The sequence below is a fragment of the Scyliorhinus canicula genome, chromosome 7 (genome assembly GCF_902713615.1).
Source record: "Scyliorhinus canicula chromosome 7, sScyCan1.1, whole genome shotgun sequence".
In the NCBI taxonomy this organism is placed as follows: domain Eukaryota; kingdom Metazoa; phylum Chordata; class Chondrichthyes; order Carcharhiniformes; family Scyliorhinidae; genus Scyliorhinus; species Scyliorhinus canicula.
The window spans coordinates 202312821-202384909 of NC_052152.1; the positions used below are offsets into that span (position 1 = coordinate 202312821).

General features: G+C 48.4%; 1 protein-coding gene and 1 non-coding gene across 2 annotated transcripts; both read left to right on the forward strand.

The window, feature by feature from the left end:
- The first annotated feature begins 3089 nt into the window (after positions 1-3089).
- Positions 3090-54823, forward strand: gdf5 (growth differentiation factor 5). The gene is made up of 2 exons (XM_038803723.1): positions 3090-3395; positions 52475-54823. Exons 1-2 carry the CDS (start codon positions 3281-3283, stop codon positions 53344-53346), a joined length of 987 nt encoding a protein of 328 aa, XP_038659651.1. The 5' UTR covers positions 3090-3280; the 3' UTR covers positions 53347-54823.
- On the forward strand, positions 37530-37601 carry trnad-guc. Its single transcript has one exon. It is a non-coding gene; the product is annotated as a tRNA-Asp (tRNA).
- Positions 54824-72089: the final 17266 nt, after the last annotated feature.

Here is a 72089-nt window from a genome sequence, read left to right on the forward strand (position 1 = left end):
CACACTCCCTCCCCTCACACTGCCTCCCCTCACACTGCCTCCCCTCACACTGCCTCCCCTCACACTCCCTCCCCTCACACTGCCTCCCCTCACACTGCCCTCCCCTCACAGTGCCTCACCACACACTGTCTCCCCTCACACTGCCTCCAGCCTCCCCTCACACTGCCTCCCCTCACACTGCCTCCCCCTCGCACTGCCTCTATTCACACTGCCTCCCCTCACACTGCCTCCTCTCACAGTGCCTCCCCTCACACTGCCTCCCCTCATACTGCCTCCCGTCACACTGCCTCCCCTCACACTGCCTCCTCTCACACTGCCTCCCCTCACACTGCCTCCCCTCGCACTGCCTCCCCTCACACTACCTCCCCTCACACTGCCTCCCCTCGCACTGCCTCCAGCCTCCCCTCACACTGCCTCCCCTCACACTGCCTCCCCTCTCACTGCCTCCACTCACACTGCCTCCCCTCACACTGCCTCCTCTCACAGTGCCTCCCTTCACACTGCCTCCCCTCACACTGCCTCACCCTCACACTGCCTCCCCTCACACCGCCTCACCCTCACACTGCCTCCCCTCACACTGCCTCCCTTCACACTGCCTCCCCTGCACTGCCTCCCCTCGCCCTGCCTCCCCTCACACTGCCTCCCCTCACACTGCCTCCCCTCGCACTGCCTCTCCTCACACTGCCTCCCCTCACACTGCCTCCCCTCGCACTGCCTCCCCTCGCACTGCCTCCCCTCACACTGCCTCCCCTCACACTGCCTCCCCTCACACTGCCTCCCCTCACACTGCCTCCCTCACATTGCCTCCACTCTCACTGCCTCCCCTCGCACTGCCCTTGCACTGCCTCCCCTCACACTGCCTCCCCTCACACTGCCTCCCCTCACACAGCCTCCCCTCACACTGCCTCCCCTCGCACTGCCTCCCCTCACACTGCCTCCCCTCACACTGCCTCCCCTCACACTGCCTCCCCTCACACTGCCTCCCCTCACACTGCCTCCCCTCACACTTCCCCCTCACACACTGCCTCCCCTCACACTGCCTCCCCTCACAATGCCTCCACTCTCACTCAGGCTTACTCACATTTTTAATGACTGATTAACAGAGATATTTCGGCGACCTTCTGCATCATTACTCTCGATAAAGTCCTCCCTTTCTCTCAAGCTTCCTGTGAAACCTTTCTTGAAGAGGGAATATTCATTTATATAGCATCTCGACCAATTTAGAATATCCCAAAGCAATTCACATCCAATGAATCACTTTTGAGTTCCAGTCACTGTTGCAATGTAGGAAATGCAACAGCCAATTTGTACACAGCAAGCTGCCACATACAGCGATCCGATAATGGCCCCATCACCTCTTTTGGCTGAGTCATACATTTTCAAAAAATAAATTAAGAGTACCCAATTATTTTTTTTCTAATTAAGGAGCAATTTAGCATGGCCAGTCCACCTGCACTGCACATCTTTGGGTTGTGGGTGTGAAACCCACGCAGACAGGGGGAGAACGTGCAAACTCCACACAGGCAGTGACCCAGGGCCGGGATTCAAACCCGGGTCCTGAGCGCCGTGAGGCAGCTGTGCCACCGTGCTGCCTGAAAAAAGAGTACCTTACTAGGATGGAAGTAAGGGCTTAAGTGGGTCGGTGCAGACTTGATAGGCCAAATGGCCTCCTTCTGCACTGTGTGTTCTATGTATTTAAGCCTATCCTCGTAGCACAGTAACCCACCTAACCTTTATGGACACTAAGGGGCAATTTAGCATGGCCAATCCACCTAACCTGCACGTCTTTGGACTGTGGGAGGAAACCGGAGCACCCGGAGGAAACCCACGCACACACGGGGAGAACGTGCAACCTTCCTATAGACGGTGACCCAAGCGGGAACTGAACTTGGGGCCCTGGCAACGGTGCCAACCACTGTGCTACCGTGCTGCCACAACCCTGTCCTGCTCCCCAGTGTCTGCCCAGTCAGAGCACCAAAAGCACCTGGGTGAAAGTCACCAACAGTATCCTTAACTGCGTCTGCACTGGGACACCAGGTAGGAGCAGAGACTCTAACCAGGTCCCAGGGGACAGGGCAGGTACCCAGTGGAATAGCAGGGAAGCTGCTGGATTGCTGGGAATATGAAGCTGCCCAAAGATGCCACTTCCCCAGGAACTTTCCTGGGCTGTTCCAGTGTAAAGATTCCCTTGCAACTGGGGCTGGGAGGCCTCCTTATTATTGCTTTTTGTTAACAAAAAAAAAAGTGAAAGGAAATTACGTCTGGTTGCGATGTCAATTTGTTGCTGATGAACCCAGGAATGTAATTTCCACTCACACTGAGTTTCTCAGTGGCTGGAGTAAGTGTCTCTCTCTCCATCACCACACTGCTGTCAGATCGGAGTGGGGAGGTTAAACCCAGATATATTATTTAACAGAAATATATTGCACCCAAACAGCCTTGGACAGGTCGAGTGCTCAACATCAGCAAGTAATTAAAGAGATTTCTCTTTCTCTCTCTCTCTCACAGAGTGTTGTCGGAACTCTCTCGCCGATTGCTGGGAGCAGGGACTGTGGGCACCTGTCCCTGGTTGCAATATTTTTGAGTGTGAAATATTTTTATTGGAAATGATTCAAAATTTGGAAGTTTTTAAGAGAGAGGGCGCTGGGCAGGATTGCGCATTCCCTGCTCCTTGAAAGAGGGATTGAGACAAGACGCGAAACATTTGCTCTGCCTGGGAAAAGAAGGACAAGGGACTGCAGCAGAAGAGAAGTGGATTTTTTTTTCTCCCCCCTCTCTGTCTCTCTCACCTTCTGTCTCTCATTCCCTGGTTTCTCCTTTGCTGGCTGAAAGGGTCCGGGATTAATTTGCAGTCAGCCGAGTTCACTATGGGACAGATTCCTAAAGTGCGGAGGAAAGTGTTGGAGAAATTTGTCTGGAAGTTTTGGGAGTCGGTGCTTGCTGCCACCCTGCAGGAATTCGCCCCCAGCGAGCCCGGAGCATGGAATTACTGAGAAATCTCTCCCTTCTCCTGTGCTGCCTCAGCTGGATCTGCCTCCTGCCCCGTCCCCACTCGGCGGCCGCCCTCAGCCCCCCCGGGAAGAGTGATGCCCCCCTCCGCCAGGGGCTGCCCGGCCCGGGCAGATGGGGGGTGCCCGGGACTGGCAGAGCTTTGTCCGGCCTCAGGAAAGGGAACAGAAGGACTGGCGAGGGGACGCTCAAGACCGAGAACGCTAAGGTGCAGGGGGGTGCCAGAAGGTCCAAGAAGCCGGCCAGCCCCCAGGTGACCCCTCACGATTACATGCTGTTCCTGTACAGGAGCCTGTCAGTGGCAGAGCGCAGTGGCTCCAACAGCAGCCTGCAGCCGGCGGCAGGCCTGGCCAACACCATCACCAGCTTCGTGGACAGGGGAGAAGGTGAGAGGGTTAAACTGGACTGTCTACACTGGGGGTGGGGAGGGGGGGGGGGGGCAGGACACTCAGGGAGCCGCTAATCGGGGCTAATCCACAGTACTCCAGCTCTTTAGCTGTTGCCACACCCGCTTTCAAATTCAACCCCATCCCGGAAACTTTGCCCATTAATTTCCCCAAATTTCCCTTTTAATCCCCGAGCTCCTCAATTTCACATTGGCACTGAGTGAAAGTTTCCTCAGGAGGGAATGGAGGGATTTGCGATTAACAGACAGGCACACAGACACAGACACAGACACAAACACTCAGAGACACAGACACAGACACTCAGAGACACAGGCACAGACACAAACACTCAGAGACACAGACACAGACAAACACTCAGAGACATACACAGACACAGACAAACACAGAGAGACACACACACAGCCACTTACAAATACAGACACAGACAGGGACATAGACAAACACACACACACACATACACACAGACACAGACAAACACTCAGAGACAAGTACACACACACAAGGACACACAGCCAAACACAGACACACACACACACACACACACACAAATACAGACACAGACAGGGACATAGACAAACACACACACACACATACACACAGACACAGACAAACACTCAGAGACAAGTACACACACACAAGGACACACAGCCAAACACAGACACACACACACACACACACACAAATACAGACACACACAGGGACATAGACAAATACGCACACACAGGCAAACAAACACACATACAGACACAGAAACAAACAGAGACACAGGCACAGAGAGAAACACAAACAGACAGGGACACAGACACACACACAGGCACAGGGACACACAAACAGTCACACACAGGGTGATAATCACACAGACACAGAGAGAAACACGGACAGGGACACAGATACACACACACACACGCACACATAGAAACAGGGATGTTGCTGGCTCAGTCCCAGTTGGACCCCAGTAGCTGTCAGTGAAACCTGTGTGGGTAAAGTGGAAGTTGGGGACAGTCTGTGGCTGTGAGATGATTGGCCATTCTGGGCTGGCTCTGGACAGCTCAGGCTGTTTCTGCCTTCCAGTTCTGATCGGGTTGTGTGGGGAGGGCATTGACAGTCAGGAACAATATCCTGGTACTCCCAACAATCCCAATTTGTGAGAATACTGAGGGTGCGGGAAATGTGAAAGGCAAACAGGGAATCTTGAGGCAGCTGCACGGCAGGATGTGGGCAGAGAGAAAGAGGGAAAGTTGCAGCTCCGCTATGGACATTGAACTGAAACTTGTCAGCCTGGGTTCCCCCTCCGCAGACCCAGCTTGACCTGCCCACTGTTCCCACCAACTTCTCTCTCATACCATTACTGATACATCCTGCTGATTTCCAACCTAACCGGAGACGGGGTTGGGGGGAGGTGTGGGGGGGGGGGGGGGAGGTGTGGGGGAGGCGGGAGGTGTGGGGGGGGGGGATTGGGGGAGGAGGGGGAGGGGATTGAGGGTGTGTGGAGGGGATTGAGGGGAGGGTGTGGGGTGGAGGGGTGGGGCAGGGGGTGGGGTGGAGGGGTGGGGCAGGGGGTGGGGGAGGGGATTGGGATTGGAGAGGGGGTGGGGGAAGGGGATTGTGGGAGGGAATTGGGGAGGGGGTGGGGGAAGGGGATTGGGGAGGGGGTGGAGGGAGGGGATTGGGGGTGTGTGGAGGGGATGGGGAGGAGAGGGTTGAGGGAGGGGATTGGGGGAGGAGATTGGGGGAGGGAATTGGGGGAGGGGTTGGGGAGGAGGGGGTGGGGGAGTGGATGGGGGAGGGGAGGGGATTGGGGGGATGGGGTGGGGAGGGGATGGGGAGGAGGGAGAGGATTGGGGTGTGTGGAGGGGGTGGGTAAGTGGGTGGGGAGGAGGGGGTGGAGGTAGGGATTGGGGGAGGGGGTGAGGAGAGCGGATGGGGGAGGGGATGGTGGTGGGGAGGAGAGGATTTGGGGGTGTGGAGGGGATGGGGGAGAGAGTGTGGGAAGGGATTGGAGGAGGGGATGGGGAGGAGAGGGTGGGGATTGGGGGATGGGGAGTGGGGATTGGAGGAGGGGATGGGGAGGAGGGGGTGGGGATTGGTGGAGGGGATGGGGAGGAGGGGGTGGGGATTGGGGGACGGGGATTGGGGGAGGGGATGGGGCGGAGGGGTGGAGGGAGGGGATGGGGAGGAGGGGTGGAGGGAGGGGATTGGGGGAGGGGATGGGGAGGAGAGGGTGGGGGAGGGGATTGGGATTGGGAGGGATTGGGGCGTGGGTGGGTGGGGGAGGGGGGGTGACATCTGTCGCACTAATTCCAGTTTAGAGGTGATTTATTAACCCTGGTTTCCAACTCCACGCCTGCCTCGAGTTTGGACTCAGTGACAGAGATTGAAGGTTTGTGGTTACTCCTCCAACCCCATTAGTACTGGCTCCTGGTGGGAGGAACCCCGAATGGGTCATTTTGCAGCAACAAATTCCATGTCCTTGATCCCTAAAAACCTCCCTGACCGACTCTGTTCACCACCTGTGTCGGAAAAGAGCGAATTTGGTGTGGCTCCGTGTCAAACCCTATTGGAGAGAGGACCTGGGACGTGTTGGCGGCTCTATATAAATGCAGGGTTGTAGCTGCCTGAAACCAAGTGGCTGAGTTTCTGAGAGGCCCCTGAGGTGGGGGGTGGGGGTGGGTTACATTCACCCCCAGTTTGCCTAGTGTCTTACTGAATGGAATAGCTCCCCCTCCCCAATAACAAAGCCACCCAGTTACCAGGGTCATTGGGTCAGTCAGTCCCTGTGTAATGGGCCCAGGGACACTGGACAGATTCACACTCTGCTCTCTCCCCTCTGCAACTTCTTGAACTGGCCATTTGGGAAATGCAGGTTATTGGCTTCCCCACAGCTGTGCAGTCAATGGGGAGAAGCGCCCTTGGTGGCTCAGCCGTGTCTGTGAAAACTGGAAGGAACCCCCAGAGGTTAGAGAGAGGGTTTCCTCACGGGAAATGGTCTTAATCAGCTGGAGTTGCTTTCTCGCGGGCGTGAGTCAACATTCACTCAGACTGACCTCTCCTGCCATTTCCACATGTTCTTTATCTACTTAAAAATCCGCCCCCCCCCCAGGGTGGGGTGTGACTGCAATAAACTGAGTCTCTCTCTGCAAAGACCCAGGGAGGCCAACCAGCGCTGGAAACGCTCGAGAATAGCATCAGGGAATTCTTCCAGCCCACCAAGAGGCCACTTGGCCCATCGTGCCTGTGCAGGCTCTCCGAGTGAGCAACTCAACCAGTGCTGTTGCCTCACCTCCCCCCCCATCACCCTGCACCGCTTCCGTTTCTGATAACAATTTAATTCCATCTTAAATGCCTCAGTTGGATCTTCCTCACCCGCACTTTTCCTCTCCCTAATCAAATTTCCAAAAAGTAGTATATTTAAAAAAATATATATATGTTAAATATATTTGAAACAAGCCTGCCTGCAAGCTATATGTACATATATATACTCAGCTCTGCGGTTTTTGCTTTGATTTCCAGTGGTTATTTTTGAGGGCTGGGGAAGGAGGGAGGTGGACATCACTGGGGGGGAGGGGATGTGAGGGACAGGAATTCTCTGTCAGGGTGCCGTACCCTGTGGGTGAGAAGCAGGGAGAGGTAGGGGTGGGAATGGTGGCAATGCAGGTAGGAGGGAATTAAGGAAGAGGTGGGATGTGGGGTGGGGTTCAGCATGGTAGTGAGATGAGGGTGGAGCAAGGAAGGGAGCGAGGTGACGATGAGGAAGGGAATGGGAGAGGGTGGGGGTGCTAGGGAGGGTGGGAATAACTGTGAGAATGGGGGTGAAGGTCAGGGGAGGGGTCAGGTTGCAGATGGGTTCAGGGTCGGGGTGAGTATCAAGGTGAGGGTCAGGCGAGGGGTGGGTGTGAGGGTAAGAATGGAAGTGGGTATCAGAGTGAGGTACGGGTGGGGATAGGGACCAGAGTGAGTGTGGGGGCCAGCACGTAGTGAGGGTCAGGGTACGGTTGAGGTGGGCATAGGGGACATGTCAGGGGTGAGGATCAGGGTGGGGTGAAAGTGAGGGTGGTGATGGGGTCAGGGGAGGGGTGCAGATCAGGATAAGGGTGAGGGTCTGGGTAGGGGTGGGGGAGGTGGTCAGGGTGGAGGTGAGGGTCAGAGTGGGTGTCAGGGTCATGCTGTGGATCAGGGTGAGGGTGGGGATGAAGATGGGGGTCAGGGTGTGGGCGGGCATCAGAGTGGGGTGAGGGTCAGGGTGGCCATCAGGGTAGGGGTAAGGGTCAGGGTGGGGGTGGGGGGTGGTCAGGGTGGGGGTGAATGTCAGGGTGGCCATCAGAGTGGGGGTAGGGGTCAGAGTGGGGGTGGGGGTTGGTCAGGGTGGGGGTGAGGGTCAGGGTGGGGGTGGGGGGGTGGTGAGGGTGGGGGTGAGGGTCAGGGTGGCTATCAGGGTCAGGCTGCTGGTCAGAGCGAGGGTGGGGGTCAGAGTGGGGATGGGGGATGGTCAGGGTGGGGGTGAGGGTCAGGGTGGATATCAGGGTAGGGGTAAGGGTCTGGGTGGGGGTGGGCAGTAGGGTGGGGGTAAGGGTCTGGATGGGGTGGGGGTGGGGATGGTCAGGGTGGGGGTGAGGGTCAGAGTAAGGGTGGGCATCATGGTGGGGGTAAAGGCCTGGGTGGGGGTGGGGGCGTGGTCAGGGTGGGGGTGAGGGTCAGGGTGGATATCAGGATCAGGCTGCTGGCCAGAGCGAGGGTGGGGGTGAAGTTGGGGGACAGGGTGGGGGTTGGGGTCGGGATGCGGGCGGGCATCAGGGTGGGGTGAGGGTCAGGGTGGAGGTGGGCATCCAAATTAGGGTTGGGGTGGGGGTACACGTCAGGATAGAGGTAAGGGTCAGGGTGGGGGTGGGGGGTGGTCAGGGTGGGGGTGAATGTCAGGGTGGCCATCAGAGTGGGGGTAGGGGTCAGAGTGGGGGTGGGGGTTGGTCAGGGTGGGGGTGGGGGTCAGGATAGAGTGAGGGTCAGTTGGTGGTGGAGATTAGTTTGGGGGTCAGCATGGGGTTGGGGGTCAGGGTGGGGGTGGAGGTTAGTGTGGGGGCAGGGGGCAGGGTGAAGATGATTGTGAGCACAATGGTGTGGGTGAAAGGGGGTGGAGTGAGAAGGGGGCTGGCATGAATGGGTGGTGAAGTGGGTGGGGCTGGAGGTGATGTGAGGATGGGGAGTGCGAGTGAGGGTGATGCTGTGGTAAGGAGGGTGGGGGGGTAGGATTGGGGATGGGGGTGGGCCTGGCATGGGTGAGAGTGAGGTTGGGGGTAGGGCTGGGGTAAAGGCAGAATCAGCTGGAAATGCAAAGTTTCCTTTGGCAAACTAAGGAACTCTCTTTCTCACTCTCTCTTTCTCACTTTCTCTGTCTCACTCTCTCTTTCGCACTCTCTCTTTCTCACTCTCTCTTTCTCACTCTCTCTTTCTCACTCTCTCTTTCTCACTCTCTTTCTCACTCTCTTTCTCACTCTCCTTCCATTTGTTCACGTGTTTGCATCCTTTCCTAACCCTCACTGTCTTCTGATAACGAAAGGTGGGGAAATGGACAAGGAGATGGATGGAGCACATCATACGTATGTGAAGGGTCCTTTTCCATGACGACCCTTTGGCTTGTTTCGGCATCAGTACCGGTGCCTGATCTGGTCACCAGACACCACATGGTTTGAATGGAGATGTGGGCTGGATCAAACCCAATATTGGACATCTCAGGTCACTGACCGGGAAACACTCTGTATCTCTCTCTCTCCCCTGCTGTAAGATGCTCCTAAAGCCTAACTCTTTGTCAAGCTTTTGGCCACCTTATCTCCGGATGTGGCTCAGTGTTAATTTTGTCTAGCAATGCTCCTGTTAAGAGCTTTGGGGCATATAATTATATTAAAGACGTACATAAATGGCAGTTGTTTTCTGTTGTTGAAAATCATCCCGCACTGGGATCAGAAATCTACCTCATAGGAATTTGGTTTCTCTTGGCCCTGTGAATAAATGGTCTCCATTTTTGGGATTGCCGGTCCAACCATCTGCAAGGCCACTGCGTTTCGGTTTAAAACTAGGCCACATTAGGAATGTCACCTCCAAAGCATGAGCAGGAATCCGGAACCTTGAGTAAGGGATGATGTGGAGATGCCGGCGTTGGACTGGGGTGAGCACAGTAAGAAGTCTTACAACACCAGGTTAAAGTCCAACAGGTTTGTTTCAAACACGAGCTTTCGGAGCGCAGCTCCTTCCTCAGGTGAATGAAGAGGTATGTCCTCTTCATTTTCTTCATTCCCCTCTTCATTCACCTGAGGAAGGAGCAGTGCTCCGAAAGCTAGTGTTTGAAACAAACATGTTGGACTTTAACCTGGTGTTGTGAGACTTCTTATTGAGTAAGGGAAGCAGCATTTAAAGCTTGTAGGGTCAGATTACAGGTCAAATAAATAAAGATAGTGAGCCAGCGAGGTTTGGATATTTTACTTGGGGCTATTTCTTTTTTTAATATATAAATTTAGAGTGTTCAATTATTTTTTTCCAATTAAGGGGCAATTTAGCGTGGCCAACCCACCTACACTTCACATCTTTGGGGTTGTGGGGGTGAGAGCCACGCAGACACGGCGGGAAGCGGGGGGGGGGGGGGGGGGCGGGGGGGGGGTTTGCCTCACTCGGCCTAGGCACAGCAGGGGGCAGTGGGGAGTGATCGCACCACCAGATAGCAAAGGTGGAGAGTGAGGGCACATTCCACATGCTCTTTGGCTCTCGTTGTTCGGCTCACACGCTGAGAAATGGCCATTTGGGGTGAAGGGCGCAGAGCTGCTGATGTGTCGGAAACCCCACCCCAGCACAGGCCAGCTTCCTCTGAGGGGGCAGAAGGAAAGTTAAAAACATTTGCAACTAAAATGAATATTAAGAAAAAAAGCGACTAAAAACCTTACCCTGTGTCACACTTTTCAACCAAATGTGCCTTCATGTGAACTATTGTGGGGTGTCTGGGCTTTCTCTCATTCAAAGCTGAGCTTTTGTGTATTATGATAAATCTGCACATTCTCATTTAATCTTCAACGTATTATTCACCATTGAGGCCACCTTTCTAACGACTGGAGTGCCGTGAATTCCTCATGTACTCAATGCATTTAACATTTTTCTTCAGTGCTTTTCCTCTCCAACATTCTCCTCTTCGTTCCTGAACATACTTACTGACCTTAGAGCACAGCTCCTGGAGTGTCTGCAACTGTCTGTGTGTATGTATATGTGCGTCCATGTGTCGCACACTCACATATACACATACTCTGTGTGTGTATTTGTGCTTGTGTATTTGTGAGTGTGTATGTGTGAGTGTGCAAGCATGTCTGTGCATGTGAGGGAGTATCTCTGTGTGTGAGTTTGTGTGTGTGTATGCAAGTCTGTGTGAGAGAGGGAGTGTGTGTGGGTATGAGAGGGGGCGCGTGTGAGAGAGCGTGTGTTTGTGTGTGAATGTCTGCAAGTCTGTCTGCATGTGAGGGAGTGTCTGTGCATGTGAGTTCACATGTGTGTATATGTGAGTGAATGTCGGTGCGTGTGTGTGTGCTTGTGTGCATGCATGTGTGTGAGAGGGAATGTGTTTATGTGAGAGGGAGATAGGGAACATGTGTATGCAAGTTAGGGCCTCACGGTAGCATGGTGGTTAGCATCAATGCTTCACAGCTCCAGGGTCCCAGGTTCGATTCCCGGCTGGGTCACTGTCTGTGTGGAGTCTGCACGTCCTCCCTGTGTGTGCGTGGGTTTCCTCCGGGTGCTCCGGTTTCCTCCCACAGTCCAAAGATGTGCGGGTTAGGTGGATTGGCCATTCTAAATTGCCCGTAGTGTAAGGTTAATGGGGGGGATTGTTGGGATACGGGTTACGTGGGTTTAAGTAGGATGATCATTGCTCGGCACAACATCGAGGACCGAAGGGCCTGTTCTGTGCTGTACTGTTCTATTCTATTCTAAGTGTACGTATCTGTGTGTGTGTGTGTGTGTGTGTGAGGGGGAGCGTGTGTATGTGAGTGTATCACTGTGTGTGTACCTCTGTCTGTGTGCATGAGTCTGTGTGTGTCTATGTGAGTGTGCTTGTGTGTGCACCTGTGTATGTGTGTGTGTGTGTGTGTATCTGTGGATGTGGTGTATATCTATGTATGCATGTATCTGTGTGTGCATACCTGTGTGCGTGTGTATCTGTGTATGTGGTGTATACCTGTGTATGCATGTACCTGTGTGTGCGTACCTGTGTGTATGTATTTTAAAAGATTTTTCCAATTAAGGGGCAATTTAGTGTGGCCAATCCACCTACCCTGTATATCTTTGGGTTGTGGGGGTGAGACCCACGCAGACACGGAGAGAATGTGCAAACTCCACACAGGCAGTGACCTGGGCCTGGGGTCGAACCCGGGTCCTCAGCGCCGTAGGCAGCAGTGCTAACCACTGCACCACTGAGCCATTTTGTGAGTATGTGTATGTGTGTATCTCTGTGTTATCTGTGAGCATGTGTGTGTACCTGTGTATGGGTGTATCTGAGTTTGTGTATCTTTTTTTTCCAATTAAGGGGCAATTTAGCATGGCCAATCCACCTACTCTTCACATCTTTGGGTTGTGGGGGTGAAACCCACCCAGATATGGGGAGAATGTGCAAACTCCACACAGACAGTGACCCGGGGCCGGGATCAAATCCGCATCCTTGGCACCGAGAGGCAGCAGTGCTAACCACTGCACCATCCTGTGAGGGTGTGTATCTGCGTGCAAGCTTGTGTATTTCTGTGTGTCTATCGCTGTGTGTGTATATTTGTGTGTTTGTGAGTGTTTGTGCATATGCATGTATCGGTGTGTGTGTGTGTGTATCTATGTGCGCATGTGTGCGTATCTGTGTATCTGTGCATCTGTGTGTGTGTAAATGCGTGTTTGTAAGTGTGTGTGTGTGTGTCTGGGAGTGTGTGTATCTGTGTATGTCTGTGTGTATTCGTGTGTGTATCTGTGTGCATGTATTTGTGTGTGTTTATCTGTGTGTGTGTGTATGTATCGGTGTGTGTGAGTTTATGTATCTGTCTGAGTGTGTGTGTGTATCTGTGTAAGTGTATATGTGTTTGTGAGTGTGTGTATGTGAATGTGTGTATCTGTGTATGTGTGTGTATCTGTGTGTGCGTGTATCTGTGTGTTTATTTGTGTGTGTGTACCTGTGAGTCTGTTGTGTGTGTATGTGAGTATGTATATCTGTGAGGAGTGTGTGTTTGTGTGTAAGTGTGTGTGTCTATCTGTGTGTGTGTGTATGTGAGTGTGTCTATCTGTGTGTGTGTGCGTGTACTTGTATGTGTGTATCTGTGTGTATATATCTGTGTGTGTATTTGTGTGTATATCAGTGTGTGTATATGTATGTGTATGTGAGTGTGTGTAGCTGTGTGTATCTGTGAACGTGTGTATATCTGTGAGTGTGTGAATGTGTGTGAGTGTGTGTGTTTGTGTGTGTATCTGTGAGTGTGAGTGTGTGTGTATGTGTTGGGGTGTGTCAGTGTGTGTGAGTTGTATTGTGGTGTGTGTGTTTGTGTGTATCTGTGAGTGTGTGTGTGAGTGTGTGTGTGTATATTGGGGTGAGTGTGTGTGTATTGGGGTGAGTGTGTGTGTGTGTGTATTGGGGTGTGTGTGTGTATCTGTGAGTGTGTGTGTGTGTATTGGGATGAGTGTGTGTGTGTATTGGGGTGTGTGTGTGCGTGAGTATTGTGGTGAGTGTATGTGTGTATTGGTGTGTGTGTGTGAGTGTGTATGTGTGAGTGTGTGTGTATTGGGGTGTGTGTGTATTGGCGTGTGTGAGTATGTATGTGTGAGTGTGTGTGTATTGGGGTGTGTGTGTATTGGGGGTGTGTGTGTATTGGGGTGTGTGTGTGTATTGGGGTGTGTGTGAGTATGTATGTGTGAGTGTGTGTGTATTGGGGTGTGTGTGTATTGGTGAGTGTGTGTGAGTATGTATGTGTGAGTGTATGTGTATTGGGGTGAGTGTGTATTGGTGTGCGTGTGTATTGGGGTGTGTGTGTATTGGGGTGTGTGTGTATTGGTGTGTGTGTGTGAGTATGTATGTGTGAGCGTGTGTGTATTGGTGTGTGTGTGTATTGGGGTGTGTGTGTATTGGGGTGTGTGTGTATTAGGGTGTGTGTGTATTGGGGTGTGTGTGTGAGTATGTATGTGTGAGCGTGTGTGTATTGGTGTATGTGTTTGTATTGGTGTGTGTGCGTGTATTGGGGTGTGTGTGTATTGGTGAGTGTGTGTGAGTATGTATGTGTGAGTGTGTGTGTATTGGGATGTGTGTGTATTGGGGTGTGTGTGTATTGGTGAGTGTGTGTGAGTATGTATGTGTGAGTGTGTGTGTATTGGGGTGTGTGTGTATTGGTGTGTGTGTATTGGGGTGTGTGTGTATTGGTGTGTGTGTATTGGTGTGTGTGTGTAGTGGTGTGTGTCTGTTTTGGGGTGTGTGTGTATTGGGGTGTGTGTGTGAGTATGTATGTGTGAGTGTGTGTGTATTGGGGTGTGTGTGTATTGGGGTGTGTGTGTGAGTATGTATGTGTGAGTGTGTGTGTATTGGGGTGTGTGTGTATTGGTGAGTGTGTGTGAGTATGTATGTGTGAGTGTGTGTGTATTGGGGTGTGTGTGTATTGGTGTGTGTGTGTATTGGGGTGTGTGTGAGTATGTATGTGTGAGTGTGTGTGTATTGGGGTGTGTGTGTATTGGGGTGTGTGTGTGAGTATGTATGTGTGAGTGTGTGTGTATTGGGGTGTGTGTGTATTGGTATTGGTGTGTGTGTGTGCATTGGGGTGTGTGTGTATTGGTGAGTGTGTGTGAGTATGTATGTGTGAGTGTGTGTGTATTGGGGTGTGTGTATTGGTGTGTGTGTGTATTGGGGTGTGTGTGTATTGGGGTGTGTGTGTGAGTATGTATGTGTGAGTGTGTGTGTATTGGGGTGTGTGTATTGGTGTGTGTGTGTATTGGGGTGTGTGTGTATTGGGGTGTGTGTGTGAGTATGTATGTGTGAGTGTGTGTGTATTGGGGTGTGTGCGTATTGGTGTGTGTGTGTGTGTATTGGTGTGTGTGTGTGCATTGGGGTGTGTGTGTATTGGGGTGTGTGTATTGGGGTGTGTGTGTATTGGGGTGTGTGTGTGAGTATGTATGTGTGAGTGTGTGTGTATTGGGGTGTGTGTGTATTGGTATTGGTGTGTGTGTGTGCATTGGGGTGTGTGTGTATTGGTGAGTGTGTGTGAGTATGTATGTGTGAGTGTGTGTGTATTGGGGTGTGTGTATTGGTGTGTGTGTGTATTGGGGTGTGTGTGTGTATTGGGGTGTGTGTGTGAGTATGTATGTGTGAGTGTGTGTGTATTGGGGTGTGTGCGTATTGGTGTGTGTGTGTGTGTATTGGTGTGTGTGTGTGCATTGGGGTGTGTGTGTATTGGGGTGTGTGTGTATTGGGGTGTGTGTGTATTGGGGTGTGTGTGTGAGTATGTATGTGTGAGTGTGTGTGTATTGGTGTGTGTGTGTATTGGGGTGTGTGTGTATTGGGGTGTGTGTATTGGGGTGTGTGTGTATTGGGGTGTGTGTGTGAGTATGTATGTGTGAGTGTGTGTGTATTGGGGTGTGTGTGTATTGGTATTGGTGTGTGTGTGTGCATTGGGGTGTGTGTGTATTGGTGAGTGTGTGTGAGTATGTATGTGTGAGTGTGTGTGTATTGGGGTGTGTGTATTGGTGTGTGTGTGTATTGGGGTGTGTGTGTGTATTGGGGTGTGTGTGTGAGTATGTATGTGTGAGTGTGTGTGTATTGGGGTGTGTGCGTATTGGTGTGTGTGTGTGTGTATTGGTGTGTGTGTGTGCATTGGGGTGTGTGTGTATTGGGGTGTGTGTGTATTGGGGTGTGTGTGTATTGGGGTGTGTGTGTGAGTATGTATGTGTGAGTGTGTGTGTATTGGTGTGTGTGTGTATTGGTGTGTGTGTGTATTGGGGTGTGTGTGTGAGTATGTATGTGTGAGTGTGTGTGTATTGGGGTGTGTGTGTATTGGGGTGTGTGTGTGAGTATGTATGTGTGAGTGTGTGTGTATTGGGGTGTGTGTGTATTGGTGAGTGTGTGTGAGTATGTATGTGTGAGTGTGTGTGTATTGGGGTGTGTGTGTATTGGTGTGTGTGTGTATTGGGGTGTGTGTGAGTATGTATGTGTGAGTGTGTGTGTATTGGGGTGTGTGTGTATTGGGGTGTGTGTGTGAGTATGTATGTGTGAGTGTGTGTGTATTGGGGTGTGTGTGTATTGGTATTGGTGTGTGTGTGTGCATTGGGGTGTGTGTGTATTGGTGAGTGTGTGTGAGTATGTATGTGTGAGTGTGTGTGTATTGGGGTGTGTGTATTGGTGTGTGTGTGTATTGGGGTGTGTGTGTATTGGGGTGTGTGTGTGAGTATGTATGTGTGAGTGTGTGTGTATTGGGGTGTGTGTATTGGTGTGTGTGTGTATTGGGGTGTGTGTGTATTGGGGTGTGTGTGTGAGTATGTATGTGTGAGTGTGTGTGTATTGGGGTGTGTGCGTATTGGTGTGTGTGTGTGTGTATTGGTGTGTGTGTGTGCATTGGGGTGTGTGTGTATTGGGGTGTGTGTATTGGGGTGTGTGTGTATTGGGGTGTGTGTGTGAGTATGTATGTGTGAGTGTGTGTGTATTGGGGTGTGTGTGTATTGGTATTGGTGTGTGTGTGTGCATTGGGGTGTGTGTGTATTGGTGAGTGTGTGTGAGTATGTATGTGTGAGTGTGTGTGTATTGGGGTGTGTGTATTGGTGTGTGTGTGTATTGGGGTGTGTGTGTATTGGGGTGTGTGTGTGAGTATGTATGTGTGAGTGTGTGTGTATTGGGGTGTGTGTGTATTGGTGTGTGTGTGTGTGTATTGGTGTGTGTGTGTGCATTGGGGTGTGTGTGTATTGGGGTGTGTGTGTATTGGGGTGTGTGTGTATTGGGGTGTGTGTGTGAGTATGTATGTGTGAGTGTGTGTGTATTGGTGTGTGTGTGTATTGGTGTGTGTGTGTATTGGTGTGTGTGTGTATTGGTGTGTGTGTGTGCTGGTCTCCTGTGACTGTATTCCGCCTCATTCCATGCCCATCATTTATTTTCCAGCAAGGCTCAATCATTGGGCCAGTCTCTTGGTTCTTACTTCACTCCCTCGTCTTGGGAGCTAAAATAATTTCCAGTGTCACTGGAGTCAGCGTGATCAAGATCAATCCTGAGCTTCTGATTCAGAATGAAACCTGGATCTTCTGTCTGTGTTTCTTTGCTATTCCTTCCTGTGTGGGATTTACCTGCTGCAGTATTCTGTACTGGGGAAAGGGAAGGCAACTCGGAGGTATAAAAATTCTAAAACCTTACAGTACTTTGGGCACCCTCCTGCACCTTACTTATTCTCAACTGTTTATATAAACTATCCCAATTAACCTTGGAGGTTATATATAACCAAATGCAAATAATAATACATGAAACCTCAGACATAACCTGTGGTAACCTCTGTACGGACACTGACTGATTGCTGTGTATTCTATTTACAATTGGAAATATCAAGGCATAATGTGCAGTTTGCCCACTTTTAGTCCATCAGGATCTGTTTCAATGCTAGTGATTGCATACCTCGCCATTCACCTGAGGAAGGAGCAGTGCTCCGAAAGCTCGTGTTTGAAACAAACCTGTTGGACTTTAACCTGGTGTTGTAAGACTTCTTACTGTGCTCACCCCAGTCCAACGCCGGCATCTCCACATCAATGCTAGTGATATCACTGGCCTTTCTTTAATTATTACCAACTTGTAGCTCTTTCCTTATCAAAGAAAATGCGTTGAAGAATGGGGAAGAACACATGGGGAAGAACAGGGCATTTTCCAGTTGGCAGGTTGTAACTAGGGGAGTGCGACAAGCATCAAGTCTGAAGCCTCAGTTATTTACAGCCCATATTAATGACTTAGATGACGAGATTGAAGATAATATATCCAAGTTTGCTGATGACACAAAGTTCGGTGAGAATGTAAGTTTTGCTTTTCCTTTTTTTTATAAAGTGCCCCATTCTTTTTTTCCCCCAATTAAGGGACAATTTAGCGCGGCCAATCCACCTACCCTGCACATCTTTGGGTTGTGGGGGTGAGACCCACGCAGACACGGGGGAGAATGTGCAAACTCCACACGGACGGTGACCTGGGACCGGGATTCGAACCCGAGTCCTCGGCGCCGTGAGGGCGGTAAGAATGTCAGTTGTTACACAGAGAGGCTGCAATGTAGACAGGTTAAGTGAGTGGGCAGCAAGGTGGCAGATGGAGTATAATGTGGGGAAGTGTGGGGTAGTAGGAACAGAAAAGCAGAATCATTTAAAAAAAAAGAAACGTGTACAGGTTCATGTTCAGAGGGGATTGGGTGTACTTGTACAAGAAGCACAGAAAGTTAGCATGCAGGCACAAGCGATTGGGAAAGTAAATGGTGTGCTGGCCTTTGTTGCTTTGGAGTACAAGAATAATATAGTGTTGCTACCATTGTACAGGGTTTGGTGAGACCACACCTGGAGTGCTGTGTGCCAGTTAGGGCTCAAGGGAGGGTATATTCGCATCAGAGGTGATACAGCGAAGGTTCACTAGATTGGTTCCTGGGATCAGGGGGTTGTCCTACGATGAGAGGCGGAGTCAATTATGCCTATAATCGCGGAAGTTTAGAGGAATGAGAGGCAACCGCATTCAAACATAAAAGATTTTGAATGGGCTTGTTTCCCATAGCCAGGGAATCGAGAACGTGGGCGCATAATCTCAGGATAAGAGGCTGACTATTTAGGACTGGGAAGAGAAGAAAGTTCTTCACTGAAAGTGTTATGAATCTTTGGAATTCTCTACCCCAGGGAGTTATGGGTGCTCCCATCGTTTAGGAGAGACAGATTTGTGATCTCTTATATGGGGAGAGGGTGGAGGGTGGAGTTGAAGTCAAAGGTCAGCCATGATGGTATTGAACGGCAGAGCAGGCTCGAGAGGCTGTACGGCCTACTCCAGTTCCTATTCCGCCTGTTCTTATGTATTGTTTCCCCTCTTTGTCTGGTTGGCACTGTGCATTTGCTGCAAACCTGCCCTCAGAATTCTGTCGCTGTTGTGCTCCATCACGGCCACTAGAAGGAGCTCATGATCCTTCACCTGGTTCACAGACACAGAAGGATGCGTCGATGCAGTTCATAGGGTGCATCCATCATGGATTAGCCATTTAGCACTGGACACTCTTCGCTTTGTACCGGCGACCCAGGAAGAAGATTTTCCAAGCCTGGCCTTCTGGAAACTGAGCAAGTTGCGCCCGACTCAAGCCCTCATCCAGGAGCTCAGTTTAGAAAGTGTTCTGAATGTGGGAGACAGCCAGACACCCCAGGATGGTAGCCCCCAGCTCTCATAGCTGTGACAAAGCAGTAATGGCCCATCAGTATCTGTCTGTAAATGAAGGAATAAAGAAGTAGGGAATGAGGAATGACTGATAAACCCAGCAACAATTCATCGGAAATTAGTTCTGCCATTCATTTGATTTCCAGAGGGAACTCCTGCAAAAGATCTCCCTGAACCCAGAGATAGTCAAACAAAACAACTAAATGTCCGTCTGAACCCCAGCTGACATTATGCAGACCTGGCTATTTGCTTTGGATGGATAGATTCTGGCCGGATTTCCCACTTTTCCCACCGGCACTGCCCCCCCCCCCCCCCCCCCCCCCCCCCCCCCCCCCCCCCCCCCCCCCCCCCCAGGGTTTCCCAACGGCGTGCGGTGGCTTTAACGGGAAATCCCATTGACATACGACGGGAATATAGAATCCCGCCGCCAGTGAACTGCGCACCGTCGAGAAACACCTGGCTGGGGAACTGGAGAATCCCGTCCCACATCCCCATGGTCCCAAAAAGAACAGGAACCAGCATGGCTTCATCATTTAATCATCTTAGCCCAGAGCTCTTCGTTCTTCTATGCACAATAAGACCATCAGAGATAGGAGCAGAATTAGGCCATTCAGCCCATCGAGTCTGCTCCGCCAGTCAATCATGGCCGATCTGTTTCTCAGCCCCATTCTCCTGCCTTCTCCCCTGATCTCCGTGTTTTTTTTTTAAGTTTAAATTTTAGAGTACGCAATTCATTTTTTTTTTAAATTAAGGGGCAATTTAGCGTGGCCAATCCATCTACTCTGCACATTTTATTTTTGGGTTGTGGGGGCGAAACCCATGCAAACACGGGGAGAAAGTGCAAAGTCCACATGGACGGTGGCCCATAGTCGGGATCGAACCTGGGACCTCGGCGCCGTGAGACTGCAGTGCTAACCACTTGCCCCACCGCGCTGATCCCCTTGTTAATGTATTAATGTATGCTAATGTACATTAAACTCTCAACTCCCTTTGACTGTTTTTCAGAATAATGTTGTTATGCGTTGAATTTTACGGAGTTGTTGTGGTGCGGTGGATAGTGTCTCTGCCTCGGAGTCAGAAGCTCCGAGTTTGAGTCCCACCCCAGGGCTGAGGAAGGTGTGTTTATAACACGGACAAACAGGATGGGTATCAACCTGCAATATCCTCCCAGCACACACTAATGGCAGGCGGTAAGAGTGGGAGAGATTCCTAGGCAGCCACGCGATGGAAAGAATTTTGAAGCCTCCATCCTCACTATCCATAACTCCTGAATACAACATGCGTGTAAAAGTGTATGTTGCCGCAGCAACTTGGAGTGATGTGTAGACATCACCACCACATAAGAACATAAGAACTAGGAGCAGGAGTAGACCATCTGGCCCCTCGAGCCTGCTCCACCATTCAATGACTTATGGCTGATCTTTTGTGGACTCAGCTCCACTTTTCCACCTGAACACCATAACCCTTAATCCCTTTATTCTTCAAAAAAGTATCTATCTTTATCTTGAAAACATTTAATGAAAGAGCCTCAACTGCTTCACTGGGCAGGGAATTCCATCGATTCACAACCCTTTGGGTGAAGAGGTTCTCTCCTATGTTTCTATAAGATCCCCCCCACATCCTTCTAAATTCCAACGAGTACAGTCCCAGTCCACTCAACCTCTCCTTGTAATCCAACCCCTTCAGCTCTGGGATTAACCTGGTGAATCTCCTCTGCACACCCTCCAGCGCCAGTACATCCTTTCTCAGGTAAGGAGACTAAAACTGAACACAATACTCCAGATGTGGCCTCACTAACACCTTATACAATTGCAACATAACCTCCCTAGTTTTAAGCTCCATCCCTCTAGCAATAAAGGACAAATTTCCATTTGCCTTCTTAATCACCTGTTGCACCTGTAAACTAACTTTTTGCGACTCATGTACTAGCACACCCAGGTCTCTCTGCACAGCAGCATGTTTTAATATTTTATCATTTAAATAATAATCCCTTTTGCTGTTATTCCTACCAAAATGGATAACCTCACAGTTGTCAACATTGTATTCCATCTGCCAGACCCTCGTCCATTCACTCAAACTATCCAAATCCCTCTGCAGACTTCCAGTATCCTCTGCACGTTTTACTTTACCACTCATCTTACTGTCATCTGCAAACTTGGACACATTGCCCTTGGTCCCCAACTCCAAATCATCCATGTAAATTGTGAACAATTGTGGGCCCAACACTGATCCCCAAGGGACACCACTAGCTACTGATTGTCAGCCAGAGAAACACCCATTAATCCCCACTCTTTGCTTTCTATTAATTAACCAATCCTCTATCCATGCTACTACTTTACCCTTAATGCCATGCATCTTTATCTTATGCAGCAACCTTTTGTGTGGCACCTTGTCAAAGGTTTTCTGGAAATCCAGATATACCACATCCATTGGCTCCCCGTTATCTACCGCACTGGTAATGTCCTCAAAAGATTGCACTAAATTAGTTAGGCACGACGGGGTCAATAGCTTTGGGCAGCACGGTAGCACAAGTGATTAGCACTGTAGCTTTACAGCACCAGGGTCCCAGGTTCGATTTCCTGCTGGGTCACTGTCTGTGCGGAGTCTGCACGTTCGCCCCATGTCTGCGTGGGTTTCCTCCGGGTGCTCCGGTTTCCTCCCACAGTCCAAAGACGTGCAGGTTAGGTGGATTGGTCATGATAAATTGCCCTTAGTGACCTCGAAAGGGTAGGAGGGGTTAGTGGGTTACCGGGATAGGGTGGCTGAAGGCTTAAGTGGGTCGGTGCAGACTCAATGGGCTGAATGGCCTCCTTCTGCATTGTATGTTCTATGATCTATGACCTGCCCTTTATGAACCCATGCTGCGTCTGTCCAATGGGACAATTTCGCTATTTCTTCCTTGATGATAGATTCCAGCATCTTCCCTATTACCGAAGTTAAGCTAACTGGCCTATAATTACCCGCTTTCTGCCTCCCTCCTTTTTTAAACAGTGGTGTCACGATTGCTAATTTCCAATCCTCTAGTCTCCCACTAACCTTTGCAACTTTGTATGCTTTTTTCTTCAATTTGATACCCTCCCTTATTTCCTTAAATATCCAAGGTCGCTTTTCCCTCTTTCTACCGTCCTTCCTTTTTGGTGGTATAAATTTTTGATGAGCTCTGTGAAAAATCACTTGGAAGGTTTTCCACTGTTCCTCAACTGTTTCACCATAAAATCTTTGTTCCCAGTCTACCATAGCCAGCTCTTCTCTCATCCCATTGTAATCTCCTTTGTTTAAGCGCAAAACACTAGTGTTTGATTTTACTTTCTCACCCTCGATCTGTATTTTAAATTCCACCATTGTGATCACTCCTTCCAAGAGGATCCCTAGCTATGAGATTGTTAATAAATCCTGTCTCATTACACAGGACCACATCTAGGATCGCTTGTTCCCTTATAGGTTCCATTACATATTGTTTGAGGAAACTATCGCGGATACAACTCCTCCTCAAGGCTGTCTTGACCGACCTGGTTAAACCAATCGACATGTAGATTACAATCCCCCATGATAACTGCTGAAACATTTCTACATGCATCAGTTATTTCTTTGTTTATTGCCTGCCCCACCATAACGTTACTATTTGGTGGCCGATAGATTACTCCTATCAGTGACTTTTTTGCCTTATTATTCCCGATTTCCACCCAAATTGATTCAACGTTATCCTCCATAGCACCGATGTCATCCCTTACTATTGCCCGGATGTCATCCTTAAATAACAGAGCTACACCACCTCCCTTACCATCCACTCTGTCCTTCCGAATAGTTTGATACCCTTGGATATTTAACTCCCAGTCGTGACCAACCTTTAACCATATTTCAGTAATGGCCACTAAATCATAGTCATTCACAATGATTTGTGCCATCAACTCATTTACCTTATTCCGAATACTACGAAAATTCAGGTAAAGTACCCTTATGTTGGCTCTTATACGTCCGTTTTGAATCTTAACACCTCTATCAGTAACCTCTCCTTTCAACTTTTCTTCTAATTTTCCTTATGGTTGAACTCATATCTTTGTGTAATAACCTACTGCTTCGCATTTCATTCATGTTTTTTCTTCCCGTTTTATTCCTTTTAGTGTTACTGGGCCTATTCACTGAGCTCCCCTCAATCACTGGGCCCTGTACTGTGGGCCTCTTTGATTTTTCGCTATGCCTTCTCTGCCTTACACTTTCCCCCTTACCGCCTTTTGTTTCTGTCCCAGTTTTACTTCCCTCCGACTTCTTGCATCGGTTCCCATCCCGTTGCCCCATTAGTTTAAACCCTCCCCCACCATGCTGAATACCCTGTTGCTGTGGCCCTCCAATACCTTGCTCTGTCTCTAAACACTACCATTCCAATTCATCTCGACTCTTTGTCCATGGGGTGCTCCCTCAGAGCTGTCAATGCTTCGTGTGTACAGTGAAAGGGTGAATGTTACCGAGTTCACATTGCTGAATGTGTCTGTCGGATAGGTTTTCATACATATACACTCCCCAGTTCGAGTAATCAAGGGGTCAGAAACAGAGGTCATTTGTGGTTGCCATGAACGCTAAGTAAGCAGGTAACAAACTGGGGATGTGGTTAGTAACTGGGTTAGATCTAACTACTACACCCTATCTTAACATTGCCCAGCTGGACGTGACACCAGGCAGGAAGAACCGCACCTCCAACAGTATCAGCACTATTTAACAGGATCATGAACTGCTTGCAGGTTCTCTGTTTGATCATCTTTTCAGGACACTGCTACATTTTTGGAGTTTTCTTTTACTTTCCCCAGTGCTCAGCTGTGGGCGGATAACTCAGAAAAGCTGGTGAATGGTCCTGCGATAGAAGGAGGCCACTCAACCCACCAACCCTGTGCTGGCTCCTTTGATGGGCCACACAGTTAGTGCGGCTCCCTTGCTCTTTCCCAGCGTCCATGGGCAATATTTTTCTCTTTCAAGTATTTAGCAATTCTCTTTCGAAAGCTACGATTGGATCGGCATCCGTCACCCCAGCAGGCTTTCCATTTCCAAATGACTGAACATTCATTACAGACAAGTTGTTTTTCTTACCACCTCTGGGCCCTTTGCCATGGGGTTCGCTCCCTATGACCCTTGTGCCATGGGACCTGTGCTCCCAATGTTGATCTGTCCAAAGAAAGGTGTGAATGGGAACATTAGAATGATGTTGGTTCTTCTGACCTGGTCTTTCAGTCAGAGCTTGATTACCAGGATGGTGCATCAGGGGATTTACCTGATTGTGTATGGCGGCCTTGTTGCTTGTCACTGACTGTATTTTAAATGCTGCGAACAATGATTTATTTTACAAAGCCATGGATGTAGATTGCAATAATAATGAATGGCTTGATTGAATAATGAGGTGACCATGGTTCAGACAGCTTCTTGAAGGTTCCTCCTCATGGTTTATGAATCATTTGAACCCAAGGATAAATTGACAGCTCCATTACTCACTCTCCCCCATCCAGAATGTTTTGTATATTTACATTTTGGCTGAAAGCTGGAACTCATTTGCCTCTTCAGGAAATGCATTCATCTTTTCTTTTGTTTAATATTTCTTTGAAAAAAAATTAAAAATCCTTGTCGATCGATGATCGATCTGGTGAAATAGGGACGGATCTGTAAAACCCCATGTGCCCAGTTCAGGGAAGGCTTCCTCCACTGTCAGATATTGCTCTGAACCCTACCCATTTGCTTCAATGTTCGGAATTATTATTTTTTATTCATCCACGCGATGTGGGCGTCGCTGGCTAGTCCAGCATTCAGTGCCCATCCCGAATTGCCCTTGAGAAGGTGGTGGTGAATTGCCCTCTTGAAACCCCTGAAGTCCGTTGTGTGTAGGTACACCCACAGTGCTGTTAGGGAGGGAGTGCCGGGAGTTTTATCCAGTGCTGGTGAAGGAAAGGTGATATCTCTCCAAGTGAGGATGGTGTGTGACTTGGAGGGGAACTTCCAGGTGGTGAGGTTCCCATGTGTCTGTTGGTTTTGTCCTTCTAGATGATAGTGGGCGTGGGTTTGGAGGGTTCTGCCTCAGAAGGCTTGGTGAGTCCCTGAAGTGCACCTTGTAAATGGTACACCCACTTGTTACTGTGCGTCGATGGGGGAGGGAGTGAATGTTTGTAGATGCAAGCCAATCAAGGTGGTTGCTTTTTTCTGGATGGTGTTGAGCTTCTCGAGTGTTGTTGGAGCTGCCCTCATCCAGGCAAGTGGAGAGTATTCCATTACACTTCCCCTACCAGCCTCCCCGAAGAGGCGCCGGAATGTGGCGATTGGGGGCTTTTCACAGTAACTTCATTGAAGCCTACTTGTGACAATAAGCGATTATTATTATTATTACACTTCTGACTTGTGCCTTGTAGATGGTGGACAGGCTTTGGAGGGTCAGGAGGTGAGTTATTTGCCGCAGGATTCAAGCCTCTGACCTGCCCTGGTAGCCACAGTATTAATATGGCAAATCCAGTTCAGTTTCTGATCAATGGTAACCCCCAGGATGTTGAATGTGGGGTTTCAGCGATGGTAATTCCATTGAAAGTTAAGGGTGGGGGTTAGATTCTCTTTTAGTGGAAATGGACATTGCCTGGCACTTGTGTGGCACAAATGTAACTTGCCACCTATTGGTCCAAGCCTGGATATTGTCCAGGTCTTGCTGGATTTGGACACGGATTGCTTCAGTATCTGAGGAGTTGCGAATGGCGCTGAACATTGTGCAGTCATCAGTGAACATCCCCACTTCTGACCTTATGATGGAAGGGAGGTCATTGATGAAGCATCTGAAGATGGTTGGGCCTGGATCACCACCCTGAGGAACTCCTGCAGTGATGTCCTGGAGCTGAGATTATTGGCCTCCAACAACCACAACCATCCTCCTTTGTTCCAGGTATGATTCCAACCAGCTGTTTCTCATTTGCTCCAGTTTTGCTCCTCGATACCACTCTCAGAGCTTAGATCTGACGTGTTTGTTGTGGAATCACGTGGCTCTATCTATTACTTGCTGCTTATGCTGTTTGGCACACAAGTTGCCCTGTGTTGTAGCTTCACCAGATTGACACCTCATTTTTCGGTTTGCTTGATGTTGCTGCTGGCATGCTGTCGTGCACTCTTCATTGAACCAGTGTTGAACCCCTGGTTTGGTGGTAATGGTGGAGTAGGGGATTTGCCAGGCCATGAGGTTACAGATTGTGGCCGAATACAATTCTGCTGCTGCTGATGGCCCACAGAGCCTCCTGGATGCCCAGTCTGGTGGTAGTGCCAATGAAATGCGTCAGAAGAGCTTCTTCCAAGCACCCCTGCATTCTCAGACCAGCACAGATTCACTGCAATCGCCCCCTTCATTACTTCGACCAAGTGATTATTTATTTCCTGTGACTTTAGACAGTCGGCTGTTCAATTCTGGAACTCTCCACAACTAATCTCTCCTGTGTCCCCGGTTGATATTCCCTCTTTCTGGCTTTCTCAAGCCGTTCAATCGTGGTGGGAATGGGAGGTCCTGGGAGTTTTTTGTGTACCTGCCATAAGCACCTGTTGGATTTTCCTGAGGACAGGCCAAATCCAGGGGGCCGGATTTTCAGCAGCTGGGTCAGGAACTCACGCCTGGATGAATTTTAAGTTCCAACCCAGTGCCCAGGCTGCATCAGTCTCGTGACATGACTTTCCTTATTGGCCAGGAGTCTAGCTCAGCACTCAGAAGGCAGGAGCTGCCTGTGTGGAATCAGTGGAAGAGGAAGGCAGCAACCATGTTGGGGACTGCTGCTGCCTTACCAATCTGAGCAGGCAGCTCCTGGGAGATTCATGGTGATCTGCCACCTTCAAAGACACGTGTACATATGTTGCCAGATTTCTGTTTCTGAACCCCCTTTAAAATTATACCATTTAGTTCATAGTGCCTCTCCTAATTCTTCCAACCAACTGGTATCACTTCACACTTTTCTGCCTTAAATTCCATCTGCCGGATGTTGGGCCGTTTGACTAGCCTGTGTTGTCCTGAAGGCTGGCTTGTGCCCTTCACTGTTTAATACATTTCTGATTTTTGTCTGAACTGCAAACTTTGAAATGATGGCCTTTCTATCCAGATCATATCTATCAAAAGAAGCAGTGATGCTAATACCAACTCCCAGGAACACCAGTGTAAACCTCCTTCTCATCTGAAAAACAACCATTCTGCTTCCAGTCTCTTGACCAATTTTCCATCCAAGCTGCCTGTGTCTCCTTATTCCCGTGGTCTTTAACTTTGTGAACAAGTCTATTATGTGGCACGTTGTCAAATGCTTTCCATCAACGGTGCCACCCTTTTCACCATTACTCTACCGAGGAACTCAACCAAATTTGTCATTATTTGCCATTACCAAATCCATCCTGACTTTCATTTGTTAACCCTCACTTTGCCAAATGTCAATTAATCTGGTTTCTGATTATTGCCTCCAAACGTTTTCCGACCACCGGGTTTATGCTGAAGCCCGTAGTTGCCAGATTTATCCCTCTCCCCTGTCGTTTACGCAGAGTGGTTAGATTTACAATCCTCCAGACCTCTGGCATCATCCCCATATCCAAGGAGGCTTGGAATATTGCGACTGGAGCTCAGCAATTTCCGACCAGACTTCCCTCAGTGATTTAGGAAGGATCCCAAGTAGACCGGGTAATGTTTCCACTTCAACAACTGCCAACCCTTTCAGCAAATCTTCATATTTTTCTCCTTTCTAATATCGCGACCGCCTCATCCTTTTACTGCTAGATTGGTCTCATCCTCTTCTCTAGTGAAGACAGATGTAAAGCATTCATTCAGTAATACCCTCAACCTCCACCAGAAAATCTCCTTTTTCTACTTATCCAGCGTGGGTCCTTTAATTATTTTCTTTGCATCTCATCCAGAGTTACAAGCATGCTGATAAAAAAAGAAGAGAACAGGGTCAGCTAATCCCTCAAACCTGCTGTCCAGTATTTAACCTATCTCGCTAACCCCACTCCTCACACCGTTCCCCACCCGAATCCAGCTCCCACTGATGGGAAGTAAGAAGTTGCTGGCACCTCACCTAACTCTGTGCTTCTGTGGTTTACCCAGATTCTGCCTCCTGCTCCTCTGTTATCTAACTTCTCTACGGTACCAACCTGGAAAGAATCTATTTTCCTTCTGAGGGAATCTGACGCAAACACTGGATGCTCAGATGAGATGTCAGCATGAGGCCCAGTTTTCCCGCATGGCTGAATGTTAAGGATTCCATCAAACTATTTGGGAGAGGAGGCAGGGAATTATCTCTGGTGTCCGGGGAATATTTAACCCATAATCAGCATCACTGAAGAAAGCAGGCAATCTGCTCATCATCACATTGATGTTTTGTGGGAGCTTGCTGTGCACAGATTGGTTGCTGTTTTTCCTAAACTCTAATAATGGCTCCACTTACATGCTTCACTGGCTTTAAAGAACTTTGAAACATATTGAGGAACAGAGGGCGAGGGGGTGGTCAATTAGCCAATCAATCCTATTCTGCCGCTCAAGACCATGGACTCCCGCCAGAGCTAAATCACTTTTGGTTCACACTATCGCTGGGAGCGGCTTCCAAATGCGATTCACTCTCCCAGCCATGTGAACCTCTGCATGGCGGGGACGGAAGGGATTCCATTCTGAATCCTGCTATCGTGTCACCATTTTGAGGGGGTGACCCAATAGCGAGGACCGGCGGCTGCCCCGCCCCCTCCCCCCTCGCCACCCAATGTAAATCCTGCCCCCACCCCAACCACAGAATTGCTGGGTCACTGTCGCCCCCACCCCCACAGCACGCAAGCATGAGGGTGACCCAACCCCCCACCAGAGACCCCCACCAGAGAGGTACATGATCTAACAGATTATATTGTGGTGGTTAGGAGGGGATTGAATGCAACGACAATTTGCATCATACAGTATCTCTGATGTAGTGAAATATACCTAGGCACTTTGCAGGACCATTATCCTACGAAAAACTAATCGGTGCCAGGTCATATAAGGGAACTTTAGGTCAGGTGACCAAAAGCTTCGTCAATGAGTTGGGGTTCAAAGAGTGTCAAAGGAAGAGCAAGGAGCACAGAGGTTTAGGGAGCAAATTCCAGAGTTTAGGGAGGGAATTCTAGACGAGCCCAGGGAGGGAATTCCAGATCTTAGGGAGGGAATTATAGAATTTAAGGAGGGAATTCTAGAGTCTATGGACGGAATTCCAGATCTTGGCATCTCGGCAGCGGTAGATGTGGTTGTCAATGTTGGAGCAACACAAATTGAAGAAGCCAGAATTGGAGGAACACAGAGTTATTTACCACCGTGGACTGAATGAGAGGGGGCTCAAGCCTTTCGTGTTCTTTGCCTAACAGCGTGTTGCAGTGTACTGCCTGGCATTCATAGATGTAGATAGTGGCAGTGATGTAGGAGGGGGCTTCCTGACCTCAGGGCTCGTTGGATTGCTGTGTGGCTGGTTTATTTTTTCAAGAGCGCATTTCAGGAAATTTTAGTACCTTGTGTATAATATCTATTTATATTACGTGCTGACTGTTATTTCCTGGCAATCAACCACAAATTTATCATCCGATAAACTTGGAGCAATTATGTTGCAATCATTAATCCTTTAGTGCGACACCACCGGTTAATGGCCACAGCACTGTTGGCCTCTTCACCTGACCATCCGGCCCCTGGGGGCAGTGTAATCAAGGGCAGCACCTCAGTTTCCAAGGACCTCACCTCCGAGGCAAAGCAGGACATCAACCAGCGGCAGCACTGCTGTCGTGGGGACTTCTGTATGAACACACAAGTTAAGCTTTCAACTTGACCATACGAGTCAGTGTGCAGGGTTTGCATTGAGCGACTGTGAGGTGGTGTACCCAACAGTCATATTCCAGATGGAATTACGTCATCACGATTTCCAATGATTGCACGCTCATGAATTTTGTGGCACCACGTTTGTGCGCATGTTTAGCCACTGGCGCTGCCAAACATGCCATCATCCTGCACGGGCAGAACTCCAGCCAATGATTGTAAGGCAGGAGGTCACCTTTTGGTCACCGACCATCTCTTACGTGGTTCGGTGTCAAATTCTGTTTTAAAATGCACGTTGGAACATTTTATTACATTAGAAGTGCTATCTGAATGTCAGTGATTGTAATTACTTTCATTGAACAAAATGCAATCAGATTACAGCATCATTGCTGAATTTCTGTAATGTCCCTGTCAAAGAGATAGGTCTTACGTAGAATTTTAATGGAGGAGAGAGAGAGAGACAGTTAGAGAGGTTTAGCAAGGGAATTCTTAATTTTGGGACTCAGCCAGCTAAAGGCATGGCCACGAACAGTGGAGTGAATTAAGTACGGAACACTCAAGAAGCCAGAATCAGAAGTGTGTCAGGATCTCAGGGGGTTGTGGGTTTGGAACAGTTTATAGAGATAGGGAGGGTCAAGGTCATAGAGGGAATTGAAAACAAGAACGAATATTTTAAAATCAAAGAGCTTCTTAACAGCGAGAACAAGGAGGAGTCATGACATCCATCACAACCAAATATTGCCCACAATCACACGCTTACAAGGACAGGTGTAACATGCCTCTGAATTGTAAACTGCTGGCATTGAATTTGTTGATCGTCACTTCCCAACTCACCCTCCAGGTCCTGTTATTGACCTATCCTTCCGTTCCTTCACAATTGCTGATTTGAAACCCTGCTATGGCCCAACGAACACCATCACCACACAGGCAGTATCAGTTCAAGTCGAGGCGGGGGAAGACGGTGGCATAGTGGCATTGTCACTAGTAAACCAGAAACCCAGGGTAATGCACTGGGGACACGGGGACGAATCGCAGCACTAAAGATGGTGAAATTTGAATTCAATAAACAGATGGAATTGTCGATTGTCGCAAAAACCCATCTGGTTCACTAATGTCCTTTAGGCAAGGAAATCTGCCCTCCTTACCTGGTCTGGCCTACATGTTACTCCAAACCCGCAGCAATGTGGTTGGTTCTTAACTGCTGCCTCAAGGATAATTAAGGATGGACGATAAATGCTGGCCCAGCAATAATGAAAAATCACCACTACCTTCTAAAAGCAACCAACAGTCGACAATATAAGTGACTTTGCCAATGGCACCTACATTCTGACACATACACCCAAAATGGGGAAAGCTTTATTTCATTATTAGTGAAATCAAAAATGGGTTTATCAAAATTAAACGACAGTGTCAATAGGGACTATTCCCCCCCTGTAAATACTCCTGAACACCACTGGGACATGATTTACTGATAACTCTGAGCAAGTGAATGGCACGGTCATCCCATATTTCATGTTCTTAATAACTCCGTAGTCTGAGAAGCCTCACATTTCAATTTTCCTTCTCCGGTTTCCAATCCCATCTTTCAAAAAGAAAATCAAAGCAATGAAGCAGAATTTCTGAGGATGTTTGCCCGATTTCCCACTGTAATTTGTCTGTCAAAGTTACAGCGAGACATTTATATATTTATCAAGCTGGCCCTAGTGCTCATTCTTCATGTGTGATCCGAGGCAGTGAGTGTTAATAGGGAATTTTCCCATGGGAAAGACAGCAGTAAATTTGCTAATAACAGTCTGGAAATTACACTCAGCAATGTTATCATTTCCCCGTGCTATTTTTAAAGAGGTATTAAACTGTTCCTTATAAATGGATAAGTGTTGAAATAGCAGAGAGAGGGGAATGCGATCCTGATATGTTTAGGCACTAACGTTGCTCACAAGAATCCACATTCCTGTTGTTACCCACAACAAAGTATCAATCAAAAGTTTGAATGTTCCTGGGGCTGATCCGTCCAGACCACTAGTTTTACACACTTCGCTATTCATGTGCAGTGGGTTAACTTACATGAGTTGGAGTGATGGGATGAGGAATAGAATTGACCATCACGTCCCTGAATTTGGGAACAAAAAGGAACCAGAGCAGAACTCATTGTCCACAACTACAGTGAATCCCATTGGAAATACCATGGAGGAGACATTGAGTTCAGTTGTGGTATCACCCCCAGGACAGTTACAATTATCGCCGGTCACTCTAATGGTCCAGACCATGAGTGGCCACATTTGGTGTCCATCACGCAAATTCTGACTCCTGGGCGGCACGGTAGCACAGTGGTTAGCACTGTTGCTTCACAGCACCAGGGACACAGGTTCGACTCCAAGCTTGGGTCACTGTCTGTGTGGAGTCTGCATGTTGTTCCTGTGTCTGCATGGGTTTCCTCCGGGTGCTCCGGTTTCCTCCCACAAGTTCCGAAAGACGTGCTTGTTATGTGAATTGGAAATTCTGAATTCTCCCTCAGTGTACCCGAACAGGTGCCAGAAGGTGGCGACTGGGGGATTTTCACAGCAACCTCATTGCAGTGTTAATGTAAGCCTACTTGTGACAATAAAGATTATTATGGTTTAGCAATGCCTCCATTTTAAAATACTCCACCATGCATTGCCAAGGTTTGATGAGAAGGAGGTGGAAGCCTTTGTCATTTCATTTGAGAAGGTAGCTAAACAAATGAAATGGCCATACCTGGCCTCACTCCTCTATATCTGTGTAACCTCTTCCGAACCTTCCATGTTCCTGACGCTGGCCCCTTCAGCATCCTCGATTTTAATCAGTCCATCAGGAGGGGCCAGGCTTTCAGTTGTCAAGCCCCTGAGCTTGGGGATTTCCCCAATAAATTTCTCCACCACGCAAGGTCACTTTCCAGTAAAACCTACCTCTGTGAACAAGCTTTTTCATCATCTGTCCTAATTGTTCTTTATGTGGATGAGTGTCAACTTTTCTATGAAAGCTCCTGGAAGGCACCATATAACTACGAGATGTTGGAGTTATTTATTTCCTCCCTGGTCCAGCAGTGTACCACTAAAACGGCAGTCAAACAGGAGACCTGTCCCTCAAGCCGAACAAGCGTCTCTCCTAAAGCTACTTGCAAGTGATCAGTCTGATGGCCTCCAACCCTTTGCATTACTCAGAATGCCAGTGAATGCTGCATAAAGTTTCATGTTTGTAAGCTGGAGAATGAACCTAACAACCAGGCAGCAAAGAAAAAAATCATATGATATGTAAAGAAGTTACATTTCTGTTCAGCGATATTCATTAGCGTGTTTGCAAAGTGTACATTTCAGTCCCTAATTGCCTTTGAGAAAGTGCTGGTGAATCGCCTTCCGCAACCCCTGCAGTCTACGGCTGAGATTTTCCAACCCTCCCTGTCAGTGGGGTCTTCCAGTCCTGCCCAAGGTGACCCCAGGCGGGCTCCCCCACTGAGGGAGACGGGCCCAGAAAATCCTGCCGCCAATCAATGGTGTCATGTGAGAGTACCTTTAAGAAATGGGTGTTTATAAATGGGTGTGTATATAAATATCTGTAATGAGAGTACCTTTAACTACTGCAGTACTGTCAGAGAGTGGGTGGAGCTGGGCTGTCTGTCAGCTTTTTACTTTCTCTTTTGAGCAGGCTCCAGGGTAGTTTCATTTTCAGTGTTGGAGCTGAAGTCAGACCAAGCAGGAGTACTGCTGTTCTCTCTGCCATCAAAAGACTATCTCTTGATAATTTGGTGAATTCAGAATTATGAATGTTTTCAGTAGTGACTTTAACCTGATGTGCTTCTGATAAAGATTTTGTTTTTAAGTCGTATGGATGTTAAAAAGCAAAGCTGAAAGGTTTACTTAGGGTTGTAGTCGTTGGGGGTTCTATTTGAATTAATGGTTGCTAAGATGCTCACTGTATGTTTTAAAAATGTTAACTTGAGTTCATAGAATAAACATTGTTTTGCTTTAAAAAATACTTTTCCATTTCTGCTGTACCACACCTGTAGAGTGGGCCGTGTGCTCCCCATACCACAATCTAGTAAAAGTTGTGGGTCAGGTGAACTCCATGATATACTTTGGGGTTCTCTACACCCTGGCCCATAACAAATTGGGGGCTCGAGGGGGATAAAAGTAAACCTATTGGATTGGCTTAGTGAACTTAAAGACAGTGAGGGGTGAGCATATTGTGGCTGCTTTTCAGGTGTGGTATTCTAGTTTAAGTAGGGAGTGTGTTGTGGACAATAGCTCTTTCAGAGGCTCTGATGTTTTTGGGGGTGGAGACGGTCACACGCAGTACCTTGTGGACAGAGACTAAAAGCAGACTGTTAGAGTTGGCAAAAACATTGCAGTTAACATTACCTGACAAAATGCGAAAAGGTGAGGTAATTATGGCGGTGGCTAAGCATTTAAAGTTGCCTGAGATACAGTTTGACTCATTGGAAATAGCAAAAGTTCAATTGCAAATTAAACAAATGGAACTTGAGAAAGAATTAAAGCAGCTTGAATACGAAAGAGAGAGAGGAAAAATAAAGAGAGAGAGAAAGAGGGAGAGAGGAAAAAGAAAGAGAAAGAGAGAGAGAGGAAAAAGAGAGTGAAGAAAGGAAAACAGAAAGAATAGCCCTAGCAGAACAAAAAGAAAGAGAACGGGAGACACAGATCAGGGGAAAAGATAGAGAGAGAGAGTTTGAACTTCAGAAAATGGCTATGAAGCATGACAGTCAGTTAAAATTGGCAGACGTAAAGGGAAACATACAGTTGGAGGATAGTGATGAGGATAGTGAGAAAGAGCGTCATAGTCGAAGGCTTGGTGGGAATCTATTTAAATATGTCCAAGCATTGCCAAAGTTTGACGAGAAGGAAGTGGAAGCCTTTTTCATTTCATTTGAGAAAGTAGCTAAACAAATGAAATGGCCACAGGACATGTGGGTATTACTGATTCAAACAAAGCTGGTAGGTAGGGCTAGTGAAGTGTTTGCATCATTACCGGAGGAGGTACCTGGGACCTATGAGTAGGTGAAAAAAATCTATCTTAGGTGCATATGAACTAGTGCCTGAAGCCGACAGACAAAGGTTTAGAAATTTAAGGAAATAATTTGGTCAAACATACATGGAGTTTGAAAGGATCAAATAGAGTAATTTTGATAGGTGGATAAGGGCTTTGAAAATAGACCAAACGTGTGAAGCTCTCAGAGAAATTATACTTTTGCAGGAGTTAAAAAATTCAATTCCTGATGCAGTGAGAACTCATGTGGAAGAACAGAGAGTTAAAACTGCGAGATTAGCAGCAGAAATGGCAGATGATTATGAATTAGCTCATAAATCAAAGCTTAGTTTCCAACATCAGTTTTAGCCTGTGATGGATAGAAACTGGGAACATGGGAAATACTCAAGTGGTAGAGGTAAAGGTGATCTGATGGGAGATAATAAGGAGAGTGCACCTCAGATTAAAAATTAAATCCAGGATGGTGGAAGAGACATGAAATGTTTCAAATGTTTTCACTGTAATAAACTAGGCCATGTAAAGTTACAGTATTGGTGGTTGAAGAAAAGCACTGGGAAGGCTGATGTGGTAAAACAGGATAAGGCAGTCGGGTTTGTTAAAGTGGTAAAGGAAAGCCCAAGTGAAGTGAAGGAGGTGCAAACGATTGTACAGCCTGATCAAGAGGTGATTGATAAGAAGGTGCCAGATCTCTTTAAAGAATTTACTTGTGTGAGTAAAGTTTACTTGTGTATCAGAAGGAGCAGGTAAAGAAGTCACAATTTTAAGAGATACGGGAGCTAGTCAATCTCTAATGGTAAGAGATGAGGAGTTATGTATTTTGGGAAGAATGTTGCCAGAAAAGTTGATAATATGTGGAATTCAGGGTGAGAGGAGTTGTGTTCAATTATATAAGGTAAGGTTGGAAAGTCCAGTGAAGAGTGGTGAAGTGGTAGTAGGAGTAATAGAGAAACTATCTTGTCCAGAAATACAGTTTATCTTGGGTAATAATATAGCTGGATCACAGGTGGGAGTGATGCCTACTGTGGTTGATAAGCCAGTGGAAAATCAGGCAACTGAAGTGTTGAAGGACAAATATCCTGGGATGTTTCCAGATAGTGTAGTAACGAAGTCGCAAAGTCACAGGTTAAGACAAGGGGATAAATCAAAGAGTGAATCAAGGTGAAGTTGAAGTGCAATTATCAGAAACGATTTTTGATCAGATGGTTGAAAAAGTGCAAGAATAGGTGGAGGATGAGGCGGATATTTTTAGTTCAGGAAAATTGGAGTTACAACGAAAAGATGTAGAAATAAAACGGATGCATCAGAAAGCATACACGGAAGGGGAATCTGCATGTATACCAGAGTGTTGTTACCGTAAAAGTGATGTCTTGATGAGAAAATGGAGACCTTTACATGTGCAGGCAGATGAAAAGTGGGCAAAGTTCGTCAAGTAGTATTGCCGGTAGGGTATAGAAAGGAGGTGTTGCGAGTTTCACATGAGGTACCAGTGGGATGTCATTTGGGAATAAGGAAAACTCAAGCTAAAATCCTGAAACATTTTTATTGGCCTGGATTATATAAAGATGTAGTTAAATTTTGTCACACATGTCAAGTGATGGGGAAACCTCAAGCAGTGATAAAACCAGCGCCCTTAATACCTATTCCAGCATTTGAGGAACCTTTTACAAGGGTCCTAATTGATTGTGTAGGACCGCTTCCTAAAACGAAAAGTGGGAATCAATATCTTTTGATGATAATGGATGTGTCGACTAAGTTTCCAGCGGCCATTCCAATACCAATATTACAGATAAAAAGATTGTGGATGAGTTACTTAAATTCTTTACCAGATATGGACTACCCACAGAAATACAATTGGATCAAGGATCGAATTTTACCTCAAGGTTATTCAAAGAAGTTATGGATAGCTTAGGAATAAAACAATTTAAATCAACTGCATACCATCCAGAATCGTAGGGAGTGTTAGAAAGGTGGCATCAGACATGAAACACAATGTTGAGGGCTTATTGTCATGATTATCCAGAGGATTGGGATAAAGGAATTCCATTCGTACTGTTTGCAATTAGGAATGCACCTAATGAGTCAACCAAATTTAGTCCTTTTGAACTAATTTTTGGTCATGAGGTAAGAGGACCACTTAAATTGATTAAGGAAAAATTGGTGACTGAGAAATCAGAAATGACATTATTGGATTCCGTGTCACATTTTAGGGAGCGATTAAATATAACAGTGAATTGGCTGGACAACATTTGAAAGTTGCACAAAATGTGATGAAACGGGGAGCGGACAAGAAATCCAAAGTTCGTAGTTTTGCCAGTGGAGATAAAGTTTTAGTATTGTTACTAGTGGTAGCTGAACCTTTAAAAGCAAGGTTTTGTGGACCTTATCAGATTGAAAGGAAATTAAGTGAGGTGAATTATGTGGTAAAAACATCAGATAGAAGGAAGACTCACCGAGTGTCATGTGAATATGCTTAAAAGGTACTTTGAAAGGGAAGGAGAGAAAAAGGAGGTTTTAATGATTCTAACTCAAAGTGATGAACCAGATTCAGATGACTGTGAATTTGACGTACCTAAAATTAAATTGGAAAATGAGGATGTTCTTAAAAATTGGGATAAGTTGTTGAGTTACCTTCCAGAGGAAAAACAAATTGACATCACATGGGCAAGTTTATAGAGATAAATTGGGAAGTACTAAAATGGCTATACATGATGTAGATGTGGGAAAACAACATCCATACAAACTTAACCCTTTAAAATTGGCACAGGTTAACAAAGAGATTGAGAGTATGCTTAAAAATGGCATAATTGAAGCGGGTTGCAGCCAATGGAGCTCACCCATAGTGATGGTACCAAAACCAGATGGTATCCAACGGTTGTGTGTGGACTATAGAAAGGTTAGCTGTTCCTCGTTAGTATAGTGGTTAGTATCCCCGCCTGTCACGCGGGAGATCGGGGTTCAATCCCCCGACGAAGAGAAGTTTCCTTCTATTGTGGGCAGCACGGTAGCATGGTGGTTAGCATAAATGCTTCACAGCTCCAGGGTTCCAGGTTCGATTCCCGGCTGGGTCACTGTCTGTGCGGAGTCTGCACATCCTCCCCGTGTGTGCGTGGGTTTCCTCCGGGTGCTCCGGTTTCCTCCCACAGTCCAAAGATGTGCGGGTTAGGTGGATTGGCCATGCTAAATTGCCCGTAGTGTCCTAAAAAGTAAGGTTAAGGGGGGGGTTGTTGGGTTACGGGTATAGGGTGGATACGTGGGTTTGAGTAGGGTGATCATTGCTCGGCACAACATCGAGGGCCGAAGGGCCTGTTCTGTGCTGTACTGTTCTATGTTCTATGTTCTATGTTAATGCAGTTACAAGAACGGACTCTTATCCTATCCCACGTTTGGATTGGAGGATTGCATTGAGAAAGTGGGACAATCAGCTTTTATTTCCAAACTGGATTTACTTAAAGGTTACTGGCAGGTACCTTTATCCGAAAGGGCGAAGGAGATTTCAGCTTTTGTGACTCCAGATGGTATATACCAATTCAAAGTTATGTCATTTGGCATGAAAAACGTCCCAGCCACATTTCAACGGTTAACTAAAAAAGTAGTTTCAGGCTTACCCAATTGTGTGGTATACATCGACGATCTGGTAATTTTCAGCCAGACATGGACAGAACATTTGAAACATCTGATGGAGTTATTCAATCGACTTCAGGGGGTGGGTTTGGTGATAAACCTAGCCAAAAGTGAATTTGGAAAGGCCCAAGTCACTCTCCTTGGCCATACAATCGGACAGGGTCGAAAGGTCCCACGGGATGTGAAAACCAAAGTTATTGGGGAGTTTCTGATACCTTCAACACAACGGGAAATAATGCGATTTCTTGGTATGAGTGGATTTTACTGGAAATTTGTACCCAATTTTAGCAGTGTGGTCGCTCCACTAATGGACTTGCTCAAAAAGCGTACCAGATTCCAGTGGACAGCGGAGTGTCAACAGGCATTTGACAGCCTGAAGGCTGTGTTAACCACTGCTCCCGTGTTAGCCATCCCAAATTATACCAAACCATTCAAAGTGGCTGTTGATGCAAGTGATGTGGTCGTAGGTGCGGTGCTTCTACAAGACACGACGAAGGGCTAGAGTGGCCTATTGGTTATTTTTCAAAGAAATTGAATTCTCACCAGAAAAGGTATTTCACGATTGAGAAGGAGACTTTGAGTTTGGTGCTGGCTTTGCAACATTTTCACATTTATGTGGCCAGAAATCCGTCTGACACCGTTATATATACTGATCATAATCCATTGACGTTTTTGGAGCGATTCTGGAATAATGCACGGCTGTTTTGCTGGAGTTTATTATTGCAGATTTCATTTTAAAATAGTACATGTGGCAGGACGAGAAAACGTGATAGCCGATGCTTTGTCACAAATGTGATGAACGGAAGCAACACCTGTTTGCGTGTGCTGTTTTTTGAAACAAAAAAGTATACTTACTGTGTGCATTTCTTAAAGGATAGTGAAAAGGTGAAAAATGAAACCATCTTGAAGTCGATGGTTTTTTTTCTTGGGGGGAGGTGTCATGTGAGAGTACCTTTAAGAAATGTGCGTTTACTACTGCAGTGATGTCAGAGAGTGGGTGGAGCTGGGCTGTCTGTCAGCTTTTTATTTTTGTTTTTGAGCAGGCTGCAGGGTGTGTTTTTGTTCGTTTTCAGTGTTGGAGCTGAAGCCAGACAGAGCAGGTGTACTGCTGTTCTCTCTGCCATTAAAATACTATCTCTTGGTAATTTGGTGAATTCAGAATTATAAATGTTTTCAGTAGTGGCTTTAACCTGATGTGCTTCTGATGAAGGTTTTGTTTTTTAGTCGTATGGATGTTAAAAAGCAAAGCTGAAAGGTTTACTTAGTGTTGTAGCCGTTGGGGGTTGTATTTGAATTAATGGTTGCTGAGATGTTCACTGTATGTTTTAAAAAGGTTAACTTGAGTTCATAGAATAAACATTGTTTTGCTTTAAAAAATACTTTTCCATTTCTGCTGTACCACACCTGTACAGTGGGCTGTGTGCTCCCCATACCACAATCTATGAAAGGTTGTGGGTCAGGTGAACTCCATGATACACTTTGGGGTTCTCTAAACCCTGGCCCATAACAATGGCGAGCTGCCATGAAGGCCGGAAAACATGTGGGGTAGACACTCCCACAGTGCTGGTAGGGAGGGGGTTCCTGGATTTTTACCTCTTTTCACATCAAAAATCCTCAATGATCTCCATTGAGTGAGTTGACTGAACTGCCTGTTGCCTGGGGCAATGTCTTGTCCTCTATATTTTACCCAATGCGTTGCCTGTCATCTCGCTCTTCCGTCCCCTGGTGGAATATGGAATGAAATTAGCTTATTGTCACGAGTAGGCTTCAATTAAGTTACTGTGAAAAGCCCCTAGTCACCACATTCCGGCGCCTGTTCGGGGAGGCTGTTACAGGAATCAAACCATGCTGCTGGCCTGGTCTGCTTTCAAAGCCAGCGATTTAGCCCAGTGTGCTGAGGGCTGTTGATTGGAAAGGAGATTGTGAATGAGGAAGTATAGCTAAGGCTGGATTAAAGAATAATGTTCTCCTCTGCTTCTCCCTGTGTCCATCTGGAGAAGAAAAGGTGATAGGTTGGAGTGCGTTACAGCAAAGCAGTAATATTACATCTATTATGATAAATAACATTGCAATTCACTCGCCTCTAACCTTTACTTCTCTATCCATAGCCTCGCTCCCCCCACACCCCCAGGATCTTTTTTTTAACATTATTCTTTCACAGTATGTGGATATCGCCGGCTAGACCAACATTTATCGCCACACCCTAATTGTCCTCAAGAAGGTGATGGTGCATTACCTTCTTGAACTACTGCACTGCCTCCTGCTGTAGGGGGTGAGGGGGAAATATTGGGGCCAGCACCTCTCATTGCTATCTCCTCTAAACAGAATGCAAAGAAGTTAAGGTATATATTGGTTACTACCAGTTGCAGTCAAACCCACGTATCAACTTGTGGGCCTTAAATGGTACCAGGGTCTAGGACTTAGATAGTATGTCAAAAGGTTCATGAAACAAATCATTACATTACATGAGAGTTGATGTGTGGAGTCAATGTAATAAAGATGTGAATGGAAGTTTGGGGCTACAAGGGACATCATATGCTTCTTTATGGATATTGATCGTAAGCAAAGGAACCATTTGCATGAATGAGAGAACGTGCATTTATGTAGCGCCGTTCACCATTCACTCCTTGGGGCATCAAGTACTTTACAGCAATAGATTCCAACTTAAATGTAGTCAATGTTGCCACAGTTCACCTTCTTTGATGGTCATTGGTTGAGGATGAACATTGGGCAGGACATGAGGAAAGCTATCCTGCTCTTCTCTGAAGGCTGCCATTGGATCAGGAGGTGAATGGGCAGATAGGGGGTGGGATTCTCCGGACCCCCAGCAGTATGTTTCTCGGTGGTGGGATTCTGTCCCCTCGTCACTTGTCATGGCAATTCCCATTGACGCCACCCCGCTCCGCCGGGATACCTGTGGGCAGGGGATGCGAATCCGGCGGGAAAAGAGAATCCCAACAGTGGGAGAATTCCAGCAGGATCTCAGAAAGCAGCACTCCCTTAAACTGCAATGCATTGTGACCCCACACCACATTCTCAAAACCTTGATCAAGATTGAATCCACGGTCCTACAGCTCAGAGGGAAGAATTCAGGTTGATGCTTTAAAGCAGTGAAGGTGGAGTTGGTTGCAAGTGGCAGATATGTTTGGCACATTGAGTGCATTATTGAGAGTTATGGGCCGGGATTCTCTGAAACGGCGGCTAAGTGTTGACGCCGGCGTAAACACTGGAGCATTTCACACCGGCATTAACGGGCCCCTTGGCCCAGCGATTCACCTACCTGAAGGGGCCAGCAGGGCGCCGGAGTGCTCCGCGCAGCTCCGGCTACCGATACAGGACCCTGCACGTCCGGCCGCGGGTCCACACAGTAAGCTGGCCCCCACAAAATAGGCCCCCCCCCCACCAAAATCACGCGCGCCCGCCAATCGGTGACCCCCGATTGGAACCCTGGCCGTCCTGGAGAACCCCCCAGGCGATGGATCCCCCGCCCCCAAGAGGACGGCCGTGGCAGGCACCACTCTGGGCACACGCCAGGTGGAACCATGTTAGAACCACGCTGGCGGGAACTCGGCCAGTTGCCAGCGGAGAATCGCCGCGGGGGCCTCTTTCAATGGCCCACGACCGGCGCTGCATTGACCGTGGCTGGCGGTGATTGCCTGGCCCACGGAGAATCGCGGGAAGGCGTCGGACCAGATTGCGGGTCTGACGTCCCATTCTCCGTCCCAGCGCCGAGCGCGATTTCGGTGCGGAGGCTCGAAAGATCCCGGCCATGATTTTTTTCTCTTACCTTGCCTGACCTGGGAGGGCCTTTAAACATTCTGAGGCTGGCCCTGCACTCAATTGGCATGGGGGTGACCTACTGCTCACTTTCATTTATCCATCATGGAACTTTTGTCAATTAAAGAGGACGTCTCCGCCGGATATTGTGTCGAACAAAGATTGCCAAATAGCAGCCAAATGTCTTCTCTTGATGCCCATCCCCACAGCCCATTCGATGCTGCCACAGCCAAGCTCTCATTCGAAGCACTGACTATGGCAATATTCAAGTTGAACTGACCCTATGGTATAGTCAGCAGTAGCACAGTCAGACATCATTGCAATAATTCTGATAACAATCCCATCACACAGGAAATTCCAATCTAGTGTGTCCATCCAGACCATCAGTACAATTAACGCACACGACTGTGTACTCAGCCTGTAGATGTCACCAACACATTCAGTAACAAGCAGTAAAATTGGGGTATTTAAAATAATTAAAGAGAGGACCTATTTATTCTGGTGGGGTATTCCAGAGCAAGATGGGATGTATCACCTTAAACTTAACGTTTGACCATCAAAGGCATCAGTTAGCATTTCCTTCACACAAAGCTCAGTGGAAACCTGTACTTCCTCCTCCAAGCTGCTGTTGAAGCTTTTTTAATGCTTTTCTCTCCGCCAGCATTTATTACCCATTCCTAGTTGCTCTCGAGAAGGTGGTAGCGAGCTGCCTTCTTAAACCACTGCAGTCCATGTAGTGTAGTTACACCTTCTCTGCTGTCAGGGAGGAAATTCCAGGATTTTCACCCAGCGACAGTGAAGAAACGGTGATATGTTTCCAAGTTCGAATAGTGAATGGCTCAGAGGGAAATTTCCAAGTGGTCATGTTTCCATGTAAATGCTGGCCTTGTTCTTCTAGATGGTGGTGGTCATGAATTTGGAAAAGTGCTGTCTCGGGAACATTGGCAAGTTTCTGCAGTGCATCTCGTCGATGGTACACATGACCGCGTCAATGTTGGAGGAAGTGAATGTTTGTGGAAAGGGGAGCAATCAAGGCAGGGTTGCCTTGTCCTGGATGGTGCTGGGCCTCTTGAGTGTTGTTGGAGCTGCGCTCATCCAGGCAAGTGGAGAGTATTCCATCACACCCTTGACTTGTGCCTTGTAGGTAGTGGGCAGGCTTTGGGGGAGTCAGGAGGTGAGTCACTCACCGCAGGATTCCTGGCCTCTGACCTGCTCTGGCAGCCACGGTATTAATATAGCTGGTCCAGCTCAGTTTCTGGTCAATGGGAACCCTCAGGATGTTTTTAAAAAATATAAATTTAGAGTACCCAATTCATTTTTTTCCAAGGGGCAATTTAGCGTGGCCAATCCACCTACCCTGCACATCTTTGGGTTGTGGGGGTGAAACCCATGCAGACATGGGGAGAATGTGCAAACTCCACACGGACAGTGACCCAGAGCCGGGATCGAACCTGGGACCTCAGCGCCATGAGGCAGCAATGCTAACCACTGTGCCACCGTGTTGCCCCAACCCCCAGGATCGCTGGGAGACAATTGGAAATGACAGAACCGAGATTGATAGATTTTTTGTTGGGTAAGGGTATTCAGGGCAATGCAACCAAAGTGGGGAGACATTGTTAAAATACAAATCAACCATGGTCGAACTGAAAAGCAGAAAAGGCTGATGGGACTGAATGACCTTTCCTGCATTCCCGCAAAACTGTGTCAGATTTCAAAGGAACATATTATTGCATTGGGAAACTGGGGTGAAAGGTCAAGACACAGCACAGGACAACACGAAGACTGAAAACAGTCAGGGAGAAGCTGAGGTAATGCAAAAAGCATTGATTAAGTTGCTGCCAAAGCTGTAGCTCATCAGAGACAGGAGTTAAATGAAGGGCAGAAATCCACAATTTTGAGGTTCTGGGAAAGAATGTTAGGTTTCAGTGACTCATTCAACCTTAAAACAGTGAGGACGAGAGCTGAGGAAGCGTGATGACGAGGTTGACTTGCTGAATTGAACAAGAGAGCCCGATATTGGAGATGAATGTCTGAATAGTTTCAGAATCCATGCCCTACCACGAACACTGTGCTGCCAGTGAAGGAAACAGAAGTAATTGCGCAACCACAATAAATGCCTGGTATTCCCATGGTAACAGATGATTGTATGAGTTGTGGTTTACCACATGTGGTCAATGTCTTAATGGGGACATTTTGGGGGGAGCAGGAAAATCCAAAGAGCAGAAAACAAAAACTGGCCTGGTGTCAACGCTCAGTTAATGGGCCCACACAGTGCGATGTAGTCGAGATTGTTCCCATGGTTTGTTCCTGTGGTTGGTGACATCTTCAGACTGTGGTATGGCCTGTCTGATTCTCTCGCACTCATCTATTATTCCAGAATGATGGAATGTGTGCAGATTGCATCAATGGTATTTTCACAGCCAGTGGGTCAGAGGTCGTAGGTTGCGGGCCGGCCTGTGAGTTCGGGAGCTCCAGGTTTAAGTCCCACTCCAGGACGAGTTGGCCACAAAATCAGTGTTCATGACCTTGTTCAACAGATTGGTAATCAGCTTGCTAACCCCTCTAACCCTTCCCCACTATTCCCCAAAGGGAAGAAATATGCGTATGACAATACGAAACAAACAAACAAGCCAGTGGTTTCCAGCCAAGACTGCCTGATGTCACCCCTGAGAATTGCAGCCTTGTTACCAAGGTCTGACTGCAGTTTTGTGTCAAACGAACATCAGCTTGTTTTACTAGTGAACGGAGTCTTTTCAATTAGAAGGTAAAATATAACACAACACCACAGGGAGCGATAGCTTCCTGCAAAAATCAAACCACTGAGCATCATTTCACCTAGATGCACAATACAGATTCCCTAATAACTCAGCACTGATTAATTCAAGGGAGGACAACATGATAAAGTGACAACTTCACACTTAACGTTTACAGCTTATGACCATAGAATTCCTACAGTGCAGAGGGAGACCATTTGGCCCATCGAGTCTGCACCGTCCCCCTTAAAGAGCACCCTAACCAGGCCCACCCCCACATCCTAACCCCATAACCCCAGCAAACCTACATCTCCTTGGACACTAAGGTACACTTCAGCATGGCCAATCCACCTAACCTGCACATCTTTGGACTGTGGGAGGAAGCCCACACAGACACGGGGGGGGGAACGTGCAAACTCCACACAATCACCCAAGGCCGGAATTGAACCCGGGTCTCTGTGAGGCAGCAGTGCTAACCCCTGAGCCACGGTGCCGCCCACATTTACGTTTCCAACCATTGTTGTTCAGGGAATGCAGCTCAAAGAACTCAAAGCCGATACTGAGGAAGGAGCGTTTATCAATGCCGATACTGTACCCTTTGGGCTAATCCTTTGTGACTGTACTCCAGAGGACATGTTTTTTGGCAGGAGTGCGAGCTGATTAAATGAGTGAACGTGCAGGCCCTCCTAGAATCACAGAATCTTTAAGGAAAAGAGCAGCTCGTTCCATGGCCTCCTTCCATGCTTATGTGATTCTATGATTCTACACCAAGTAGAGGCAGCCATGGATGTGAGGGGGGATAAATGGGGCTTTGGTCTCACGTTCCTGCTTATCTCTCCCTGGTAAAGATCACAGAGAAGCATCAGATCTTGTACCTGGACACCCCCGGGCTGGAGAAGCTGAGAGGCAGTGAAGCCATAAAAGACCAGAAAATGGAAGTAATGTTTTTAAAAATTTGGTAGGCATTCCTGGGATTTTAAAACCCGAAGGCCTTTTCCAGGCAGTAATAATAAGAAGGCACTGAATACTGCAAAGGCCATGGACTCTGACAATATTCTGCAAATAGTACACAAGACTTGTGTTCCAGAACTAGTTGCGCCACTAGCCAATCTGTTCCAGAACAAATACAAAACTGGCATATACCCAGAAATGTGGAATCTTGAACAGGTGTGTCTTGCTCGAAAGAAGCAGCACAAATCCAACCCGGCCGATTACCGCTCCATCAGTCTAATCTCAATCATCAGCAAAGTGATGCAAGGAGTCGTCAACAGTGCTATCTGATGGCCCTTACTCAGCAATAACCTGCTCATTGGCGCTCAGTTTGGGTTCCTCCTGGACCACTCACTTCCTGGCCTCATTATAGCCTTGGTTCAAACAAGGACAAAAGAGCTGGACTCAGGGCATTGCAACATGAGTTCCTCAGGCTAGTATCCTTGGACTGAACATCTTCAGCTGCTTCAGTAATGACCTTCCCTCCATCATAAGGTCAGAAGTGGGAATATTCGCGGATGACTGCACAATGTTCAGCACCACTTGTGACTTCTCATATACTGAAGCAGTCCATATTCAGCAAGACCTGGAAAATATTCAGGCTTGGGTTGATAAGTGGCGAGTTACATTCATGCCACACAAGTGCTAGGCAATGACCATCTCCAAGAAGAGAGGAGCTAATCATCGCCCCTTGGCATTCAATGGCATTGCCATCGCTGAATCCCCCACTTTCAACACCCTGGGGGTTACCATTGACCATCTACTGATCATGACCAGCCATAAAACCTGTGTGGCTGCAAGAGCAGGTCAGAGGCCGTGAATTCTGTGGAGAGTGACTCCTCCAAGCCTACCAACCTACAAGTCACAAGTCAGGAGTGAGATGGAATACTCTCCACTTGCCTGGATGGGTCCAGTTCCAACACACTCACGAAGCTCAACACCATCCAGGGCAAGTCAGCTCGCTTGATTGGCACCCCATTCACAAACATTCACTCTCTCCAACATTGACACAGCCGTGTGTACCATCTACAAGATGCCCTGCAAGAACTCACCAACGTTCCTTAGGCAGCACTTTTCCAAACCCGCGACCACTACCATCTAGAAGGGCAAGGGTAGTAGACACGTGGGAACTGTACCACCTGGAAACTCCCCTCTGAACCATTCACCTTCCCGACTTGGTAATATATGGCCATTCCTTCAATGCCACTGGGTCGAAATCCTGGAATTCCCTCCCTAGCAGCACAGTGGATATACCTAGCCACATGGACTGCAGTGGTTCATTTCTAAGAATAAATTTAGAGTACCCAATTCTTTTATTTTTCCAATTAAGGGGCAATTTAGCGTGGCCAATCTACCTACCCTCCACATCTTTGGGTTGTGGGGGTGAAACCCACACAGACACGGGGAGAATGTACAAACTCCACACGGACAGTGACCCAGGGCCGTGATTCGAACCCAGGTCATCGGCTCCGTGAGGCAGTAGTGCTAACCACTGTGCCACCGTGCAACTGCAGTTGTTCCTGAAGGCAGCTCAGCACCACCTTCCCAAGGGTAAATAGGGATGGGAAATAAATGTTGGCCGAGCTAGAGGTGCCCACATCCCAAGATTGCATTAAAATATCTTCAACAGCACTTTAGAGGAGAAATTACCGATTTCCACTGAACTTAGAAAATAGAAACAGGAGGAGGCCATTCAGCCCTTCGAGCCTGCTCTGCCATTCATTATGATCATGGCTGATCATCAAGTTCAATACCCTGATCCCGCCTTCCTCCCCATATCCGTTATCCTTTTAGCCGCAAGAACTATATCTCACTCAAATTGCACAACGTTGGTGTGAAGGATGTGCTAACTGACGCACTTAATGGTCAAACTTTAATTTTAAGGTCATATATCCAATCTTGTTCTGGAATCCCCTCCCACAGAAGAAATAGGTCCTCTCTTTAATTATTTGAAATACCTCAATTTTACTGGTTGTTACTGAAAGTTGGCTTAGCAACAGGAAACAAAGGGAATGGTTGATGGCTGCCTTGCGAATGGAAAGCTGTATAAAGTGGTTTTCCACAAGTGGTGGGACCCCTGCTGCTTGTTTTATATGTCAATGAATTGGACTTGAATGTGGGGGGCCACGATTGGGGAAGTCTCAGACAACACACAAATTGGCCGTGTAGTGGGTGGTGTGGAGGATAGCTGTAAGCTCCAAAATGATATAGATGGGTAGCTGGAATGGGAAGGGTGAAACTCAACTCTGATGAGTGTGAGATAATGCATTTAGGGAGGTCGAGCAGTAAAGGGGAATACACAATAAACGGGAATATGCTGAAAGGGGCAGATGAAATGAGAGATCTTGGGCGGGATTCTCCGCCAGCGGGATTCTCCGTTTTGACAGCATGGGGCTGCCCCACAATGGGAACCCACCCCATTGACCGGCCGGCGTAGCGGAGCACCCTGCCGCTGGGGTGAGGCAGAAATGTGGCGCAGCGGGGCGGAGAATCCGGCCACTTGTCGTGCAAGTGCACAGGTCGCTAAAGGTAGCAATACAGGTAGATAAGGTCGTAGCGGAGGCACATGGAATGCTCTCTTTCATTGGCAAAGGTATAGAATACAAAAGTAGGGGTATAATGATAGAACTGTATAAGACACTGGTGGGACCATGGCTGGAGTATTGTGGGCAGTTCTGGTCAGCACATTACAGGAAGGATGTAATTTCTCTGGAGAGAGTGCAGAGGAGGTTTACAAGAATGTTGCCAGGTCTGGAGAATTGCAGCACTGTTTTCCTTGGAACAGAGAAGGCTGACGGGCGACATGATAGAAGTTTACAAAATGGGAGGGGTAGAGGTGGAGTAGACAGGAGGAACTTGGGGCGGGATTCTCCCATCTCTGGGCCGGGCCAGAGAATCCCCGCGAACGGGCCATGCCGCCTCGACGCAGGCACCCGATTAAATCGGCGTCATTGCCGCCGGCGTGGTTGGCCCGGATGGGCCGAGCTGCCGTAAGAAAAGAGCAGAGTCCCGCCAGCGTCGTTCTAACCTGCTCTAGGCCAGCATGACCTCAGCGTGAAAGGGTCGGGTGGTGCCCTGTGGGTGGGAGGGGGGGGGTCCGACCCCGGGACGGGGGGGGGGGGCTCCAATGTGGCCTGGCCCATGATCGGGGCCCACTGATTCGCGAGCCGGCCTCTGTCGCTGGGGGCCTCCTTTCCTACGCACCGGCCCCTGTAGCCCTGCGCCTTGTTGCGTTGGAGCCGGCGCGTTGAAGGAGGCCACTCAACATGTCCTCAATGGCGTCGGAGTAACTGCACAAGTGCGGATCCCACGGCGCACAGTTAACCCCTGGATCGGCAGCTGGAGCGCCGTGAACCGCTCCAGCGCCGTGCTGGCCCCCTCTAGGGGCCAGAATTAGTACTGGGAGCGGCCCGTTCACGCCGTCGTAAAACGCGACGGCGTGTACGATGTCATGGACACTCTGCCGCGGGATTGGAGAATCCCGCCCTTGTTTCCCTTGGAAATGAGTTCAGAAACCTGGGGTCATAGATTCAAGATAAGTGGCAGAAGGATTAAAAGGGACATGAGGGAGAATCATTTTACCCAGAGGGTAGTGGGAGTCTGGATTTCACTGCCTGAGTTGGTGGTGGAGGCAGAAACCCTAAACACTTTAAAAAGTACCTGTATCTGCATCCAAAGTGCTGTAAACTGTTGCTCTTTGGGCTGCGTGCAGGAAGATGGGATTAGAAAGGGCACCTGGGAGTTTTTGGGTCGGCATGGACAAGGTGGGCTGAACGGCCCCCTTCTGTGCCATTTCATTTCTATGGTTCTATGGTGGTAGCGACATCTACTGGCAGAGTACACAGTCGTGTGCGTTAATTGTACTGTTGGTCTGTCTGGATGGACACACTAGATAGGATTTCCCTGTGTGATGGGATTGTTATCAGGATTATTATAATGATGTCTGACTGTGCTACTGCTGACTATGCCATAGGGTCAGTTCAACTTGAATATTGTCATTGTCAGTGTTTCTAATGAGAGCTTGGCTGTGGCAGCTTCGAATGGGCTGCAGGGATGAGCATCAAGAGAAGACATTTGGCTGCTATTTGGCAATATTTGTTCGACACAATATCTGGTGAAGATACCCCTCAGCATCCCCACCACAGCCTCTGGACCCTCCCAACATCCCAACTTACCTGATAAGGGGTCCTCGAGCCTCCCCTTAACACGCCTCATAAGGAAACCCCTGGGCCCAATCCTTGGCGTGGGCAACCTGTGCACCTTGGCACTGCTAACCTGGCACCCTGGCAGTTCCCCTGGTAGCCTGGCAGTGCTGCTGGCACCCTGCCCACGAGCCCGATCAACCAGGGGCCTCCGAAGCTTGTGAGACCCCTAGGTGCCTTTACGCCTGATGACAGTGCCAGGGCGAGTTATCCCAGGAGTGGGAGCGCATTCCCAAGCCTCGGGAGCATCGGGGGCCGACATATCTAAGTGAGCCTAACTGTTCATTTAAATATGTAAATCTGGATTATCTCCAGCGAGGGCAAGATCCGGATCGTAGCATCTGGCGAGATGTCATTAGATCTCAGGAGATGTTCCCATCATCGCATATTTTGGGCTCATCGTGTCAGCGAGTCGGGTGCGACAAGACCGTTCGATCGCGCCCATAAGATCCTCGTGGAATTTGACAGGGTGAAAGTTGAGCGGATCTTTCTCCTCATCAGGGAGGTTAGACCCAGGAGGAATAGTTTAAATATTAGGAGTCGCCATTTAAGGCTGAGAAGAGGAGAATTTATTTCTCCCGGCGGGTCGTTAGTCTGTTGAATTGTCTTCCCTGCATGGAGGTTGAGGGACCAGCCATAGAAAACGTTCAAGGATGAATTGGACAGATTTTGATCTGTCAAGGGAGTCAAGAGTTGACAGGGATGTGGGGTTGTGGCCGCAATCAGATCAGCCATGATCTTATTGAATGGCGGAGCAGGTTTGAGGGGCCGAATGGTCTGCTTCTGCTCCTAATTCTTGTGTTCATGTGTTCACGTGTTTGTGCAAACCATCCATATTGAAAATGAAATGAAATGAGAATCGCTTATTGTCACAAGTAGGCTTCAAATTAAGTTACTGTGAAAAGCCGCTAGTCGCCACATTCCGGCACCTGTTCGGGGAGGCTGTTACGGGAATCAAACCGTCCGGCTGGCCTGCCTTGGTCTGCTTTCAAAGCCAGCGATTTAGCCCAGTGTGCTAAACAGCCCCCATGCCCTTGTGTTTTAAGTCAAGTTTATTCATAAACACACGGCTGTGTAATAATTTCTTCGCATCAAAACTCTTAGAGTAGCTTTGCAGATGTTGATTGGGGGGGGGGGGGGCAATATATAGTGCTCTGACCTCTGTCTTGAGTCATTATTCGAGACTTTTCACTGCCTTTTTTCTCCTCTGTTTCTCCTCAGTGCTGTTTCTCTTTGCTTTGCTCTCCTACATATTTTATTCATGAGCCGCTTGATAAGGCAGTGCCAGTGTTGGTGGTCAGAGATAGGAACAGACCCAAAAAAGCTTTCATGTGAATTATAGATGTCATTTTTTGCCTTTTAGATGTTTATTTCTTAAGCGTTAAAAGGTCTCGAATTGAAAGACTCACATTCCCAAGGCAGCTTATACATGCTCCACACGTCCTGAAACACTTTACAGACAACTAAGTACTTCTGAAATGTAGCCTCTGTTGTCATTTAGGAAGAAGCGGCAACCAATTTGCATACGCCAAGATCTCAGGGAAATAATGACAGACTATCTGCTGGTGCAGCAAAGAGAAATTCCTGCTCTCCGAATTGCGTCATGGAAACGTTCACACCCATTCCAAAGTTAGTGGGCTGGATTCTCCGCTACCCCTGCCGGGTGTTTCTTGGAGGTGCGGCGTTCACTTCCAGCGGGATTCTGCACTCCCGACCCTTCCCAATGGGATTTCCCATTGCTACTACCCCACTCCGCCGGGAATCCAGCTGGCAGTAGTGCCCAGCCAGCGGGAAAATTGAATCGCAACAGCCAGAGAATTCAGGCAAGTGCCTTTGACTCTGCCGCACTCCATCAAGTGCTGCATGGAAGTGTCAATGCGGGTATCAAGTTTCTGGAGTAGGTCATGAGCCGTCAGCGAGGGGTGGTTTCAATGGGAAATCCCATTGACAAGCGACAGGAGTAGAGAATCCCGTCACCAGCAAACGGCACGCCGCCAAGAAACACAGGGCTAGGGGAGCGGAGAATCCGGCCCTCTATATCTGATCTCCTTTACATCATGGATTTTGGTACGAACACATTTAAAATGCATTCCTTTGGCTTCACAAAGGGGTGGTGTTCGGATGGATCACTGAATCATACAGCACACACAAGAATGCCATTCAGCCCCTCGAGCCAATGCCAGCTCTTTGATAAAACTATTCAATTAGCCCCACTGCAAGGTCATTTCCCCAAAGTCTAGCAAACCAGTTTCCTTCCCAATTATTTATCCAATTTCTTTAATGATGGTTAATAGTTTTTTTAAATTTCCAGGTGTTCTTAAACTGAAGCATTCAACTTCTCAAAATGTCTTGGTGGAAATTGAGCTCACTTTTGTTATCTTTGGTTCACTAGCCCATTAGCGTAACCTATATAACTACTGACTTTAGTATCTCTTATTCTTTATGATATTTGTTCTTGGTTATTAATTCCTTTTGAATATCTTATTCATTTTCTCTTTTCTCAGATGATCGCCACACTTATGTGAGGAAACAGAAGTATATTTTCAACATCAGTGCTATGGAGAAGGAAGGTTTATTGGGAGCAGAACTACGGATCCTGCGGACCCGGCCACTTGATCCGAGGAGGGCAAGGCTTCCAGGAAGTGTGTACAATCTCAGAATATCCAAGTGCCCAGCGGACAGACAGAAAGCAATCGTGCTTGACTCTCGCTCTGTTGACGTTTTGGATGCGCCCAAATGGGAAGTCTTCAACATTTGGAAGCTCTTCAAAATGTCCAGAAAGGAGCAGCAGTTGACTCAACTTTGCTTTGAACTGGAGGCCTTGGACAGGGGAAGGACAGTGGATTTAAGAAGCTTGGGTTTCGGCAGAGCAGGTCGCCAAACCAAAGAGAAAGCTCTTCTGCTGGTGTCTGGCAGGACCAAAAAACGGGACCTGTTCTTCAACAAAGTCAAAGCCAGATCTGGGCAGGATGACAAGACTGTTTATGAATTCCTGTTCAACCAGAGGAGGAAGAGAAGAGCCCCTCACTCATCCCGCCAAGCGAAAGGCAAGAAGGCCAAGCCAAGGTGCACTAGAAGACCTCTCCATGTGAACTTCAAGGAGATGGGCTGGGATGACTGGATTATTGCTCCATTGGACTATGAGGCTTATCATTGTGAGGGGGTTTGTGACTTTCCCCTTCGGTCTCACTTAGAACCCACAAACCATGCCATTATCCAAACATTGATGAACTCCATGGACCCAGAGTCAACTCCGCCTAGTTGTTGTGTACCCACAAAACTAAGCCCCATTAGTATTTTGTACATAGACTCTGCTAATAATGTGGTGTATAAACAGTATGAAGATATGGTAGTAGAGTCCTGTGGTTGCAGGTAGCATTGGACCGAATTACTGGGCAATCAGTGATAGGTACAACTATGGGACTTGTGCCATATTCAGTGTTGCAGGTACAGTTGGCTTTCTGGTGGTGTCAATGGCTGAAAATGCACCACAGGACTTTGGTAATAAATAAACATGAATATTCAATGGTGCAGAAACTAAATTGCTGTCAAAGCCAAGTAAGAGTCAGCATTAGCTCCACATTAACTCAAGCAATCAAACTGGCTCCACAGTGTTTTCCTCGGGATGACATGCCCTCTCATGGCAGAGACATGGCGCCAAGAATCCAACTGATGACTCAAACATTCCATGCTGCAGGTAGCTCACGCTTCCACCATAACCCACTCACCCATCACTGCCACACGTAACTGAAGCAGAGACGGTGCTAGGGGATGAGTATTCCTGGCAGGAAGGGCATGGGTTGAGGGGGTCAAGGAGGGTAATTAAGCCGAGACGTGGCTTCAGAAAGATTCTCTTCGCTAACTTGGGGAAAACTGTAATCCTTGCTCTACATTCAACGGCTGATGTTGGAGCCGATTCATTAATTTCAGAGCAGACCCATGAAATATCATCTCTTGATCAACACATGCAGGCACGTTAGCTCTTTTCTCTCCCTACAGATGCTGCCAGGCCTGCTGAGATTTCCCAGCATTTTCTCTTTGGTTTCAGATTCCAGCATCTGCAGTAATTTGCTTTTGTACATCCAGGCATTACCCAGAATATCATCATGGTGTCTTCTGTACCATTGAGAAAATGCATAGAGAAAAATTGAGCCAATGCTAACATCTTCCACTGTATTGGCGGGCAACCTGATTGCATCATTCACTTATGACCCATCAGGGCGTGGGACAACATGTGATGTTGCAGGGAACCTTCTCCAGATTGTCAAGGCCATCAGCACTAACCCAAAGGTGACAGTTCCACAAATCCATGCTGTTGATGGGCAAAAGGCTTGTCAGAAAACATTGGCCCTTAACCCATTCACATACTACTTGCACTCTCCAATATGTGATCCCAATGTTGCTGTCTGATATTCTCACCTTCCGTTTGTTGTGTGAGGGACCAAGTTCAGCAGGTAGCAGTCGAGACCTGCTCAATATCTCGTTCTATCAGAACCGTCGCCAAATTCTTGTCAATAGCAATGCATTAACCAGCTGCTTCCCTGTTAAAGTCAAATTATAAATCATGAAGCTTTCAAACTTTTGTCAGGAAACGAGCGATCTTATTTAAACCAACACGGTCCAGAGGCTTCAACTCCAAATAAATGGATTTCTAATCTTAGTCCTGTTAGAATTTTTTTTTTCAAATGTTCCCCTGAGATGAAAAAGGGGGAGGGATAAACACTCAGAGACAGAGGCAGGCAGACCACACATCCACTTTGCTAATCCTGCAGAGCACTATATCATCAAACTCACTCAGAAAACATTCATTTACACTGTAAATATCAGACCCGATAAGTGACAAAACCAGAGGCCTGAAAATCAGCCAGTTCTGAGTTTGGCAATGCTCTATGTACATTGTGATTCAAAACATAAAAAGGGAGAAAATATAAAAGCCAAAAAAAAACCTTGAAAAGTCTGTCACTTTGACTCCTCAATCGGGCTGTCTTCAGGTGAGGATCAGTGGGAAAGAGCAATACAATTGATTTGAAGTATATATCCATTTAATATTAATTAGAATATGCTTACAGGCCAGCAGTGCCAAATCTCTGAATGGGGGTAGAGTGGGGTGGGGGGGACGTGATTCACTATTCACTGGAATGCATCCATACCTTGGCCCACAGAAGCGCAGCTGTGCACCGGCACATCTTATTGCCATTTATGTTGCTTGCTTTGCTGCTCAATTAGGGCTCCCAGTATCTAATGGGTTCAAATCACATTTGTCAGTTTTCTGATAGCCAACTAGACACTCATCTCTGTGGAGGCAATCAAACGTTCTCCCTGTAGATAGCTGGAAGTTCCTAGTCCACTTGTTGTGCCTGAACTCTCCTCTCAAAACAAATATGAAACACACTCCAGTATATTTCCTGTTGGATGTGGCTTTGGCCTTGGCCATTGCTTCCTATCTGTCCAATGCAGGGCACTTTCAGAGCCATGTCTTGTCTTGTATCCCTGCACCTAGTGACACCATCAGGTAGGGAATGCTAAAGGGAATGTTTTGGTTAGGCTCAACTACTTCAAAAACGTCCACTACACTCATTGTCACAGTGATTGATGCAATTATCCAGTCCATCCTCTGCTTCAATAGGGTGGCTTTAGCTCAGTTGGCTGGACAGCTGGTTCTTGATCCAGAGCAAGGCCAGCAGTGTGGGTTCAATTCCTGCACTGGCTGAGGTTATCCATGAAGGCCCTGCCTTCTCAACCTTGCCCCCTCACCTGAGGTGTGGTGATCCTCAGGTTAAATCACCACCAGCCAGAAAGTAGCCTATGGTCATCTGGGACTAAGGCGACTTTATCTTCAACCCTTTTCAAACATTTTGCAATATGCTGTGATTTAACTGCAAACAGATTAGCTGCACCAACTGGACTCTACAATCAAACTATCTCCCCTCTAATAACTGTCAATTCATGAACTTTAATTACTCCTCTTATGAGTACCGAAAAACGTCATTGGCTTTCAAAACCCTCTGCAAAATTACTTTTGTGATAATGAGAAACTATATAATGTCTGAGGACTGTACAAAGGCACACACTAGTGTATGGTAATAATACTCTGGGTAACAAGCAATAAAGATGTAATTTGCTTCTGTTTTTGCATTTGGTGTTAAGATGTTCCCAGTTCTCACAGGGTTAAGGAGCATGATTTTAAACATACGCAATGAGGCGACTGTCAGAATGTGAGATATGTCCTTCGTCTCCCCTTCCCCTAATGCAATAATCCAAGTAGTGATCAGTATGAGAATCAAGAGGCAGAACTCTGAGGATTGAGGAACACTTCCTTAACGGTGAGAAACTAGGGATTGTGGATGAACAAAGGGATTTGGATATCAATATACAAAACTCACTAAAAGCCAGCACATGAGTACAAAAAATAATTTAACAAATCTGATGAAAGGTTGACCTTTTTTGCGAAGGGATTAGAATACAAAAGTGAGGAAGTAATACTTCAGTTGTACAGAGACTTGGGCAGATCCCAGCTGGATGAAGCACTGCCTTTGGTTTTGTGCACCTCAGGAATGTTAAAATGGCCTTGGAGCGCATGCAGTGCAGATTCACCAGAGTGATATAGGGGCTTAAACGGTCAAATCAAGAGGACATGTATCATCTATGTTGGTATTGTCTTGCATTTGGAGGGTTGACGGGCGGTCTAATTGAGTTACTTAAAATGATTAAGGGGTTTGATAGGGCAGATACAAATAATCTATTTCCTGGGACAGTCCAGAACACGAGAGCAGAATGTTCACCTGGGCGCTATGTTAGGAGTGGGATCTGGACGTTTCTTTACACAGAAATCATAAACACTCTCCCTCAAATGGCTGTGGATACTGAGGCTGAATTAATAATTTCATGGCTTTTTTAAAAATAGAAATTTAGAGTACTCAATTATTTTTTTTCCAATTAAGGGGCAATTTAGCGTGGCCAATCCACCTACCCTGCACATCTTTGGGTTGTGGGGGTGAGACCCACGCAGACACGGGGAGAATGTGCAAACTCCACACGGACAGTGACCCAGGGCCAGGATTTGAACCAGGGTCCTCAGCTCCGTAGGCAGCAATGCTAACCACTGTGCCACCTTGCTACCCCATAATTTCATGACTTATCAGTAGATTTTTGTTCAGGTTGTGTGCCGAGGGGTATGGAGCAAATGTGGACAAATGGAATCGAAGCTTCCAATGATGAAACTGGCCTGAGGAGCTGAATATTCTTCCCATTCCTTTGCTTCCATATTCCATTGTGTCCTACTGTAACATTACACATCAGCATTTGTGGTGCAACATTGGTAACTGATGCCCATGTGATCCTAGACATTTAGCTCTCATTGGCAGCTGTCCAGATGTTTCATCCGCCAGAAGCTCAGGAAAGCTGAAGCAGGCAAAGAAAATGCAGAGATACCAATGGAAAATCTTGTGCCTCCCAAAACAGTAGGTTGATTGGAAACTATTAGGTTGCCTCGCATTAATAGGGTTCGGCCATCATTTCCTTCCCCATGCCAACCAGAAGGCAGCATGTTCCCGTTATATGTTGCCACTGCCTTGGTACGCTTCCCAATTCTCTGCTGGTGCCAAGCGATCAGCATGGAGAGTGAGGGTGAGAGTGGACCAGGGAAGACATCACTACACAAGCCTGTGTCTTGAGTATGCACGATGGTACGTTTCACACTTAGTGGTGGCATTCATCGCATTGGCATCAATGGGTATGTGCTCAATATGCCAGTCTGCCCTATAAGGCAGAGTCTAATACTGTACAGAATTTTCCTTGGGGAGGGAGGGGCATTCACTATAACATTCAGCAACAGCCATGGATGTAATCACCCGCATGTTGGAATGAAATCAGATATGTGAACTCTTTAATGTGTATGAAGAGGAACTTGTTATCAGTGTATAAACATTACTGTAAATTAGCCGTTGTTGCAATTTTCCTGAACGCATGTACCATAGAAAAAAAAATGAACAAATGAGATGTGCTTGAGATAAAAAGAATCTTGAATGCTGAAATTCTGAAATAAAAACAGGAAATATCGGAAACGTGTAGAATTACATCAAGTTTACTGATCAGCAACAGGTCATCCAGATCAACTGGTCTGTATCAGTTTATGCTTCACATGATTCCACCCCTCTGCACCTCACCCTGCCTTTCAGTTGCTTTCACCGCCATATACTTAGCTAGTTTCACTTAAATGCCTAATATTATTCCTCCATATGGTAGTGAGTTCCACATATTAACCTCTGGGTGAAGAAGATTCTCCGGAATACCTATAGGATTTCTTAGTGACTATCTTATATTTATGACCGCAAGTGGAATTGGATTTGCATTTCCTAAACTTTGGAAAGAGACAAGAGAAACTGAAGTTTCAATCACTCCCCAGTGGTGTCAATGCCTTCAGCTGCTTCAACCGTGAGTGCTGGTATTCCCCCCAAATCTCCCCGCTTCTCCCTTCTCATTTAATTCGCTCTTTAAAATCTACTTCTTGATCATCCCATCGGGCAGCTGTTCTAATACCTTCCCCACCGCAGTTTGGGGTCAACTACCTTAAGGGTGCCATGTGAATGCACATTGCCATCATTACTTCTGCTGTGAGTCCACATGGATCATTTATTTTCTAAAAATAAATTTAGAGTACCCAATTCATTTTTTCCAATTAAGGGGCAATTTAGCGTGGCCAATCCCCCTACCATGCACATCTTTGGGTTGTGGGGGTGAAACCCACGCAGACACGGGGAGAATGTGCAAACTCCACACGGACAGTGACCCAGAGCGGGGATCAAACCTGGGACCTCAGCGCCGTGAGGCAGCAGGGCTAACCCACTGCGCCACCGTGCTGCCCAACATGGATCATTCCTAACTTGTGCTGTCAGCTTTGGAGATATCCCAGGTTTGAGATTTTCAGTTTTGACAGGTCACCCTCATCCTGAATTGCAAACGTAAGTGTGAGGGTCGCGGGGTAGCAGGGTGAGGCTGGGGTAGAGCTCTCTGGGAGAGCTAGGGTGGGATTCACCATGCGTTCATGGCACTAACCTGAACGGGAGGTGTAGCTGAGGCACAGACTGGAATGGGAGAATCCAGAATCTTCCCATTTTATTCCCATTATTTAATTGCAGGAAATAAACAAGTGAATTATGAAAATGGGCAAAAGGAGGCCAGAGAAGAGGTTCAAATAAACATTCAAATTGGTATGGTAATAAGTAGCTGCTTTTATTCCCAGACCCTCCAGGATCTTCCATCAGAGAATAAGAACCGTTGCACAGGAGAGAGTTTGTAGTGGGGTTGCTGCTCTCACAGAGTTAATGGGTGTCAATTAACAATATATAAGTATTGCACATAATCGGGTGTGAGGAACTACTCCATATCCAGGGGGAAGGAGGTAGGATGTGAACCACTGATATCAAGGAAAGATCCATACAGACTTTTATTTCTCACTTTCCCTCCTCCTCCCCCTCTGCCTCCCAGCCCCACACAAGTATCGCCTGTAGTCAACCTCCACTCGTGGATTTACTTCTTTCCACAGTCACACGGTCACACAGAACTATATCTTGTCCAGATATAAGACACAGTCCTCCCCAGTTTGATTTTCTTATTTGCTCCTGTTCCCTGATCTGCCATCGGGAACATCCTTCCTGCATCTACCCTGTCTCGTCCTGTCAGAATTCTATACGTTTCTATGAGATCCGCCTCATTCTTCTGAACTCCAGTGAATATAATCCTAACCGACTCAATCTCTCCTCATACGTCAGTCCCGCCATCCCAGGAATCAGCCTGGTAAAGCTTTGCTGCTCTCCCTCCAGAGCAAGAACATCCTTCCTCAGATATGGACACCAAAACTGCCACAATATTCCAGGTGTGGCCTCACCAAGGCCCTGTATAATTGCAGCAAGGCATCCCTGTTCCTGTACTCGAATCCTCTCGATATGAAGGCCAACATACCATTTGCCTTCTTTACCGCCTGCTGCACCTTCATGAATACTTTCAGTGACTGGTGCATGAAGACACCCAGGTCTCATTGTCCATTACCCTCACTCAATCTATAGCCATTCAGATAATAATCTGCTTTCTTGTTTAACCTCACATTTATCCACATTATACTGCATTTGCCATGCATTTGTCCACTCAGTCAGCCTGTCCAATTTACACTGAAGGACCTCTGCATCCTCCTCACAGCTCACCCTCCCAAACCAGCTATTACATTTAGTTCCCTCATCTAAACCATTTATATATTGTGAATATCTCGGGTTACCACTGATCGCTGCTAGTTACACTCTCGAGGAATTCCAGCAGATTTGTCAAGCATGATTTCCCTCTTGTAAATCCAAGCTGATCCTGTCTGATCCTGCCACTGTTTTCAAAGAGCTCTGCTATGAAATCATTTATTATGGACATTACCGACGCCAGGCTGACGGATCTGTAATTCCCAGGTTTCTCTCTATCTCCCTTTTTAAATAATGGGGTTACATTGCCTACCCTCCAATCCAGGCATTGTCAAACTGGGGGGCGCGACCCGCGAGTGGGTGTCGGGAGGGTCGTGGAGCCGTCCATCGCAGCGCTCCCTATCACGCAAATCCGTGCGCAACAGCCGCAGCAGCTGGTTGTTAAGAACGCCGGCTGCAAGCGGCCTTCAAAATGGCCGCGAACATGTAAACAAAAATGCGGCCGCACTGCGCATGCATGACAGATCATCGGTACACATGCGCAAAACTATGCGCATGTGCGCCGATGATCGGGCACCCATGCACAGTGCAGACGCTTTTAAAAAAAAAGGTTGCAGCTTTTTTATTACAAGTTTCGGGGGGAGCTTTATTCATTTTATTTTATTCTTTTATTTTGTTCATTTTATTTTTATTTTTTTCCATTTATTTTGTTCATTTTTTTTACAAGTTCGAGGGGGGTTTATTTAATAAAACCTTACAGGAAACAAATGCGTAACTTTGGACAGATGGAGACTACATGGTCGGTATTCTCCGCTCCCGGGACGAAGAGCCTGCGCCATCGTGAACGCAGTCGCGTTTCACGACGGCGCGAACAGGTCCCGGGCACGACCTATTCTGGGCCCCAGAGGGTTCACACCACTCCAGCGTCCCTACGCTGCGCCAAATGGTTGCCACGCCAACCCGCGCATGTGCAGTTGGGGCAGCTCATTCCTACGCATGCGCAGTTGGGCCGCACCACCCTGCGCATGTGCAGGAAACTTCTTACGCGCACCGGCCCTCACCAACATGGCGCCGGTGTTCTGGGGCCGGCCGCGGAAGGAGGTAGGCCCGGGGGGGGGGGAGAAAGAGGCTGGCCCGCCGATCGGTGGGCCCCGATCGCAGGCCAGACCCCATTGGAGGCCCCCCGGTGAAGGAGCCACCCCCCCACAGGTTGCCCCCCCCCCCCAGCTTCCCGCACAGTTCCGGCTAGGCAGGGGGGACGGCGCCGGCGGGAACCTGTTTGTGTCGGAGCGGGCCGCTCAGCCCATCCGGGCCGGAGAATCGCCGCTCGTCGTTTGCGGCGATTCTCCGAGCGGCCCGGCGCGATTCACGCGCCGCTGGTTTCGGGAGGTGGGAGGATTGCGTGCGGGGGGTCGGTGCAGCGTGGCACGATTCGCGAGCCGCTGGTTTCGGGGAGGTGGGAGGATTGCGTGCGGGGGGTCGGTGCAGCGTGGCACGATTCACGCGCCGCTGGTTTCGGGGAGGTGGGAGGATTGCGTGCGGGGGGTCGGTGCAGCGTGGCACGATTCGCGAGCCGCTGGTTTCGGGGAGGTGGGAGGATTGCGTGCGGGGGGTCGGTGCAGCGTGGCACGATTCGCGAGCCGCTGGTTTCGGGGAGGTGGGAGGATTGCGTGCGGGGGGTCGGTGCAGCGTGGCACGATTCGCGAGCCGCTGGTTTCGGGGAGGTGGGAGGATTGCGTGCGGGGGGTCGGTGCAGCATGGCACGATTCGCGCGCCGCTGGTTCGGGGAGGTGGGAGGATTGCGTGCGGGGGGTCGGTGCAGCAGTGGCACGATTCGCGAGCCGCTGTTTCGGGGAGGTGGGAGGATTGCGTGCGGGGGGTCGGTGCAGCGTGGCACGATTCGCTAGCCGCTGGTTTCGGGGAGGTGGGAGGATTGCGTGCGGGGGGGTCGGTGCAGCGTGGCACGATTCGACGCCGCTGGTTTCGGGGAGGTGGGAGGATTGCGTGCGGGGGGTCGGTGCGATTCCGCTCGCCGCTGGTTTTCGGGGAGGTGGGAGGATTTGCGTGCGGGGGGTCGGTGCAGCGTGGCACGGATTCACAGGCTGCCGCTCATAGTTCGGGGAGGATGGGAGGATTGCGTGCGGGGGTCGGTGCAGCATGGCACAGATTCGGCGAGCCGCTGGTTTCGGGAGGGGAGGATTGCGTGCGGGATTTTTTTTACATGCGGGGGTGGTCAGTGGCAGCATGCACGATTCGCGAGCCGCTGGTGCTTCGGGGAGGTGGTGAGGAATTGCGTGCGGGGGGTCGGTGGCTGAGCGTGCACGATTCGCGAGCCGCTGGTTTCGGGGAGGTGGGGAGGATTGCGTGCGGGGGGTCGGTGCAGCGTGGCACGATTCCACCGCGCCGCTGGTTTTCGGGTGAGGGTGGGAGGATTGCGTGCCGGGGGGTCGCGGTGCACAGCGTGGCCAACGATTCGCGAGCCCTGCTGGGTTTCGGGAGGTGGAGGATGCGTGCGGGGGGTCTGTGCAGCATGCACGATTCGCGAGCCCGCTGGTTTCGGGGAGGTGGAGGATTGCGTGACGGGGGGTCGGTGTGCAGCGTGCACGATTCACGCGGCGCCCTGGCGATTGTCCCCCGACCCGGTGGTGGGGGAGGGGGGGCAGAATACCGCCCCTCACTTTCCAAACACTGGAAGGCTTCACCTTAATCCAACAGGTTCCATTGGAGGAGTGTGTACGAGGGCACACCAAGGGGATCCCAAACCATTCCTCATTTTTGTCAGCAGCAACCAAGGTAAGAGAAAATGGTGGGTCGCGCAGGTTGGTCGGCGTGGGCTGCGAAGGTTCGGCCGGCGTGGGTTGCAATGGTCGTCTGGCATGGGTCGCAAAGGTCAGCCGGTGTGGGTCGCAAAGGTCAGCCGGTGTGGGTCGCAAAGGTCAGCCGGTGTGGGTCGCAAAGGTCGGCCGGCGTGGGTCGCAAAGGGCGGCCGGCGTGGGTCGCAAAGGTCAGCCGGTGTGGGTCGCAAAGGTCGGCCGGCGTGGGTCGCAAAGGGCGGCCGGCGTGGGTCGCAAAGGTCAGCCGGTGTGGGTCGCAAAGGTCAGCCGGTTTGGGTCGCAAAGGTCGGCCGGCGTGGGTCGCAAAGGTCGGCTGGCATGGGTCGCAAAGGTCGGCCGGCGTGGGTCGCAAAGGTCGGCCGGCATGGGTCGCAAAGGTCGGCCGGCGTGGGTCGCAAAGGTCGGCCGGCGTGGGTTGCAGAGGTCGGCCGGTGTGGGTCGCAAAGGTCGGCTGGCTTGCGTTTGCAAAGGTCGGCCGGCGTGGGTCACAAAGGTCGGCTGGCATGGGTTGTGAAGGTCGGCCTGCGTGGGTCGTGAAGGTTGGCCGGCGTGGGTCGCAAATGTCGGCCGGCGTGGGTTGCAAAGGTCGGCCGGCGTGGGTTGTGAAGGTCGGCCGGCATGGGTCGTGAAGGTTGGCCGGCGTGGGTTGCAAAGGTCGGCCGGCGTGGGTTGCAAAGGTCGGCCGGCGGGGGTTGAGAAGGTCGGCCGGCGTGGGTTGCGAAGGTCGGCCGGCGTGGGTTGTGAAGGTCAGCCGGCGTGGGTTGTGAAGGTCGGCCAGGTTGGATCCTGAAGGTCGGCCGATTGGTAAAACTGGGTCCCCGGAAAAAAAGTTTGAAAACACAGCTCCAATCTGTAGGCACTGTTCAGGAGTTTATAGAAAGTTGGCAGATGCCTGCCAATGCATCTATTATTTCTAAGGCCACTTTCTTAAGTACTCTGGGACATAGATCGCCAGGCCCTGGGGATTTGTTGGCCTTTAGTCCCATCAATTTCCAAAACACCATTTCCCTACTAATACCGATTTCCTTCAGTTCCCCCCCTCCCCCCGCTCTAAACCCTGTGTTCCCCAACATTTCTCGAACATTATTTGTGTCCTCCTTTGTGAAGATAAAACTAAAATATAGAATCATCGAATTTACAATGCAGAAGGAGGCCATTCAGCCCATTGAGTCTGCACCAGCCCTTGGAAAGAGCACCCCACTTAAGCCCACACCTCCACCCTATCCTCATAACTCAGTAACCCCATCCAACCGTTTTGGACACTAAGGCCAATTTATCATGGCCAATCCTCCGAACCTGCACATCATTGGACTGTGGGAGGAAACTAGAGTACCCGGAGGAAACCGACGCAGACACGGGGAGAACGTGCAGACTCCGCACAGACAGTGACCCAAGCCGGGAATCGAACCTGGGACCCTGGAGCTGTGAAGCAACTATGCTAACCACTGTGCTACAGCGCTGCCCATGTATTTAGTTGCTTAGCCATTTCTTTGTTCTCCATTTTAAATTCCCCTGTTTCTGACACCTACATTTGTCTTCACCAATCTGTTTCTCTTGACCTACCTATAGTATCTTTTACCGTCAGTTTTTATGCTCCCTGCAAAATTACTCTCGTACTCTATTTTCCCTTTCTTCATCAATCCCTTTGTCCTCCTTTAGACCATAAGACATAGGAGCAGAATTAGGCCACTTGGCCCATCGAGTCTGCTCCACCATTCAATCATGGCTGATATTTTCTCATCCCCATTCTCCTGCCTTCTCCCCACAATCCTTGATCCCCTTTGCTGAATTCTGAACTGTTTCCAATCCCCAAATCGGCTATTATTTCTGGCCAATTTGTATGCTTCTTCCTTGGAACTAATACTATCTCCGATTTGCCTTATAAACCACGGCTTGGCCATCTTTCCTCATAGATTATCATAGAATTTACAGTGCAGAAGGAGGCCATTCGGCTCATCGAGTCTGCACCGGCTCTTGCAAAGAGCACCCTACCCAAAGTCAGCACCTCCACCCTATCCCCATAACCCAGTAACCCCACCCAACACTAAGAGCAATTTTGGACACTAAGGGCAATTTATCATGGACAATCCACCTAACCCGCACATCTTTGGACTGTGGGAGGAAACCGGAGCACCCGGATGCATAATTTTGTCTGTTCTTTCTAAATGTTGAATACTCCTGGATGTTCAACTCTCACCCTGGTCACCCTGAGCCAAGTCTCCGAAATCCTGATTATATCATGCTTGTTTACATCTATGTGCGTGATTAATTCCTCCACTTTATTGCGAATGCTCCGCACATTAAGGCACAAAGCCTTGAGGCTTGTCTTTTTTACATTCCTCGTCCCATTCCCACTATTTCTGACTGTGGCTTTGTTTGATTCTGGCTCTTGCTGTCACTGTCTATCACCTTTCTTATTCCCCTTTCTGACTTTTATCTTGTCTGAGTTTCCCAGTCCTCTCACTCCTTGCATAGGTCCCTGCATTTTAATATAAACTCTCCCCAACTCTCCCTCCCCCCTCCCTTACAAAACCTGACTGTTTAAAAAAAAAGTAAAAGTTGAATTTGCATATCACCTTTCACAGTCTCAGAATGCACCCAGGCACTGTGCAGCCAATGAATACTTTCCAAAGCGCGGTTTCCATTGAAAGAAATGGGGCCACCAATTGGACACCCAGCAAGGTCAGACACCCAGCAAAGTGGTAATGACTGGGTAATCTGATCTTGGTGGAGCGGTAACTACTGTTCAGAACACTGGGAGAACTCTCCTGCTCTTCTTCAAAATAGCGCCATCGGATCTTTTACATCCTCTGGCGAGGGCACAAGGTTTAACATCCCATTCAAAAGATGGTACCTCTGACAGTGTAGCACTCCCTCCCTACTGCACAGGGAGGTGCCAGCCTAGACTTTGTGATCTAGGGCGGGATTCTTTGGCTGCGCCCGCCCAGCGAGCGGAAACTTCCGCCCGAGGTCAGTGGACCTTTACATGGTGCCTGCCGCGTCCGTGGAAATCTTGCAGCAGGCGCGTCTGAAGAATCCAGCCCCAAATCTCCAACACAGGATCAAATCCACAGTCTTCCAGCTCAGAGGAGAGAGAGAGATACCCCCATGTGACCAAGTTCCCCCCCCCCCCCAATCTTTCCGGATGTTCCTTTCCCCCCGTTGTCTCGTTACCAAGTTAAGTGAAGCACCCTAAGATGTTTATGTGTCTGAGGGCACTGTATAAATGGAACTTGCTGCGTCACGCTCCCCCCTGATATTTCCTCTCCAGTTCCTATCCAAAACTAACGTCAAATCCCAAGAGAAAGGGGTGCCTATGGAACTAGGTATCTCCTGTTGATCCACGGAAAGGTTAGCTGGAAGACCATGCACAAATTGGATGTACTTAAAAAAAAATTGAAGTACCAATTCTTTTTTTTCCAATTAAGGGGCAATTAAGCGTAGCCAATCCACCTACCCTGCACATCTTTGGGATGTGGGGGTGAGACCCGTGCAGATATGGGGAGAATGTGCAAACTTCTCACGGACAGTGACCCGGGAGCCAGGATTGGACCCGGGTCCTCAGCGCTGCGAGGCAGCAGTGCTAACCACTGCGCCGCCGTGCCGCCCATCATCTGGGATGTACCTGTTGGAAAATCTTTATACACAGATCCAGTGATCTCTGGCGCAGCCTGATGCACAGCGGCAAACGGTACCGAGGACTGTCGTTTGGCCTAAACAGTGTTGGAGGGTGGAAAAAGAACTATTGATTTCTCAGCCATCCTGAGTGCTTAGCCCGACATCCTCAAACAGAAAAACTGCTGGGTTTGCATAGCAGGACAGTCAGCATCTGTAACAATGTGGACCTTATCTAGACAACCTGCTCCCATCTAGAATTCACTGTGTGTTTTTCCAGTTTAAAAATCACACCACACAGCTACGAGAGGAAAGGCTGCGCAAGCTTGGCCAAAAATATTAAACCTCACCGGTGAATTTTTTTTTTTTCCCAAAAGGAATATTGTTAATAACCGCAGCAAAAATGGTGTTAATCTTCCCCTGCTCCCAGATAGCCTCCCGAATCGAAAGATTCTTTTTAACCACTTTCCTCTCCTCCCCGTGCAACAGCATTGCTTTTTAACTGAAATAGGTGGAGTTATTTTAGCCAATTTTTTGTTTCACGTTTACATTCCTCCATGTGAGAAAACATTAAAAATACTCATTAAAAACACCGCAAAGTAGCTGGAGAGGAAGTAACACTATTTGCAGTTGGGAGGGGGAGGGGCGGAGGAAAGGAAAAAGGAGCCAGGAATAATATCAAAAGATGCTGCATGAAGGATTTACCCCTTAAAGTGACAAACCAAACGTGATTGCTTTGGGATGTGATGTGTTAGGCAGGCTGGGTCGACGTGGACTGCACTTGATGCAGTGTAGCGAGAGACAGACTTCTAACACTGGAGAAGATGCAACACGATTTTATTTAACGTCTGAACTAATATACATGTTCAACTGTGGGTTGACACTGTAGTGACTTGACTTGAGACCTAGTACTAGCCTGACCAGACTTACTAGCTACCGCATGGTGTTTGCACTGGCTAGCTCACGGACTCTGACTGTCTCAGAGGCTGGATCCCGAGAGAGCGGGAAACCTAGTGCCCTCTGGCTTTATAGTGGTAGTGTCCTGTCTGGTGATTGGCTGCACTGTTCTGTGTGCTTACTGGTCATCCTGTGTGTCAATCACTGCCTGTCTGCACTCTATTATATACATAGATTTATATTATGACAGGATGATGCTTTCTGTTCTTAAAGGAGCAGTCCCACACCACAGCTACTTTTGACTGTCAAATAGTCACAATGAATTAAAGTAGTACAAAATATTAGCCACACCTAAACAGACTATTCAACTTAAACTTATCAATCATGGTGTTTACACTCCAAACTAACCCACCTCCCAACCTTCTTCTTCTTCTTATTCATCCCACCCGAACAACATATCCGCCTATTCCTCCCTGTTTATCTAGCTTAATGTGAATGCTTGCATCTATTCACGTCAATTACTCCTTCTGGTAATGAGTTCCTCATTTTCACCGCTCTCTGGAAATCTCTCCTGAATTCGCTAATGGATTTATTAATCTATCGGACTATTTCTTATTTATGATTCCTGGTTCTGCGTTTGCCCCTTCTACCCTATCAAACACTTTTGTCACACCTCTGTCATGTCACTTTTTAAGAGTATTACTTCTGCATCCCACTTTTGTCTGGAAGGCAGTGTCTTTCTAGGGACAGAAATTGCTGCCTGGTGTAGCGTTACATCATGGTGGTGTAGCCACCTGGGGTGACCACTGCCCAACACAAAATGGAAGATTGCAAGGAATGCAGGGAAATTGGACATGTTGCAAAAGCAAGCAGATTGCAAAGCGCTTGTGTATTCTGACTACTGCAGAAACCAGTTTTGAATGCTGCAGAAACCAGACAGCACTGTGAAAGAAAACAAGTTAGCATACTAATGAGGCGATACCGGGCGATTCCCAGGTACAATGGAAACAAGTTAACACAAATCGATACATTAAATGGAAGGCCAGACTTTTCGGCGCCAAAGGAAGTCCAAAACAATAAGTTCCAAGAACCGCCCCAGTGATCGAGGTTCTGCCCCGTTATTGGGGAATTCAAATCAATCAGTTGGGAAGAGACCCAATCGATTGCGAGTGAATAGAGGATCCGCCCAGACCCTGAGAGAGGTATAAGACAGAGACCCCAATCCCAGCTCTCTCTCTCTCTCTGCCAGCCTCTCCTTGACCAGCTAGCCCTCCCAGCAGAACACCGTTGCAACAGAAGAACCTTAAGGAGGAGAGGTCTGGACAGCAGCCGCCAGCAAGTAAGTGTCATGACGCACGCTACGAGAGTAGACACTCCTGACCCCTTTAGTCCATAACTACTGGAAGCCTGTGGACCCAGGACAAAGCTAGAGGCCGTTGTTCCCTGATCCGGCAGTCCCCTTATCCAGATAAGTATTTGGCCTATTAGTGGTAGGATTAGCCTAGTCTTATAGTTTTATATGCATGATTAGTAGATTATTGTAATATAGTGGACGTGTCTTGTTTGAACTTACTAATTGGTGTATGGATTTATTGCTTTAAACTTGAACTTGAAACTTGTGGCGGTATCTTAACGAAACCTGGCGACTCCAAAGCTAACGAACGAAACAGAGCCAAATTGAGTGTTAAGCACACTCACCCAGAATGAGCAACAGTGGCTAAAAGATCCCAGATTGGGTTTCTGGTTAGTCTGTGTTGTGGGGATCCATCTCTGCATGGGAGCAGCTGTTGAGGTGACAGCAGTTGAGTGTGGCACCGGTGACATTGGATGGAGAAAATCAGTCAGGGTTCCTGCTGCTACCCAACACCCACTCAGAACAGAAGTGTGTGCAATTGGATTAGGGCAGGACCATGAAAACTTCCAAAGTTGAATCACCTGGAACTCATGCCTGTTCAAAGTTTGTGGTTACTTGGCTGAAGCATCAGAGGAACTGTGCCCTTCAGGGCAGGAGGAGAGAGACTAGGGGCAGGGGAACATTGACTGATAGAATGGTACAGCAGCCACTGCGCCTCAGTATCGTCTCTTTGAGACAGTTACCAAATTAACTCCACTTGCACTATTCTTTCCTCATCATCCTGAAAATTTCCATCCTTGGAGCATTTATCCCAGTGAAGGCAGTGGAGGTGGCGTGGTGACGTTGTCGCTAGACTAGTAAACCAGAGGAACCCAGGTTCAAATCCCGCCACTGCAGATGGTGAAATTTGAATTCAATAAACATTTGGAATTAAAAGTCCAATGATGACCATGAAACTATTGTCAATTGTTGTAAAAACCAATCTGGTTCATTAATGTCCTTTAGGGAAGGGAATCTGCCGTCCTTACCAAGTCTGACCTACATGTGACTCCCGACCCACAGCGATGTGGTTGATTCTTAACTGCCCCTTCAATGGCGATTAGGGATGGGCAGAAATGCTGGCACAGCCTGCAACGCCCACATCCCATAAATGAATTTTTAAAAATCAGCTTCTACTATCCCATCACCTAGTAAATTCCAGGTCTCAATGACATTTTAATACTATCATAGTAATCAGGGCCGGGATTCTCCCCTACCTGACGGAGCGGGGGGTCCCAGTGGGACGGAGTGGCGTGGGCCGGCGCGGGTCTCCCCAAAGGTGGGGAATTTCTCCCCACCTTTAGGGGCAAAGCCCTCACATTGAGGGGCTAGGCCCGCTCTGGAGTGGCTCCCACTCCGCCGGCTGGCGCGAACGACCTTTGGCGCCCCGCCAGCCGGGGCCGAAAGGCCTTCGCCGGACGGCGGATGTCCGCGCATGCGCTGGTGCGTCAGCAGCTGCTGCCATCATACCGGTGCATGCGCAGGGGAGGGGGTCTTTTCCGCCCCCGCCATGGTGAAGGCCATGGTGGGGCGTAAGAAAAAGAGTGCCCCCACAGTAGAGGCCCGCCCGCCGATCAGTGGGCCCCGATCGCGGGCCAGGCCACCGTGGGGGCACCCCCCAGGGTCAGATCGCCCTGCGCCACCCCCCAGGACCCCGGAGCCCACCCACGCCGCCAATCCCGCCGGTACCAGAGGTGGTTTAAACCACGCCAGCGGGAAAGGCCTGTCAGCGGGGGGTCAGAGAATTCCACCCCAGGTTAGAATCACAAAGGAAGATGGTTGTGATTTATGGAGGTCAATCATCTCAGCTCCAGGACATCACTGTAGGAGTTTCACAGGGTAGTGTCCTAGGCCCAATCATCTTCAGCTGCTTCATCATAAGCTCAGAAGTGGGGATGTTTGCAGATAATTGTATAATGTTCAGCATGTTTGTGATTCCTCAGATACTGAAGCAGCTCATGTCAAGATGCAGCAAGTCCTGGACAATATTCAGGCTTGAGCTGACAAGTGACAAGTTACATTCACGCCACACAAGTGCCAGGCAATGACCAACTTGAAAATGGGAGAATCTAACCATCTCCCCTTGACGTTCAATGGCATTACCATCGCTGAATCCTCCGCTATTAAAATCCTGGATGTTACCATTGATCAGAAACTGAATTGGACAAGCCATATTAATACTGTGACTACCTTCTCCTGTGGAAGGCTCAACGACTGCAGTTCAAGGGTGGTGCACAGAGTGCACCTAACCAGAACACGTTCTTCACGGAGATGGAAGATAAATGTGAACAGTGCATGAGAGGCCCGGCCAACCACACCCACATGTTCTGTGCTTGTCCCAAACTTGTAGGGCAGCCTTCTTCGAGGCAATGTCCAAGGTTGTGGGGGTGAGGGTGGAGCCGTGCCCGAGAATGGCAATTTTCAGGTTGTCTGAACAGCCAGATCTACACATGGGGAAGAGGGCCGACATCCTCATCGCACGCCGGAGAATCCTGCTCGGCTGGCGATCAGCAGCACCACCCACAGCTGCAGACTGGCTGGCAGATCTGGCGGAACTTCTCCATCTGGAGAAGATCAAGTGCAGCATCCGAGGGTCGGAAGACGGCTTCCTCAAAGCATGGGGGCAGTTCATCGGCCTGTTTCAAGACCTGTTCGAAGCCAACAGCGAGTGGGGAAAAAGCGAGAGGCGAGAGAGAGCATACAGACATACACGACTCTAAGGGGAAGGGGGTGGGGGGGAGGTAGAGAGGAGGAAACTCAGGAGAACTACAGGGAGAAGCCTGGGGGGTGGGGCGGAAAGAGGGGAAGGCCCCACCCCCCGAACCCACAAGGCCGGCAACAGAAAATATAAAGGGGGGGGAGACTAGGAGCCAGGGGGCAGAACACACCCTGAACAAAAGAGGAGGATGCCAAGGAGGGGCCACGGAAGCAGGGGGGGGAAACATCAAGGACGATTGTATGTACATAAGAACTGCACGTGCTGTAAATATTGGACGTCAGGTTTCACTGTGTATAATTGAAAATAGCAATAAAAATATTCCTAAAATAAAAATACTCTGGCGAGAAGAGCAGGCCTGAGGCTCGGAATCCAGTAGCCAGTAACTCACCTTCTGACCCCAGAGCCGGTCCACCATCTACAAGGCACAAGTCAGGAGTGTAACGGGAGACTCTCCACTTGCCTGGATGAGTGCAGCTCCAA

Bases quoted from the DNA above. Each gene is read 5' to 3' on its own strand.
- gdf5 (XM_038803723.1), top strand. From the start codon at position 3,281: ATGCTGTTCCTGTACAGGAGCCTGTCAGTGGCAGAGCGCAGTGGCTCC. The intron at 3,396-52,474 runs GTGAGAGGGTTA...CTCTTTTCTCAG, and splicing joins CTTCGTGGACAGGGGAGAAG to ATGATCGCCACACTTATGTG.